Genomic DNA, 72089 nt, shown 5'->3' with positions numbered 1-72089 from the left:
TTTTATTCCCTTGCAACTTTGTTCCTCTGGTGGGATTAAGAAACATTTGATTTTGTAGATTACCTATATTTTTCTCATTGTTGTAGAAGCAATATTCTTTTTTTTTGCACTTGTCTATATCCTAAGCAGAAGGCAAAGTCTCAACAACCTTTTGAAGATGAGTTATGTTATTGAAAAAAAAAACCTAGAAATTATGAACTTAACTTTAAGTTTAAATTTTAAAATAAAAAAATAAGAGTGGGATAAAGTAAAATATGTGAAAAAGGGCAATTAAAAACTCATATTGATATCCCAATTATCTAGAAAGTGGCCATTAATGAAATAAATCAATAATAAGGTTAAGTGTAAAACATATAACCTACCAGTTTGCTTTCCTTGATAATGAACTGATCTTTAACTGATAAAAATTAATGACACAGATAAAGCACAATAATGTGTTTTCTCATAACATTTTGTGATGACATGTGTCAATGAAAATCAACATCCATTTCAATTAAGAAATATTTATCATAATGTTTACAATGTCCTAATGCTTCTGATTCAAATTTCTTCTTAAAACACCTAGAGAATAAGTGGGAAAAAGGAAAAGAAAACAATCTGAAAAATCTAAACCAAAATATCAAGACTTATTTCTGAGAATAGAAGAATTATTTCTTAACCACTTTTATTCATGATGCAAATAGCATTGTTGCACTATAAAAATTATATCCTTCTGCTGCATTGTAACAGGTAAAAACTAAGTCAAGGGAATTATTGAAAACTATATGGACTGCTCATTCTAAAAAAATTACAGCCTACCTGTATGTACGTGAAGAAGTGATTGTTTCTCATGAGTATTAAACATTTCATGCTGTTGCACAGTTTTTCCAAAAACCTTAAAATTTTAAATTAAGAAGGAGCAAGAAAACATAAAGAATTAACACACTCAGGAAAATAACATTGATTGTAAACCAACTTCGACTTTACAAATTTTGGAGGAAATTTTTTAGTAGTGTCTGAAGATTTTCTCTAACTTATCAGTTAATCAAAATGTGTGTATGTGTTCTTGAATTCAATTAATTTGTCTTGTTTCATATTTATTTTGTGGATTTGAAATGAAATTTTTAATCTAGCTTACTCACTTCAGCATCTACATTTTTTATCCTTTGGAGCCTTCAATAATTAATTATAGCATTTTTGAATACCATATTTTAAGTGTCCTTCACCACCTTGATGTTCCTCCTCCCCTCTTTACTGGTTTAAATCCCACAGCCCATTACACTTTTTACACATACATAATTCTTTGACCTTTTATTGTAGTGACCTCACAAAATTGGAATCCAACTAAACCAAATGTTACATCCTCCTCATCTCTGCCTAAGCAATTGCATATAACTATAGAAAATCACCGAACCCTGCTAGTTGGTCTCACTTTTAAATCTACAACCACAGATACTGAGTGGGCTCTTAGCATTGCCAGACTATGAAATCACCTTGTGTTAACTTCATATTTTATTCTCTACTTTCCAACATAATTTTTTAATGAGTGTTTTCTTTTCAACACTCTAATCCCTCTTTTCCACTCCTCATTTTAAGCTTCCCTGTCTTGGAGAAAAACAGAAGCAATTAGAAGAAAACTACTTAATTTAGCACCAGCAAATGAACCAAATAGCCTAGATCTATATCATTCTATTCTCCTTTTTCTTCTTCCACTCCTAGTCCAGCCCTTTTGTTTGCACAATGTATCCTTCCTACTTGCCTCCTAATCCTAAATGTATTCCTATTTTTTTGGACTATTTCCATCATCAGACAAACATACCACTATGTCTCTCAGGTTAAAAATATGCACATGATTAACTCCACTTTGCCCTTGTAATTACTGTCACATTTCTCTTGCTTGTTTTCATAGAAAAAGGACTCCCAAAATCCTGACTCCAATACCCAATTATCTATTTGACTTTTCCATTAAACATGCTGTAGGCATTCCAAACTCAGCTGGGCCACTGAACTTTTGTTTTTTCTGGTTTCACATTTCAGTAAATCCCATCATCACTTTCAAACTGCTTTGGCCAAATAATTAGAATTCATCCTTGATCCTCATCTTCCTTTCACAGCACAGGTCACATCTTCATATCTATAAGCAAATGTTCTTTTCTTTGGTCCCAAAATTTGTCTTAACTTTGGATTGTTTTCATGACTTCTACTACTTAAATTCTTGACCAAGCTGTCACGACATCCTGTGTAAATGAACGTGACAACTTTCTGTCTACTCTCCCTACTTCCACACTTGCCTGTTAATATTCACACCGAAGCCACAATGGTGTTCTTAAAATACAAATTAAATAATGTATAGTCTCCCTTAGGTATATAAACTACAATGGTTTCCAATTATACTTAGAATAAAACAAAAATTCCTTACTAAGTCTTAAGAGTGGCTCTGAGACATCACTCTACTTTGCCTAAATCATGTCATCTGCCTTGTTTATTATCCTGTTGACACACTAGTCTTCTTGTTTTCAAATATACCAAACTTCACATCTCAGAACTTCTGTATTTGTGTTTTCTTGGTCTGGAATACTTTTATTCCAGATCTCCTTATATTTGAATCCTTCATTTCAATTAAATCTCTCATCAAATATAACTACCTTAGAAAGGTCTGAAATTACTTTACATAAAAGAGCACCTTTCATTAATTCTCTGTATCATACCATGCTTTAACTCCTTTATAGTTACAATCACTCCCTGGAGAGGTATCCCCTGCTTATTTGTACCTTTGTTTACTGTTATTTGTTTACTGTCACTCCAATATGTGCTCCAGGAAGGCAGGTACTTTCTTTGTCTTGTACACCATTTTATCACACACCTAGTCTAGTGCCTGGCATATGTTCAGTGTTTATGAATATTTGCCGAATAAGTGAACTACTGTATTTGTTTCCTAGGACTAGCAAAATGTATTACAAACTGGGTAGCTTAAGTCAACAGAAATTTATTCCCTCATAGTTCAGAGATCAGAAAACTAAAATAATGGTGTGCAGGATGCATTACTCTTTGGGGATTTATTTATTTTTATTTATTCTTTTAATAAATTTATTTTTTATTGGTGTTCAATTTACCAACATACAGAATAACACCCAGTGCTCATCCCGTCAAGTGCCACCCCCAGTGCCCGTCACCCATTCACCCCCACCCCCCGCCCTCCTCCCCTTCCACCACCCCTAGTTCCTCTTTGGGGATTTAAAGGAAGAATCTGTCTTCTGTCCTGGCTTCTGTCTGATGGTTCCTCTTTGGGGATTTAAAGGAAGAATCTGTCTCATACCCTCCTCCTGGCTTCTGATGGTTCCCAGTAATCTCGGCATTTCTTATTGTGTAGACACATCTCTTCCATCTCTGCTTCCATCTTCACATGACGTACTCTCTGTTTTTTTCACATTGTCTTTCCCTTATGCATGCCTCTGTGCTCAAATTTACCTCTTTAAGTACACCAATTACTGAATTAAAGCCTACCCTAATCCTATATGACCTCAATTTAATTACATCTGCAAAAATTCTGTTTCCAAATAAGATCCAGATTCTGAGTTTTGGGTGGATTTAAATTAAGTGGAAGAGGTGGGACATGATTCAACCAAGTGCAACTTTATTTGTATCAAATCATAAAGATTAAAGTCTCTCAATTAATATCAGGGTATTTTCAGAATATAACTTGAATGCCATTTCTTATGGTTATTAAAAAATCCTGGCAAAAAAATTACAAGACTTGAATGATCTTCTTATGCGTCTTTTCAACCTACATTCTTTCATTTGAATAGTTGTCCTTTTATTTCAAAAACTATTTTTGTGTATTGCTCTATTACATCTATTTGTGCTAAGTCATAAGGACACATTAATTAACAAGACAAAAATAGTATCTCTCTCAGGAAGTCAACAATCTCTTGGATTGATAGTGTTATCTTTGAATCAACACTATTGATAGTGTTTCTTTCTTTCTATCACCTGAAATTTTTAGCTGGTATCACTCAAGTCTGCATTAGTAAATAGATGACACACTCCAATTGAATAATATGAGGAGAGTTTAATAAAAGAACAATTTAAAAAGTTTTAAGGCAGGTTTTAGGATAGCGATCAAGAAATAATACAGTACCATAGGGATAGTCATAACAGAGATCATTTACCAACCTCAAGCCTGAGGGACCAAGAGGGGAGAGAGGGTAAAAAGGAGAATTCTTTGATAGTGTGTCCACATCTAGAAAATAGTTTCAGATTGTAATCATAGTTCTGTATGTTCACTTTTTATAAAGTGCCTGAGTTTATTGTGAACAAGTTTCTACGTTTATTTTTCAGTACATAAACTTTTCAAATCTTTTGAGGTCACAGTGTATAATAAAAAAAGTAGAAATAATGAATAAAGCAACTTGTATCTTTTTGTTGTGTTAACAGGAAAGAACCACCTTGAAGACGGAACTGTTGTTTCTGAGCAATATACATCAAGACATTTTTTTATTGGAATGGCACAGAATGCAGAAAGAAGTGTAAGGGAAGGGATGTGTACAGTTGCGTTCATGTTTATGTTTTGATTATAACCACTGTGTATGTGTGAATTTCTTTTGACCATATCATATGAATAGATTTCAAAATAATTAAATGGTAATATATCTTTTGACGATATTTTAATAATATACATTTTAGAATCATCTGGAAGAACTATGCCCATTGTATTTTATTGTTCTGTGTCTTATTTTGAATTGAGCATTAAGAGGATATAGTATTTTAACTGTAACTCATCCAACATTCATCCAGAGGTCTCTTATTATTTTGTCTTTTGAGAAGGGTTTCCCCCACAAAAGGCTGGAATGCATTTCTTCCCTGGCTGTTACAGTGTAATGTATTCTTGGTAATCAAACTGCTTGTGGTTTTGAGACTTTGAACTGTAAATACTTGTGATATCAAAACAAAAAAAAAAGATACATACAGCACTTTCTCAAAAAAAGTATACTCCTTTAAACCAATGTGTGCACACAAAAATACTGCTTGCAAGTATGAATATACCAGCAAAAACTAGAAGGATACATAAAAATATAGACTGCTTATAATCATGGATGATTCTGTGTTGTTTCTTGTGCTTCTCAGTTTTCCATAATGTGCATATGCACTTTTAAAATTTGGTGAGGAAAGTATTATTAAAGAGATTGAAGGGGCAGCCTGGTGGCTCAGTGGTTTAGCACCGCCTTCAGCCTACAGTGTGATCTTGGGGTTACAGGATCGAGTCCCACGTCATAGAGCCTACTTCTCCCTCTGCCTGTGTCTCTGCCTCTCTCTTTGTGTCTCCCATGAATAAATAAATAAAATCTTTAAAAAAAAAAGAAATTCATGGCAAAGAGTGCTTAAAACAAATGAGCAGGCTCTTGTAGGAGAATAACAGTAGCAGGGGAAATTGAGATGAAGAAAATATTTTAGGTACAACATGGTAGCTAACTGTGAAATGGGAGTATCATAAATAGAAAAGAAGATACAAAATGTTTAAAACAGTAGTTATGATATTATTTCTTTCTAAAATATTTTCCACCTTCCCCTACAATCCTGCTTACTGTGAACCTTCCAAATTCCATCCCTTGTCACATCACACATTGTCAGGTGGAAAGTAGTTCATTAGGCTCATTGCCATCACTTCCAATTCATCATTTCAATGTAAGTAGAAACTTTTCATGGCAATGTGGGAGCAAGCTTCACTACCCTGACACCTAAAGCATCTTGGCTTGGATCTATCTCAAGTCCAGGGTTTGAAATTTCCATGCCTATTTCCTTTATACAGGTGTGTCTTATGAGAAAAAGGAAAATGGTATTTTTTGGCGATGGATACTTCTTAGATGCCCAAAGATGTACGGAAACTTTGTACAGTTTCTTGTTAGCATGCCCATTTTGTATATTAATGACAGCCTCCTGTTAGAGCCATTTGGACATTCTTTATCAGGAAAGCAACCATAAGATGCCCTAGATATGCTACCATTCTTCACGTTCTTCACAAGGTAGTATCATCCAGTGGAGAACTGAGGCTTCAGTGCCAGACCACTCAGGTTTCAATAGGCCAAATGAGAATAATAATAGCACATAGGTATAGACTAATAAGAAATTTGAATTTGCCAACATATGTGAAGTGTCCATGTTACCTTAGCTGAATTAAGTATTTGAGAAATGTTAGTTATCAACCCTTATACTCCTATATAAGGAAATACACTTAGAGAAAAAGAGAAATTTTATCCATTGTGACCATTTCTTTTTAGGGTCACTTTGACTGGTGTTATTCAATCATCATCATTAGTAATACAAATCTTCTATTATTCTTTTGTTTTTATTCAAGAAGCTCTAAAATATGTGTGGATGTATACATATCTTTATGCTAGAATCACACGCACGCACACACACATATATATATATTCTTTGTCCTAAAATTATGCTATGAAAAAAATAAAATTATGCTATGCATATACATGTTATACAGTATTATTCTAAATGTGTACATATACATATATATGTGTGTATATGGTATATTATTCTAGAATAAATATTATATATATGATATAATAGTTCTGGAACAAAGATTATATATCCTATAAGAAACATAGACTCAAAAGTTGTGTGCCGTGGAGATGTTATTTCTGAAGCTATTTCCAACAAAGCTTTATGATACGGTAATTACTGATATTTCTTTCTCTTAGTCCAATAATATAGAAAGCATCCCCACATTTTTGATGGTGGCAACCACTTCATGACATAATTATGCTAGGCATTGTTACATTTTTTTGTTTGTTTCAGAGGGGGAATATTGACCAATAAGTTATATGATTTACCCAAAGACACACAATTCGTAATAGGCAGAAACAAATTCTCCATTTCTTAGAATAGCATTCCTTTCACACAAATATTTTCCTGCTTTATTTTTTTAAACAATTTTATTTATTTATTCATGAAAGAGAGTGAGAGAGGGGGGGGGGAGAGAGAGAGGCAGAGACACAGGCAGAGGGAGAAACAGGCCCCATTCAGGGAGCCTAATGTGGGACTCGATCCCAGGTCTCCAGGATCAAGACCTGGGCTGAAGGCAAGCGCTAAACCACTGAGCCACCCAGGGATCCCCTCTGCTTTATTTTTATATTGAGAGTGATTACTAATACCAACATGTGTGCAAACACTGACCCCTCAGCCACTCATAACAGACCTCAGCAGTCCTTCATTGGGCTCCTCCCCTGTCCTCCAAATAGCCCTCTAGGAAACCACCATCAGTTTACCCAATATGTCAAGCATGAAGAAGTCTATTTGCCACCCATAGTCTAGATCAGGTATTGGCAAACATTTTCTGAAAAGAGTCAGGTAGTAAATACTTTTGTATTTGCAGGCCATATGTTCTCTGTGACAACTAGTCAACTCTGCCTTTGTAGTGTGAAAGCAGCCATAGGTGATAATGTAAATGAGTAGAAGAATTAGCAGGGCCAGACATAGCCGGCAAGGAGCTAGATATGGCTCCCCACCCTCAGGTGATTTCTGAGGAAACTATCCAAAACCAATATTCCATGATTATTCCTACCTGCTAAAAGACACAAAGCTTGCATAACAGGCATCTGTTTACATACCATTGCCAGAATGATAAGCATTATTCAAAGTACAGTTTCTCATTTTTGAGAATTTAAATAAAGTGAAATTTTACAAATCAGGTTTTGCAAGTAACAGAAACTTAAAATCAAACTGGCTGAAATAATAAAGAAAATTGGGGCAGCCCTGGTGGCTCAGGGGTTTAGTGCTGCCTTCAGCCCAGGGCGCGATCCGGAGACCGGGATCGAGTCCCACATCGGGCTCCCTGCATGGAGCCTGCTTCTCCCTCTGCCTGTGTCTCTGCCTCTCTGTGTGTGTCTTTCATGAATAAATAAAAAAAAATATTTTTTAAAGAAAGTTTTAAAAAATAATAATAAAGAAAATTGTCTGGCTTAGTAACTGAACAGACAAGAGGTATATCTGTCTAATTTCAGGCCTGGATTGATTCAAGAGTAAAAGAATTGTGACCAAATTAAAAATAAATAAATAAATAAATAAATAAATAAATAAATAAATAAATAAATAAAGCAAATGAAGAACTAAATTAGAGAAAAATGACATGAACTGCCTTTCTGGCACAAAAGAGAGATTTATACCCTAAAGAAATACTACAATGCAGGGAAAATTTAAGTGTTACATGGCTATAACACCTACTGTGGTCAAGTCTTTTTTTATTAAGCAACATGCCTACACATCACAACTATTTGGTTTTTCTGCTTGTCATTATGTCTTTTTCAAAACATTCTAGGCAGGGGATCCCTGGGTGGCGCAGCAGTTTAGCGCCTGCCTTTGGCCCAGGGCATGATCCTGGAGACCCGGGATCGAATCCCACGTCGGGCTCCCTGCCTGGAGCCTGCTTCTCCCTCTGCCTGTGTCTCTGCCTCTCTCTCTCTCTCTCTCTCTCTCTCTCTGTCTCTCTCTCTCTCTGTGACTATTATAAATAAATAAATTAAAATAAAATAAAATTATTAAAAAAACATTCTAGGCAAATAAGGTTAATATGTTCTAGATTATTTACCCATAAAATGGAAGAGTAGTCAATTTAGCAGTAACACCTAGTCTTCACTTCATATGAAAGTCTAACATTTTTGTCAACTTTTTATTGACATGGAAAAGCATTCACAATAAAATCCCAAACCTAAAGAACATAAAAGAATAATACAGAATTATCTCCATTTTGTGAGTGTATGTACATACCCACAGCTATACTGGGAGATAGATACAGATACACATTGGCTTTTTTCATATCCATTTTCCCTCTCCCTAGAAAGGTATCCTGATCTTCTGCTGGGGAATTCACACCCTCCCTATTGTCAACAAAGTAGTCTCCGAGGCATTATTTCCTAGAGCTAGCTGCAGATTGCCTCAGCATACCCCATTCCTCAGTTCAAAATATTTCTTTCATAAATGATCATTTAGATTATAATCAATAAAATGAGAGGAAATATTTCTAGAGACTTCTGGAGAGAAAGGAGCTTTCTTTGATGCTGTCTTGGTTTTTATTGTTTGTTTATTTGTTTGCTTTATGATGTTACTGTTAAGAAACTCTCCTGCACTTCACTTACAAAAGAAAGAATGAAGGCTGAGGAAATAATATCATCTATTCCCTAAATATAATCAGAGGGCTCTCCAGCAGGAACAGAGCTGAGAAGTGGAGATAGAAAAGCAGAGTGCTGGCCACCATTCTTTTATTCCTGAATCAATCGAAGGCTGCAATTCAGCAGATCTCTCTCCTATCTATTCAGTTAATAAGCGAGGCATTTTAAAAATGATTATTTAAGCACATTTGATTTTAGGTTTCTGTTACTTGCAAATTATGATTTGTAAAAATTCACTTAATTTAAATTCTCAAAATAATGAAAACATCATGTCAATTACCATACATTGATTTTTGGTGAATATTTGTTTTGTGAAATGTGTCTCTTACTCCATGTAGGAAATGCAATGTGAAAACATCTGTTTCCCTAGATTTCCTGAGCATATGTAGATTTCAGGCCAATTACTGCACTTGAATTACTTTACCATAGGCTGTGGTTGTGTTTGTCGAAAAGTATAAATATCAGGTAGTGCTATTCTAGTATTGATGCAGGTTATTTTATAAGGCTGTAAACCTCATCCTTCTTTGCCTAAATAATGGTGATGATAATAAAGAGTGTATGTCAGTCTCTGTGAAGCTTTCAGTAAAATCAGCGCCTTCAAATTATTTTGAAGTGCAGGAAACTTTGAATTTATGAAATATTTATGAGAAATCACATCATGTCTACAGCGGTTCTCAGCTGTGACTGATACAGCATATGGTTTATAAATTGAAACAGGTGTGGGAGAACAGGTGGTCACAGCCAAGCCAGGGAAGGATTAGAATTTACCGTGGGGAGGCAACATGATAAAATACCACACATTGAAGGCAATTTGCTGATGTGATGGCAGAGACCTAAAAGATGCTCACAGGGGCAAATGCATATGACAGCACTTGAGATGAAAGTGTTCACCTACTCGAATATCACATATGGAAATTGTAAAGCAGTTAGTGTCATTCCCATGGTGAGTGATTGCAAGTGAATCTTCATACTGGCTTTGGATAGTTTATGTTTTAATTGCATTAAAAGAAAGGGAAATAAACACTTTCTCCTACTTCCTTTAATACAAAACTAGTTCAAATAAGGTCTACAGCCACTTTCATTTATGGTATCTACGTTATTTCAAAGGTTAATGACATACATGCTGCCAGGGATCTGCAAACTCCAAGCACCAGGAAATCCTCCCCTCTTTTTGGAAGGGGTGGTATAATGCCCCCCATTGTTTTGCAAATACCTTGAAGAGAAGTCATCTGAAAATTCTGTAATGCTTGCAGAATAAAGGGAACAGAAGTTAAAATTTATAAGTGCTAGATCTTCCTCCCCATTGCCAGTACCTTACTCTACATTCTTCCAGAACTTCATAGTCCACTCCAATAGAAAGGAACTGAGATACAAGACATTAAACAAAAAAGTTTTTCTAGATGGATTTGGAAAGAAGACCTATACCTACCTTTACATAGGAGCTTTCAGCATTTTCTTTTTTTTAAGATTTCATTTGTTTATTCATGAGAGACACAGAGAGAGAGGCAGAGACATAGGCAGAGGGAGAACCAGGCTCCCTGTGGGGGGCCCTGATGTGGGACTTGATCCCAGGACCGGGACCAGGATCACAACCTGAGCCAAAGACAGTTGCTCAACCATTGAGCCGCCCAGGTGCCCCTATCATCTTCTTTTGAAACAAAGTTTCAAATCAAATATTTTATGGAATTTTGTTTAACAAGACATCCTATAAAATCTAGAGAGTAACTCATCTGCCCTATCCTTCTAATCTGTACTCTGGCACACCGTCAACTGAGAATGGACACCACAACCTCAAAAAGTCATGCAACATCTCAGGAAAATTGGACTACTTTTCCTGAATCTTTAGAATTCTTTCTATAGTTACCCAGTTTGTCTTATTGTAATTGGAAGGATGAATTTTGGGAACAAAAGGAAACAAGATAGAGAGGAAAGTAACAGCATTGTCATCACATACTCCACCTACCGAGTGAAAAGCAAAAGCAGATGTAGTGGACTCAAAACATGGTGCTTGCCCCCAAATACACATGAGGGCACATGCACACATCTGTGCATGCTTTGGAATTAAATATCCCTCCTCCTGGCTGCTGGGGATTCTGCCTCTGACAACCTTCTGATGACCCCTGTCTCCCAACAATTGCCCCAGGGTCAAGAGAGCCACCTTCCTAAAAGTAACACCCCCTTTTCAGATGCCTCCCATGTCCAATGAAGAGAAAGATCTGTAGGGTCCAGACAGCTCCAGAGCTGATCTTGGCTGTACTTCAACACAGCCTAAATTCTCCCTCTATCCATTCCCACACCCTTCATTTTGTTGTGGACATTGGTTTCAAGAGCGCTACCTGCTAAGCTTCCCAGACACAAATCCCTGTCTCAGAAGCTGAGAAACACAATCTGGAGAAGTTAACGCTAGAAGGTACGAGGGAGTAAACTGGATCATATACTGGCCTGCTGTCAACAAGAAGCCCTTCGCTGGCAGCAGGCAGAGGCCTGATACCTCTTGGCATGTGGTGACGGAGAAATTTGTTAAAACTTTTACTGCTGGGGACTGTGGAAGGGAATGCATGGGTGGAAGTAATCCACCAGGCCTTTAAGATATACATCAAAATAGTGTTTATAAAGGCAACAAAATTGGACTACTACTTTGAGGGAAATGGATAATTCAGACAAAAACAAACAAAAAACCATGAAAGACTAAGGGTGAGCGTTAAATCCTAAGAAAGCCTGTTTGGCAATATGCAAAGATAGTCCCATCTTATAAAAGGGGACAAAAAAATAAAATTTAAAAAAAAAGTAGCAGATACTCAGAGAAGGTTAAGAAGGTTGAATTTTAAAATTTTTATCTACTGTAAAAAAAAAAAAGAAGAAGGTTGAATCCTTTTTTCCCAACAGTTTTGCTCTACCAATACAGTTTCCATATAAACTATGGAGAGCTATGGAATTGGGTAAAACAACATGTCGTCCCTGTGAGCACTATAAAGATATAGGAGTACTTCTCAATGTATGAAAACAGAAGGAATTAAGCTAAGAGAAGCCACCCCAATACAAAGTTGCAGCACTTTGCCCAGTTTCTGAATTTTAGCCCATTTTCAGACCCAGATCCATCTACTGAAGCTGTCAGTTTCCAGAAGGAAGGACCTTACAACACTTTGACAAGATTATGTGGCTATTATTCCTCTCTTCCTTCTTCAAAGGCACAGACAGTCATTGAATTCAGAAATTATATAGTAGGAAGAGCAGAATAGCCAATGATCCTGAGGGCTGCCATATACAAAGTCCAAACTGGCACTAAGAACCAAGGATCCAAAGCATCATCAAGCCCTCCTGTTAGAGGAGAGCCCAGATAAATACATGGAATCTTGGCAAAGTGTGGTTCACAGTGGGTCCACTTCAATCATGAGCCCCCCTGGTAGTAATTTTCTACCCAAATACATTTCCAAGTGTACAATGCAATGGGTATACTTGGTGGTTGGCAGGTCCCACATTGACTCCTTGCCATGTGGAATTAGAACTATCATTGTGGGGAAGGTCAAGTGGTAGCCTCCAAAAGCTTTCTACTGACAGCCAAAATAGAAAAATTTAAAGCAATATCATATCTTGGAGGGAATGGGAGAAGTTAGTGCTATTCTTTGGATGGCGATGTCCATTATATTTCCATTCAATTCATGTCTCTAAAAATTCTAGATGGATAGCACTGACTACTGCCATCTCAACCATGTAGCAACCCCCGTTACAGTTGTGTGGTATGAGGAGTCTTTGCTAAATCATATTAACACAGCCTCAGGTATAGAGTATGAACCAGTGATCTTGCAAATATATTTTATTCCATCCCTATCAAGAATTAATATCAGAATATATCTAAGCATTCACTTAGAACAGATAATAGTATACAGGATTCCCCCACTTTTCAAAAGTTCACATTGCACCACTTTGCTTTTATGAAATACCTGCATTAGCACCTGTTTTCGCTAACTGAAAGAAGTTCAAAGAGGATACTTGTTTTATGTAAAAGGGTGAAAATCTAAAATAGCATTCTGTGTTTATTTTGCAGCTAGCCCTTAGAGAGGCAGCCTGCATCTGGAGCAGCAGGAGCGGCGCCACCAACCTCCCTCCCCAGGAACTACACGCAGCATCTCAATCAAGCTGCCATAGCTTTGAGATGTTGTCTGAGCATCTGAGCTTTAGCTGACTTCTTTTGTGAATCCCTTAACAAGATATGCTATAAGGTATCAGAAAAGCCTAAGAGAGATTATCCTCATAAGTTTTACATATACGTTAATGGCAATTGCTTTTTTCTTTATGTCATTTTGATTTACAAAGGTTTTCATAGGAACAGGTTACTTCCAGATAGCGGGGAAAACCTGTAGCTTTCTTGCCACAGGCCCGTGATGACACTATTGACCTATAACAAATCATTCAAAGGCAAGTGAACTGAGTGGAAATCCCACAGATGGAGGACTTCATTCTAAAGAGACTAGATGAACAAGAAGTGGCAAGAGGTTGGAATCCTTGGAAGACAAATATACTACAGATGATATGAGATAATCTCTACAAATATTAGCATGTTTACTATATTAAGGGGGGTGTTTAGAAAAGCTTTGGAGTTCGGGGGCATGCCAGGACATCCTCTGCAGTATATGGAGTACGTTTTTGCATTTGTACCTCTGGCCAATAAGAATTAAGTATAATATATGTCACACCTCTTAGGTTGTAGAAGTAGGATATTTCATTCTGGGAATACTCTTCCAATCATTATATCAGATGACAAAATATTCCCAACTTTGAGTAAAGCCTAGGAGGAGCATGCTCTCAAACTATGGTGCATAAAGTCCTGCTAATATGACCATGTGATCACATGATCCAGAAGAGTAATACTTGGAGATATCTGTGTTGAGGAAAAAAGATTGTGTGGCATTAGCGACAAACCCTAAAGAAAGAATCAGTGTAAACTATTAAAATTCTAGATAAAGGTTATGTCATCTGCAGAATTATATACTTTCGAGGGCACCTGGGTGGCTCAATGGTTGAGCATCTGCCTTAGGTTCAGGTCATGATCCCGGGGTCCTGGGATTGAGTCCTGTATCAGGCTTCCCGCAGGGCACCTGCTTCTCCCTCTCTGCTTGTCTCTTTGCCTCTCTCTCTCTCTCTCTGTGTGTGTCTCTCATGAAAAAAAAATAAGTTTAAAAAAAATTACATACTTTTTGGAAAATGAAATATACACATATTATATATATTTGTATATTATATATATATATATATATATATATATATATATATATATATATATATATATAAAGAGAGAGAAAAAATCTATTATAAGAAACTAAAGAAACTAGCTTATATGATTTTCTGGGCTAGCTAAGCAAGTCAGAAATCATAGCCAGACCATCAGAAAGATAACACAGAACTTTCAGGAAGTTCTGAAACTAAGGCTTCAGTCCATAGGGGGCATTTCTTCTTCCTCAGGGAAATCTCAATACTGCTCTTAAAGCCTATAAATTAATTAGATCTAGCTCACCCAGATTATCTAGGATACTCTTTTTTACTTAAAGTCAACTGATCATAGATGTTAATTACATCTTCAAAATACTCCTAGAGCAATATCTAAATTAGCATTGATCGAATAAAGCTGTGGTCTAGCCAAGTTGACACATAAAGTCTGACCACCACACTTGGCTTTTGCCAGGCCCACAGCTTCATAAGGTCAAGTCTGTAATCCATTACACAGTAATCCATTACAGTATAGAAATACTTCATTTAAGATTAAACATGAACAGCATAGGAGGGCATGAGCAGGTGGCCAGGACCTCCATGTCATTCACCACTATTTTATCAGCAACTCACATTTGAATGGTCTTCACTGCCTCTAATCCCACTGACAGGTGGCCCTGAAAAACAACAGTGAAGGGAAATTCCCTCGTTGGATGGTATTTGGTTAGTTGACCTGGCTATTCACTTTATATAGAAAAAGAGGGGTCCACTTTTTAGAATGTATATAGACTTATGGACATTGGTGAGTAGCTTAGCTAAGGGATAAAGGACTTGAAAGGATTCAGATGGGAGCATAATGAAGTCTGTAGAATAGACATATTAAAAATAGGCGTAAACTGTGACCATCTTTATATCACATGTCAATGCATATCAGAAAATTTCTACCCTAGAAAAGCACTAAATAGCTAAATAGATTGAGTAGGTCAGTTGGCATCATCCAGATGATGTCCATCAGCCACTTTGGTGTTGGTCAATGGGCCCATGAACTGGAGAGCCATGGCTCCCAAAGATGTTTGGGTTCAAGAACGTGGATCCTCTCTCATCACTGCTGCTGCTACAAGTCCAACTGCCAGCAAACAAGACTGATGCTAATTCCCCATAAGGCACCATTCCTCCAGGAGCCCAGATGCCACTTGGTGGAAGGCTGGCTCCATTAGACATATTCTACTCTGAAAGGAGCAGTAGTTCTTTTTGATTGACAGTAATACATATGCTGATTATGATTTTGTCTTTCCTTCCAGAAGGGCCTAATCTAGCCTACTATTCGGAGACTAATGGACACTAATCAAAAACTAATGGACCACTATTCAAAGACTAATGGCCTACTGACACAGAATGCTAAATAACTTTGCATTAAAACTACTGTAGAGCAAAAAAAGTGCAGACATTGGCACATCAACATGGAATCCAGTTGCTTTACCACCTTGAAGCTGCCAAATTCCCAGTGATTTTCCTCATCTAAAGAGAGTTGCCTCCTCCAAGGTCCTACTCCTGTCTTGGGGCAGCCTCCTGTTAGTGCAAAAATACAAAGACTCATGGACTGACTAAAACCTTCATTATTACTCATCACAGCCCAACTCCCCACTCTTGCTCTATTGACTCCTTCCACATCATTGTTGGTCCTAAGAGTGACACTGACTAACATTGCTGCATGTAAATTTCTGTCTCAAAGTCTGTCTCTTCAAAAACTCAATCCACTGCAGTAGATTTATACAAAACCACATAACTCATTTTCAGATGAAAGAAAAAAGTATTTGGCCTCAAAAAGATATCTTACATTAAGTGTCCTTAACACAAAAAGGTACTATAAGAATAATAAAGAGGGAGGAGGAAACTTTTGGAAATGATGGATTTGTTTATGGTAGATTGTGATAATGTTTTCCAGAAAGAGTCTGAAAATTAATTAACTAATTAATTTATTTATTTACTTATTTTAAATATTTTATTTATTTGATGCAGAAAGGGAGAGCACAAGCAGAGAGAGTGGAAGAGGGAGAAGAAGGCTCTGATCTGAACAGGAAGCCCAATGTGGATCAGTCCCAGGACCCTGGGATCATGACCTGAGCTAAAGGCAGATACTTAACCAACTGAGCCACCCAAGTGCCCCAAATTTATGAAAACTTAAAATAAAGTAGTAATTCATTTATTTAAAAAACCTACCAAATATCTTTGTTGTGCTGTTTACTTACAGGTACAGATAAGCTATTCTCTTAGTAGCCATAAAAATACCATGCAATCTTCTACAAATAGAATAATTTGGAAAGTATTACCTAAAATGTTAGTTTCATGAGGATTAAATTATCAAAGTCTTAAATTTAAAACAAATTAGACATTGGTCAGCATCTACTAGTGCTAGAACTGGGGTTACCCAAATGTCTAGACTAAGCCTGTAAGTAGCTCACACATACACACACACACACACACACACACACACATACAAATTAACCCCCCCCCCAGAAGTAAAAAATAGCTACAATGTACTGAGTGCATAATATGTGCAGGGCTATATCAATGTTACATATGTTATATTATTTATTCTTCAGTGTAACTGAATTATATGCACTATTATAATATATAACAATAAGAAAATTGCAGCTTAGAAAGCTCATACAATTAGCAAGTGGCGGGATTGAATTTACAACTGCAGCTGGCCAAAATTTTAAACCATGCTTTGAACTGTTACACAGAAAATGTAGTGAGAAAAAGCAATTCAATAAAAATAATTAAAATAGAAAACCACAAAAACCATGATTAGGTTATTGAATGAAATATCATATTTCAAAAAAATTGAAATATATATGCTAAATACGTAATGCAACAGAACACAATGTACACTGGTAAATACAATTCAGTTAATGGAGTCCATGAATTAGTTTTCAAAATTTGTCACCAGAAGTCTTTTGTCTTACAAAGACAACAGCAGAAGTTCATAATTGCTTTTACCAGTAATTTATGTACTTGGAGGGTTTTAAATTCAGCTTCTCAAAAATAGTCACATTTTGATATATTGAATGCTTGCAGAAACATTAATTCTTTGAACACTCACTCTAAATTTTAACCAGCCAATTAACAACATCATGCTATTTACTTGCATTTATCTTTACAGCTGAAAAATAAACAAAATTTATCACTCATTTACTTCCCATTTCAAATAAACTAAAATACACTTCTTGAGACATGTTTGTTGGGTCTAAGGGTCACTTAAAGCTTAAGTTAAACAATGTCTCTAGAGACTGCACAAAAATGTTTACCAAAACTCAGACATCTTTATAAAATCCCTAAAGTGCTTTTTGATTTTCAGGCAATGGCCTTGAATTTCACACTTCAAAAATGTGTAGTAAACACACCGCATTTTAAAAGAATATCAAAACATATTTCAACCATTGTTAACCCTTCAAAATCTTTCCTTATTTGTGTAAGGCAGATTATTATAGTTGACTACCCACCATCATAATTAATCGAGAGCTGCTGGTGGTTGTATCTTGATTGTTTTAATGCTTAGCTCTTTCACGATGAAGAAGCAAATCATGTCATTCCTACTAATCTATGATGATAAATTACTCAAAGCTCTGCAATTTAACCTAATGATAACTTGACAATTTTTAAAACATGTTATTTGTTTTTTGAAGGGGGCGGGGAATGAGTGGGAGGAGGTACAGAGAAAGAGGAAGAAGCAGACTCTCTGCTGAACAGGGAGCCCAATGTGGGGATTGATCCCAAGACCCTGGGATCATGACCTGAGGTGAAGGCAGATGCCTAACCAACTGAGGCAACCCTCCACAATTTGTATTGAATTCTTATTTTACTCCAGGTGCTCTCCTGACAGTTAGTGATGAAATATTGAACACCCTGGGCACTCCCTGCTTTCATTAAGGTTATATCCTACTTTGATGGAGCTGTAGAAAGTAAATGAAGAAACAAATTTCAGATTGTGGTGAAGAATTACAATGAAAATAAACAGTGATGTGGAGAACACAACACATTAAGACACTTCAATCTTAATCCGTTCGGAATTTTAAGTTCTAATTTTACATGTAAGAACCCACACCATAAATTGTCCCCTTCAAGGTGTTATTCTGGTTACCCTCAAGTAGTAGTGTTTAAAAGTAGCACATGAGGGATGCTTGGGTGGCTCAACAGTTGAGCATCTACTTTCCACTCAGGGTGTGATCCCAGGGTCCTGGGATCGAGTCCCACATCGGGCTCCCTGCATGGAGCCCTCTGCCTGTGTCTCTGCCTCTCTCTGTGTGTCTCTGTGTGTCTCTCATGAATAAATAAATAAAATCTTTAAAAAAATTTAAAAAATAAAATGGCACAAGAAACATGATTACTTTACTAGTGATGTCATAAACTACCATGGACTGGGTGGCTTAAATGATGGAAATGTATTTTCTCACAGTTCTGGATGTTGGAAGTCCAAAATCAAGGTGTTGGCAGGGTTTGTTTCTTCTAGGCCCTTCTCTTGACCTTCAGATAACCACTCTCTTGGGTCCTCCTATAGTTCTTTCTCTGAACACACACATCCTTGGCATCATTTCTTGTGTGGCAAAATTTTCTCTTCTTTTAAGGATATCAATCTGATTAGATTAGGGTCCACCCTACTGGTCTCACTTTAACTTACTGACCTTTTTGGAGGCCCTATCCCTAAAATGTTGAGGCACCAGGTATTAGGGCTTGAACATGTACATTTGGGTGGGCAGGTACATAATTCATCCCATAGCAAAACCCAATGTGGTTTTTGTTGTTATTTTTGTTTTGTTGTTGCAGTCAAGCAGAAGTATTTTTTTTAAGGGGAGGGGAATAATATGGGGTTAGAGAAATAACAAGAACAAATGCATAAGCAGAGAGAATTAGACTTCTCAAAGGAATTCTATGTGTATGATCTTGTACGTTTTTTTAGAGCTAGCAGTTAGCTTGAATTATGCCAGAAACATAGTCCCTGAACTTCTACAGTTGAGGTCATACCCAATACTTATGCATTTCAGCTGCTGAAGCAGCATATATCATATACAACTTCAACTGGTCAAGTTAGAAGGATAATATTAATCAATCCTTATCTATAAATAGGATCGTGTCCGAGCTAAGACTTGTTACTTAGAGTATTTTAGAACTGCAAGACCCTTGAGGGTCATAAAACTTAATGATTTCCAAATTGTACTCTGCAGAGCCCACAGAGGAGCCTTTCTCAACCCCTTTTGAATTAGAGAATTCCACAAATTATCTCTTTTACATATTGGGTTACTAAGTGAACTTCAAGTTGGAGCCACAGCTCCACGGTTACTTGTCAAACAGCACACAACGGTCTGACCATATAATGTCCCAGTAGCCTTATTTTACTACTCAGGAAATTGTGTCACAGAGAAGTTTGCTAACTATCTAAGTTCACACAGCTAAGAAGGAAACAAATCAAGGCACAGATTGGGGTTTCTTTTAAGTCTGAATTCTAATCCAGTATTTGTTTCATTCTACAGTTTCTGTACCTTGCTCTGTTACAGAAGTGAAAATGAACTAGTGTGCTTTGGAGGCACCTGTACTATACTAGGAGATGTGTGTATATGTGTGCCTGTATGTGTACACATGTGTGCATGTGTGTGCCTAGAAAGGTATATAAGTATTGCATACACAGATATATACAGAGGCACAGATTTAGATATATATGTACATATATGTGTAAAAAAATGTTATGCACACACACTGTAGTCCTTGTCACACTATAATCCTTGCAACACTATGAGTTTGGAGTTAGCCTCTCTGTTTTATGGATGCAGAACCTGAAGCTCAGAAAGGTTAACTAGCCTTCCCTGGGTTATAGAAGCAGAGGTCGCGGCAGAAGAATGATTTGAAGTCAGTATTGTCTGACTTCAAAGCCCACATCTTGTGTCTCTTTCAATATATTACTGCCTCAAATGATAAAACTCCAGTTCTTGGGTCCAGGTTACTTTTTTGATGTGACTTTCTAGATGATATAAGCATGAGCTGTGTTTATGTAATGATTTGAATGCAAATAGAATTAAACAAGTTTTCCTCAACTTTGAAACTATTTTCCAGAATGTTTCATCAGTGCTGACCTCAACTAGTTGAAGCAACTAGTTGAAATATATATAATTAAAAAAGAAATACATATCATTTTACAATATGTTAAGACAGAGAAGATAGTGACTGAACCAATACTTTCCAGGTTCTCAGTTACACAAAGTCAAGACTCTTTTTGAGTAGGATGGTTCCAATTTGTGTTTGGCCAGACTTCAGCTTGATAATCTGCCCAATTTACAAGGCAGTATTGTTCACAGGAAACATTAATACTGAATAGCGAGCTCATCATTCATAGATGAACTGAGGCATTACATGCCAGCTAAATCAGAACCCCTGGTGAGACTTTCAAGCCAAGTGATGAAGCGATAGGAAGCAGAGAAGGAAGCAACAACTGAAACTGGAGAAGAAGCCATTTGCCATCTGGCCTGTCTGATGGCTCCTCCATCCTTCCATGACAGTGGCTGCCTTATGAAGTGAAATAACCTGGAAGAAGTTTGGGAAGGGACCATAGAGAAACGGAAGTTCACATTTCTCACATAGGCCTTCACTCCACTGGTTTGTATCTGACTTTGAAATGATGATCCAGCGAGTAATACATAGGCCCAGCACACTTGTGAGAAGAATTGGTACCAGGAGGGTCAAGCATAGAAAGTATGTAGAAAATGATGGTCCAACATAAACAGAGGAAAATAAAAGAGAATTAAGTGATACGTAATTTGTTCCCAATGGTAGGGATTAGAGCATGGGAGAAACGAACTCCAATTCCAATGAATAATCAGTTATCGACTACTTTATGACGGAAGTAGGACCTAATAAATTGATATTTGACTCTGATTTTTAAGCTTTCTGTGAAGTAGGGACTCTTTTCACATATTATTGATTAGGAAAGAAGAGAGTTATGTCAGCATTTCTCAACCTCTGTATTATATATATTTGGGGCCAGATAATTCTTTGTTAAGAGGAACAGTCCTATGTATTGTAGGATGATTAGCCTCAATCCACTAGATTCCAGAAGCAACCCCCTTATAGTCTTAGCAACCAAATATGTCTCCAGAAATTTTCCCTGGGGGAAAAAATCATCCCTGATTAAGGGTCACTATCTAGGTCATCCAAGTAAATGAACATAGTGTTCTAACCACAATCAAATTGCCCAACTATATCAAACCAGGGTGTAATAATACTATTTACCCTTCTAGGTATTCAGATATTGGCCTGATGGCTTATTTGACCAGAAAAATGTTGAGTTAGATTGTAGCAATGGCATCCATACTCATTTCCAGAGCTAGACCTTCATCGGTAAGGAGTAAAGTAGATTTTCTGCCAAGAGAGAATGACAGTATAGTCACTCTGTTTGGCCTCTTCTTTCATAAGACAGGAAAAAGACAATTCAGTGAGATATGATATAGGCCCAAATTTCAATATTTCTATCCTCTACCTTTTCTGGATCTCTCTCTCTCTCGGAGAAAGGAAGAAGAAGAAGAAAGAAGAAGAAGAAGAAGAAGAAGAAGAAGAAGAAGAAGAAGAAGAAGAAGAAGAAGAAGAAGAAGAAGGAAGAAGAAGAAGAAGAAAGAAGAAGAAGAAGAAAGAAGAAGAAGAAGAAGAAGAAAGAAAAAGAAAGAAAGAAAGAAAGAAAGAAAAAGAAAGAAAGAAAAAGAAAGAAAGAAAGAGAAAGAAAGAAAGAAGGAAAGAAGGAAGAAAGAAAGGAAGAAGAAGGAATGGAGGAGGAGGAGGAGGAGGAGAGGAAGAATTAATTATAAATAATATTTCTATTTGTGCAAACTGCCTGTCTTATAGCCAAATCAGGAAGTTAATATTACGTGATTTTTCTAAACCTTACATAATCCTACCTTCTTATTCTTTTAAATTAACTTTACAATTATAATATTTCAACAGTCTGTTATGGTTTGTACATTTTTAATTATATCTCTAACTTACTAAAAAAATATTCCAGGTCAATACTTTAGTTCATTGAAATTTAAATAGTTTTATATTCAAACACATGAGACTTTCAGCACAACAACAATGGCAAATAAAATTTTGTTGACATGGAAAATAAATCCCTTTATAAAATACTGTAGCTGGGCAGCCCCGGTGGTGCAGCGGTTTAGCACCGCCTGCAGCCTAGGGCGTGATCCTGGAGACCCAGGATCGAGTCCCACGTCAGGCTCTCCGCATGGAGCTTGCTTTTCCCTCTGCCTGTGTCTCTGCCACCCCCGCCCGTCTGTGTGTGTGTGTGTGTGTGTGTGTGTCTCTATGAATAAATCAGTAAATAATCTTTAAAAAAATACTGTAGCTTAATTCGCTGAATGAATTAAGGTAAATGAAGCTGATGACTTACCTTACCCTAAGGTAAATGCAATACAGTAAAATTAAAATAAAATGTGTTTACTTCTAATATGAATTTTTTTAATGATGAGTCTATGTGTAAAAATGGTTTCTATGAGGGCAAAATTCTACTGAATAGCTTGCAGTTGCCAGGTAGAGCAATAGACATATGTATATGTATGTGTGTATATATATATGCACATATATGTTTATTAAGCATATCAAGGTGAGCTTATGTGGGTAATATGGTGTAATAATTATTTGATGACTGACATTGATTCTCATCAAAAGTCAGTTTCTGTTTCTTCCAGGGAAAACATTTAGACTATATTTCTAATGCTTCCTGACAATAAGATTCAATCTTGTGATTGAGTTTTGGCCAAAGTTATATTAGGCAGAAGCATTGAGGTGCTTAGAGAACTTGCCCAAAAAACTTCCAAATTCTTTCACCTATTCTTGGTTCACGGGCTGGCTAGATGCACTGAGTCCAGAAGTCTAGAACCAAGACTGCAGGACACCTCAGTGGAAAAAAGCCAGGCTACGAATGAGTGTGACTTAGAAGCCACATGCAGCCCCCTCCTTCCTGCTGTGTTAAATTATGATGGGAACAAGAAACACACTTTTATTTTGTTAATCAACTTAGATTTGGGGTAATATGTTAGGAGCCTCCAAAAATGCTATTAGCTCCTTGCCCATTTCCCCAAGGCCTTATCATGTAAGAGTTATGCAGTCTGACTTCCAACTGCCCAAACCCCTGCCTTTCTTTTTCTTTTTTTTCTTTTTCTTCCTTCCTTCCTTCCTTCCTTCCTTCCTTCCTTCCTTCCTTCCTTTCTCTTTCTTTCTTTCCTTCCTTTCTCTTTCTTTCTTTCTCTTTCTTTCTTTCTTTCTTTCTTTCTTTCTTCTTTCTTTATTCTTCTTCTTCTTCTTCTTCTTCTTCTTCTTCTTCTTCTTCTTCTTCTCCTTCCTTCCTTCCTTCCTTCCTTCCTTCCTTCCTTCCTATAGGCTGTTTGGCCACCAAAACCTTCCTGTTCAGAAATTCCAGGGAATTAATGAACCCCTCTCCTAGAAGCTCTCAACAAATGACAGCTTGATTTATAAAAAATTCCCATTCCCCCTGGATCCTCCTACAGGATACCTCTGAAGTAAGTCTTATCCTCTGGATCCCAGAATTTCCCCTGTGGGATTAAGCTTTAGTGACCCACTATAGCAACTGGCTAAGGGTTGTTCACAGTGCTCAGTCAGACATCTTTTTTTTTTTTTTACCTTTATTCTGTAGATTCCTTTTACTTGCTTTTTCTGTATTAAAAGATCAATTTCCTGTGGGGCTTAGGTGGCTCAGACAGTTAAGTGTCTGACTCTTGATTTTGGCTCAGGTCATGATCTCCGGGTTGTGAGATCAAGCCCAGTGTTGGGTTTCATGCTGGGCATGGAACCTGCTTAAGATTCTCTGCCTCTCTCTTTGCCCCCTCCAGTTTCTGAAAAGAGAAATTAAAAAATAAAAGACCAATTTCCTGTATTCTATCCCTTTTTCTTTATTGTTTTACTTCTTTGTTTTGATTTGATACATCTAGAATAGTTTCCCAATGAAGGATAACTGGAAGATAGATAAGTATACCTACAGGTACAGATAAAAATATAGGTATCTTTTAGATATAGATTTGGATTTAGATTTTAAATGTATATGACTGGAAGTAATCATTCTGCCCTCATGCTGGATTGATAATTTTGCTGGGAATAGAATTCTAGAATGAGTATCTTTTTCCTTCTAATTTTGAAGTGTACATCATCTCCAAGCTTTTAACTGGACATCCTTTTTATTCCTAACCATTTTTGTGTGAATTATTTTGTTGTTATGATTATAGTTGCTTTATAGCCTTCTTTCCATTTTCAACTGATAAGATCTTCTCTTGGCCTCAAAGTTTTGAAATTTTATCACAATATACTTGTGTAGCTCTAATTTCTAATTTCGTTTTAAACACTTGATCTCTTTCAATATTAAATAATCAAATATTTCAGTCTGGAAATATATGGCTTCCTTTTTACCTTGACATTTTCCTCTCTTGTTTTGTTGACTATTCTTTCTTCCTTTCTCCTTTATTTGTCTGTTTGCTTGCTTTTAAATGTGTTTGTTCATATTGAACTTCTTGGACTGGTTCTATAATTGCCATTTTTAAAATTTTATTTCTTATTTTCTACCATCTGTCTATCTATTAAGTAGCTCTACTTTTTGGTATATCCTACAGCTTTACAGTCTTGCCTTTGCACTAAGCTTCTCATCGTTTACACTTTTTTTTCAAAGATCTTCTCATTTTCTGTTTTGTTTTCTTATATGTTTATAAGATCTTATGTTCTTGAAGGTATTATTTTGTAAGTTTTATCTTCATAAATAGGTTTTTTCCTCTAAATAGATCTTTTTTCCCCCGTGTGTGGATTTTATCTTTCATAGAGAGGCTTTCCTCACCTGTGTGGTAATCTCAGGTTGCATTTTCAGACTTAGAGTTGGGAGATTACAAAGAGGGTTGAGAGTAAACAATACATCAGTGGGATCATTCATCTTATGAAGAATTTAGAGTTCTGGTTTCTTCTTCTTCTTTTTCTTTTCTTTTCTTTTATTTTTTTTCTTTTTCTTTTCTTTCTTTCTTTCTTTCTTTCTTTCTTTCTTTCTTTTCTTTCTTTTGTGTGTGTGTGTGTGTGTGTGTGTGTTTTGTTCTAGTATCCATCAGCTTATTGGAAAATTAACTGCCCAAGGAGAACTAACTGGAATTTGTGTTATTAGCACCCAGCAACCTATTCATAGCTGGTCTACCATCCACTCCAGAAATGTTCTATTTTACTTTCTCTAGAGACTATACATTTAGTCCTTTGAAAGTAATGGAGAGTGTAGGCATTGAGCTACACAGAATGGTGGCTAGGATATGGGAATCCAACTTCTTTACAATTTTGCCTAATCCTACTATGTTCAGCTTTTCACCCCACTTGTGAAAGCTATCTGGCTGTGACTCCTTGAGTCTTCTGGTAATTTAACAGTGTAAGTTGGTTCTCAAGTATCCCCATTGCTGATTTAGAGTTCAGTGTTTTAGGTCTGCCATGTTATTTTGTACTCTTCTATGCATTTTCCAACTTCCACAATCCTTTTGAATTGTCTTCCTATTCTTTCATATTTGTAGGTATATTTTTACATAATGTCTTTAGAATTTCACATGTTTCAGGAAGAGAGAAAAAGATTCATTAAAAAAATGCCGTCTTTAGAGGGAAGATCTGCTTGAAAATTTAGATGAAATGTTTTACAAGAAGAGAAGTTGGTATAAAAATGGTCTATTTCTTAACCTAGCCAATAATTATTATTGGAAGGTTAGAGATCACAGTAGTCTGTATGGTGTTTATACCATGTTAATCCTAAAACTATTTTAATATGTGACTTGAAGAATGTGATGTGAGGGGTGCTTGGGTGGCTCAGTCAGTTAAGCATCTACTCATGGTTTCAGCTCAGGTTATGATCTAATGGGTCATGACGTCAAGCCCCATGTTGGGTTCCATGGTCATCAGGGAATCTGCTTGAAGATTCTCTCTCAGCGCCTCCCCCAACGTGTGTGTGTGTGCACATGCGCACGCATGCGTGCATTCTCTGTATCAAATAAGTAAATCCTAAAAAAAGAATACGATGTGACACAAAATAATAGTGAATTCAACATGCACACATGAACATACATACACAATTTAAGCACCATGGCTCAGAAATATTTATAGGTTCTCCTTTTTTTAAAAAAAAAATTATCTTAGTGTCTACCTATTTATTTTTTTTTTTGATTTTTAAATTTTTATTTATTTATGATAGTCACACAGAGAGAGAGAGGCAGAGACACAGGCAGAGGGAGAAGAAGGCTCCATGCACCGGGAGCCCGATGTGGGACTCGATCCCGGGTCTCCAGGATCTCGCCCTGGGCCAAAGGCAGGCGCCAAACCGCTGCGCCACCCAGGGATCCCAGGTTCTCCTTCTTTAATGAGTAAAGGCCCAAATTTGAACAGTTAAGGTCTACTACATTCACACTTCTCTAGGAAAACTGAACTACTTTTTTTTTCATAGCTACCTAAAATATTCCAGCTTTATGAATGCATCTATGAGTTTCATCTACCTTAAAATATCTTTCTTAGTGAAGTTATTCAAAACTTTTCTGGAGCAGTCGTTTCCAAGTGTGAACTCAAATATCAATATATTTTATTTTTTTTAAAAATGTTAAGATTATTTATGCATTTCTCCTTCCCTTACTAGACTAGCAACTCCTTGAGAACAGAGGCAAAGATTCATTTAGCACGTCTAAAAAAGATTTTATTTATTAATGTGTGAGAGAGAGTATGAGCAGAGGAGGGGAGGAGCAGAAAAGACTCCTCACTGAACAGGGAGCCCAGGCAATATGAGGCTCAATCCCAGGATCTCAAGATCATGAACTGAATGCAGATGCTTAACCTACTGAGCCACCCAAGTGCTTCTGTTTTATTTAGCTTTTAATTTCTAAGTCTCTCCCATATCCAGAAATTGGGGGGGGGGGGCATAGCAAAAAAAATTATCTTCAGTAAAGTAATTGAATAACATAATAGTCACACTGTGTACATCAAAATCCTTGTATTTCAAGGATTGTTACCTGCCTAATTCTGTACACATTCCCTGAACTTTTCAGTAAGAACATCTTGAATTTTATCTGGATACATGACCAAAATAAAATTAAAATGCATCTTTCTTGCATGCATTTGTAACTGTGTGTGATCTTCCAGCTAAATTCTAGCAAATAAGATAGAAAATACACAGTATATCAGGAGGTAACAAAGATGAATGCCTCATGCTAAAGAAGTCCCTAGAAAAATAACAGTTTTATTTTTTAAAGCTGTTTTTGGAGAGTTTTCCATATTCTTTATTAGATGTATATGCTGAGAATTTTTTTTTCCTAGTGTAAAGCTTACAATTTCACTTGATTGATGTTTTTTTTTGGTGAACAGATGCTCTTCTTTTAATTAAGTCCAATGTATTAAATTTGGCTTTTACACTTGGTGCATTTTGTGTTCTGTTTAAGAAATTTTCCAAAGATGTAAAGATATTCTCCTATATTTTCTTCTAGAAGTTTTTTAACATCCATATTTAGGTATACACTTTCTTGATTAATAATTATTATTTATATGGTAACTTGATCCTCTAGCACTATTTATTAAACATTTAAAATCTTGCTTTCATGATCAGTCCTATCAATTTTTCCAACTTTGTTAGGAAGTAATACTTCCTAACAAATCACTTTCAAATGAATCCTTATTCCAGTGTTTCCTTTTCTAATAATAAATATTTTTAAATAAATAATAATTTTTAAGATAATACTTGTTCCTAAACAACAGTTCTGCTGGGTGTTGTAGAAGATTTATTTTGTTTGTTTTATTTATTTTGTTTTTCCTTTTGAGGAGAGTATAACCTTGCCTTTGTCTTAAATTGATGGTCTTAATATGCCTGTTGTCCGTCTAATAATTGTTTTTTTTTAAGGATAAACTGTCATTCCATTCTGCTCACTTTTAAACCATTTTCTTTGACTCTGGGGTTTGCGAGATCACAATGTTGTGTCTAGCATACATGCCTATCTCCAGATGCATTTGTGATTGAGCTCAAGTTCTAATTGTTCTGTTTTTCATTTCTCTCTTGGCTTTTAGCACTTGAAGAATTGCATTTTCTTCTTTTTCTTTCTTTCTTTTTTTTCTTTCTTTCCTTCTTTCTTCTTTCTCACTCTCTCTTTCTCTCCTCCTTTCTCTCTCTCTCCCTCCCTCTTTTTTCCTTTCTGTCTCTCTTCTTTCTTTCTGTTCCTTCCTCCTTATCCTTCCTCCCTTCTCCCTTCCTCCCTTTCCTTCCTTCCTACCTAACTCAAGTAAAATTTAGTTGATTTGCTAAGCTTCTTAAACTTGAGCATCTTGTAACATTTGGAATGAAATCTACCAACTCTTTTATAAGAATATTTTTCACAGATATCTTTAGGTCTTCATTGTAAAACTATTTCCCCTCATTGGTACTTTTGGTTACAGATGTTGGCAGTTTGTTTCAGATTATGAAAGCTTAGAGGAATGGATTTTCTTAAGTCATTTGCTCAATCTTTTTCTCAAATTATATTTAATTGTAACAGTTAAACACATAGTTTTAAATGTATGTATTGTAAATATCTGTAGCGAAATCACTTGAAGTCTTGATAACTCTTAACAAAATTTGTACACTTTTTATGAATTTTACTAGTAATGCTTTAGCAGGTAGTGCAATGAATTTCATTTTTACTACGTATGCCAAATTTTGGAATTGAGAGGGCTATTGGTATTGAATGTGTAATATATGTTTTAAAAAATGTTATTTATGGAGTATTTCTTAGTACTACAGGATTTAATTCTGGAGAGTTTCCATTTTTATTTGCCATAAACCTGGAACCGGAAGTTCTGAGTTACCTTAACTTTAAGGCTTGAGAATCAGGTCAGAGTTTCATCACTAAAGCCTGTTTTAGAAATAGGAATTTTTTCATGCGACGATTTATATAGGCTTCTCCAGAACTATACACTTGCACTGCTCAGGGGCAGACGGCATCATGTTTAGTTGTCATTCTTGCAGACAAATTACCAAGCTTCCCAAATTAAACATCAGGCAAAGCTAGCATTCAGGGTTCTGTCTCTCAACCCTGGGCTTTCTCCATAGTCTGCCTGGTTGCTTCTTTGTTTATGAGATCATGAGTTTCTGTTTTTGAAAAGAGTTCATATAGAAGAAGGAGGAGGACCACTAGGGGGAGAGGAAGAAAAAAAACTTTAGACATAAAGAGAAGAAGTGTTGATTACTTACTTGGACATTTACAGAGTCCAGCTGTGTAAGCAAGCACATTCCTCCTGGATCCAGCCTTAGGTTTCTCGTTTGTAAAATGATTGTAGTGACTCTCCATGTTGTTTTGATAAATAGAACTAGAATATGTAAAGTACTTCTGCAAATTTTAGACACAGAAGATGGTCGATAAATGAGGTATTTGTGATAATTGTAAAATTATCTATATTAGTGATTAAAATAGTTTACAGTAGTTCTTCAAATTAGTTTCTCAAAAAATATGCCTTTTTGAACTTTTATTCTAGTCCAATACAATGGCTATTATAAAATGGCCATATCATTTCAGTAACTCGGTAACATTTCAGTAACTCAGTTAGCTGAGGTTTGATTCATCAGGGGATACTTTTTTTTTAACCATGAAAATAATAAACTTATTTCTGCCTATTTAAAAACCCTGAATTTTAATCTCCAAAGCACTTTGAATCAAAACTTCTTAAGTACTTCATGGCTTTCTGCATTCTGAATCTTCCTTTCAAAATTACTGAATGTGGTCTAATTTAGCTGTGGCTACTTGATTTCCAAAATTCAGTCTACTCAGGACAATGTTCACTTTGAATGGATAAAAAATTGAAACTTGCTCAACTTTTCATCCACACCAGTACTTGAAGCCTGATCTTTTTATAACCCTGGGTAGAGTTTATACATATGACTAGTACTTCACACAGAATTCAAAGGAGGGAGAACCTGCCCTTGATAAAGAAAACATTGATTTTCTTTTCTAAACCTCTTACAATAAAACTCACTGACTTGTTTCACTCTTGTCCTACAACAACACTGTTGGCTTAGAGGCCTTTATAGATTTTTTTATATATATAACAACCACATCTTTCATGCTCCAAATGCCATCACACCTCATCTTTGAGAATAAACAGTTCCTGCTTTGATTCTGCGATCTTTTATCTTGCTTGCCTTTTATCAAACTGCCTCTGCCATCAGCCATCTGAGTCATCTGATCTCAATCTTTCCAGTTCAGGTTGTACATTTTCTCATTGTGTTTGCACTTTTAATCTTGGATCACATCCTATTAGGCAACCCTTCTCAGACAATCACGTGTTTCTTACTTGGATGCCCGTAATGCAGCTATTGTTTGATTTTAACAATTAACCTTTCTTCGATTATTTCTTTACGTGGATGCAAAACTTGGAATCAAAAAAAAAAAGTGTAACAGGTTTACACGGTATCATTTTATGAAGTCCCTCTCCTGCTCAGGCAATGGGTAAATCCCAGAATAAATTAAATAAATTAGTTATTTGTTTGCTGCTTTATACTTTACAAAATGTTTTCAAGTAGATTAATTTGTTTCATCCTAGTTAAAATCCTAAGGCACATAGAACAGGTTATTACAAGTGTTTTTAATGTCCTTTAAAGATAAAGCAACTGCAATTTTGGGGTTTATGCAGCTCACCAGAGCTCTCCTTGCAAAGACGCAACTGATGTTAAGTCCACATTTTCTGACTCCTTAACCTCTATGCTTTATGTTACACTAGTCACTGCATATCTCCGTTATAAAATACATGTTTTAAAATTTTGAATATTGGGATTATCAATACAGATTCCCTCTTTCTTTTCTGGTCCCTGATCTCGTTTCACTTTCAACTATAATTATACATAGCAATAGTCTCCAGTTCTGCTCTCTTGGATTAAGATTGCCTTTATCCATGGAACCCATTAGTCCAAGTCATTAGCTTTCAAATATATTTAACTATGAACTACAGGATGAAACAAAATTTACATCAAGGAGCACAAATACACACACACAATTAATTTTCATTAATACGCTTACATATGTTATGTGCAATAACTTTTCTGTTCTATTCCATTGTTTTAATGCTGGTGGCCCATTAACTTAATTTAGTATTATTCTAAATAAGTTCAAAACCCCAGTTAAAAACAATAATCTAAATTAAAATAGATAAGAAAGATATTCACTTTAAGGTAAAGTATGTTTAATTCTGTATAGCATGTTATTGAATGATTGACACTTGGTTTTTTTGTACATTTCCATGTTGCCAGAATTTTAAAATCAGTCATTATTTGGAAATAATAAAGTTTCAGGACACTTGGGTGGCTCAGTGGTTGAACATCTGCCTTTGTCTCAGGTTGTGATCCTGGGATCCTGGGATCGAGTCCCACATTGGACTCCCTGCAGGGAGCCTGCTTCTCCCTCTGCTTATATCTCTCCCTCTCTCTGTGTCTTTCAAGAATAAATAAATAAAATATTTAAAAAAAAGAAAATGATAAAGTTTAAATCAAAAGATTAAAATAAATTATTGGGATTTACACATCAGAATAAGACTGTTTATTATAGGATATGTAGTTGTTACTATTAACCCTACCAGGGATCAAATAGAAGACTACTGAAGAAAACATTAACCTACTAGAGGCAAAGAAACTTGTTAGGAATAAAAGACACTTGCTAATCACTAGGTTTCCTTTCTTTACTATTCATGCCTCTCATCTCAGAGCCATGATTCTGGGATACGCTAGGAGTCCCAACACATTTAATACTAATTACTAAGATGCAAAGGGGATTTTTTTTTAAGATTTAATTATTTGTTTTAGAGAAAGAGCATGAGCAGGATGGGCAGAGGGAAAGGGAGAGAGAATCTTAGGTAGACTCCGGGCTGAGAGCAGAGCCCAATGTGGGGCCTGATCGCAGGACCCCAAGATCATGACCTGAACCCAAACCAAGAGTCTGATGCTTAACCGACTGCACCACCAAGGTGCCCCTTCAAAGGGAATTTAAATGAATATGCCATCCAATATTCCAATGACAAAAACAAGGCAAAGGGAAAAAAATCAAAATCTAAGGTAAATCCTAGTGTAATAAATTCCCATGTCATCTCACATAACAAGTTACTTTTCTGGTGAACGTCACAGCCAAAGTTATAATTTTAGGGATTTCCTTTTAAGTGCATACACATGTGCTGTATTTCTCTAACAATTCATTAAGCCCATGTAAAAGCAGATTCTATTTTCCGTTGTGTTTAACCAACCTTAAACACACTCCATCAATGTGTCTTTTGCTAACTGCTTCTTTATCCCTAAATCCATAGAGTACATGTGCATGGTGCTTGCCTACCCTCTTTCCCTCTTCAATAAAAATCAGTAAAACAGTCTGAATTATCCAGCTGTTTATAATCCAATGGGGTTTGGGGATAGTTTGCTCCAAGCATCTAATACAAAGCTATAGGAAGACAACCTTTTTTTTTTTAAAACTATGGATGCTATATGAACTGGTGGACAAAAGTCTCATAAACATTTAGTTTTATTGACACTGCACACTAGAAGGAGTCCAGAGATATTTTTCCCACTGAATCCTTGACATTTCCCACTCAAATGCAAAAGGGTTAAAAAGCCATTTGGTAAATGGTTCACTTTTTCCATTTCTATCTTTAACAATTTGCAGCCATTTTATGTGCAAAATTACCGATCCATAGCTATATTATAGTTTACCAAATTTGGTCTCTTCAGAAAAAGTTTTCATGTCAAATCATTTATAAGATTTGATGAGGGATCCCTGGGTAGCACAGCGGTTTAGCGCCTGCCTTTGGCCCAGGGTGTGATCCTGGACACCCGGGATCGAGTCCCACATTGGGCTCCCTGCATGGAGCCTCATTCTCCCTCTGCCTGTGTCTCTGCCTCTCTCTACATATATATATCTATCATGAATAAATAAATAAAATCTTTTTAAAAAAGATTTGATGAGAAAATATATTCCAGGACACCTGGGTGGCTCAGCGGTTGAGCATCTGCCTTCAGCCCGGGGTGTGATCCTGGAGTCCCACATCAGGCTCCCTGCATGGAGGCTGCTTCTCCCTCTGCCTATGTCTCTGCCTCTCTCTCCGTGTGTGTCTTTCATGAATAAATAAAATCTTTAAAAAAAAGAAAATATATTCCATATACCTGTAAAAGCTGACTCCTGTTACTTTCAGATAGTATTTGAGAGTCTGTGAAAAGAGAACACATATTTTAAATACCCAGAAGCAGAATATTCTGTTGAGTGGGAATATTTTCTGCCTTGTGTCTTTTTAAGCCACAGTGTCAGAAGCGCAAGAAAGGTGAAAGTGAGAGAAGCAGAGGCCCGAACAATCTATTTTCCTAAGTAGGATATTGCAGTTCACTATACAAAAAATGTCCATTGCATTGGAAGTCACTTTTTTTTACCAAATTCTGCCTTTGAGAAACATCCTTGCAATTCAGCTTCCAAATACTAGTATTATTTCATGGTGGGAACCTTTCATTAAAAAAAAAAAAAACTGAACATAAATTGGTTTAAAGCTATCTACTTCCAGTTCTTCTCTTCAGTCAAACTCTTCTGACAGCAACTCAAGTTATTTAAAGAGAAACTCATGTAACTCTGGGTTTTGCCTGAACTGTCTCTAGAACATGTATCACCTCTGGGTTATACACTTCTCAGCTCCCTGAAAATTGCTACCATTTCTTGACCAATGTGAGATGCTGTCAGGAAATGTGTTAATAGAGTGAGAATTACTTCACACCTACTCTCCATATGTCTACAAGAAATATTTTTAATTCTGCTCACCCCAAACAGAACAAATGTTGGAGTGAAAAGTGGTAAGCTACCTGCAGAACTGTCTGCTGAGGAACATAAAAATCAATATATTTCCCTTCAGATCCCGTCTCCAAAATAAAAAGAAAATCAAATCCAGCATTATGCTATCAAGTCACAAGAAAAATAATTAAAACCTGAATGTAAGTTGATTTGATTTTTTGTCCTATTTTCTTGCTCAGAAATCCTATGACCCTGACTGTGATTATGTCTGGGTCTCTTAAATGATGATTAATAGTTGACTTAAATCTTTATTGATGATTTTTTGTTCATTTTTTAAAAGCCTTCTTTTAAGCTTATTCTCTTCTCATGGCCAAGCAGGATCCTATCCCTTTCTTTTCACAGAGAGGTAGTAAAATAATTATTTCAATATCACTACATCTTAGTCCTGGGGCAAAGAAATACATGTACAACCTGCCTCTTACAAAAATCTATCCAATTCACAGAGTTGATCCTGCCTTTAAAGCAACTACATAATGTACCCAACTGATTTACTCTATCTAAATGATGCCCAGTATTATTCTATCCACATTCTAGTTTACTAGACCCTAACAAGTTGCCAGATATCTGTAAGTTCAGAGTAGTGAAGAAAGCTAAGAATGAGCTAGAACACTCCATATTTAGAGATTCAGAAGGTGCTTCAGGAGTTTTATTTTAGACTCAGGCTGTATTTGCTTAAAATAGCAAGTCTTGAGAGAAAGCATGTCCTCCTCTTTATAATCCAGATATGAGCATATTATAGGACTTAAAATTGTTGGTGTAAAAATGAAATGTTATTATAAAAATTAAAATTCAGATTGATCATAAATTTCATGATTTCTTAAAAAGTCATGTCTTCACTTATGATGCCCTATTAAATTTTTTATTAGATTGTTACAATGTGAGACATAAGCACATCACAAATACCAGCTCAAATTCTATATACAAGTTACTAAACCAACCTCATTTCTCAAGCTGAAAATGTTTTACCTTGAATATCTATAAACTGTTAGCTTTTCTAGACAAAAGCCTCCAATTCATATTCAGGAAAGAAGAAAAGTTTCATGCTTTTAAAAGGTTTAATCTAAAAAAAATAAATGGGAAAATCAACCAACTAGTATATTCAATATGAAAAAGCATCAAAGTAAATCAAATAATATATCTCTATGCTGTGTGCGTGTATGCATGTATGAAGATCACTCAACAAACATGTGGAATTGGTTTTATTTTAAGATAGAAAGTGATATAATTACTGTCCTACAGACAGCATATCTATATATTATCCTTGCCAAGGAAATTTTGGCTTTTATATTCATTATCTCTCACTTTAAGGGTTTATTCTATCCCTACTTTACAGATGAACAAAAAGAACCCCAGAAAGATGAAAGAACTTCCTCTAAAATAAAGATAATTAATTATGAAGGATAGACTAAAATCTTGCTTCTGTTTCATCTCCCTATGGTCCAAAAGATTTGTGGAAATTAATCCAAATGTTAGAGCAGCAATAGTAAGATGCATAACACATTTACTTACCATCAAAGAAGAAAACTCAGAGCAGGAGTCTCTGATGATTTAGAAAGCATGTGTTTGGTAATCACTAGGATAAAGCCCACTCATAACCCAGGGTTTCTCTTACTTTCAATTATTTAATAGAATATCAGAATCCTCCTTTAACCTTCAAAACTTTAGAAATAATTAAGAAAATTAGGAGCTGTAGTTAATTTAAGTGTAAGAGGAATATTTTCAGTGAAAACACAGTATTGTATGAGATTGGCATTTCTGAATTAAAAAAAAAAAACAAAGAAAATGATCCTCACTATCATTTTTTGTATATCCATACTTGAGAAGCTATAGAATTAGTCAAGTTGAAGTCTAGAAATTATTGGGGGGGGCATTTTTATTGACCCACGATATCGGAGATAACCAGGACGAAATTCTCAGTGGCCTCAGAACAGATACCAAAATCTTCCCAGGAAGAGTCTTCCCATTTGACCACGCCTGATTTTCCCATATCATTCATGAAAATCACCCTATCTTTTCATGCCTCTGTCTCTTTTACATGTGGGGCCCTCTTTTCTATTCTTCCACCACATCCCATCCTCCATCCCACTCCTTCAGCCCTTTCTCCTTCATCGCCTGGCATCGTCTCCCTGGGAGAGCTGTAACACAATTTCATGACCATTCTGCTCCAGCCAAACTGCTTCTCCAACAGGCCATGCATCTCTGCTTTCACTATCTTCCAGTATAAAATTCCTGCTACTGCACCTACATGAACTGCTTCCAACTGCTTCCCAAAATCTCCAAATCTGTACCTATCGTAAAACCTCACCCATACACCACCACCAGGCTCACACTAGTGATAGCACTCATGAAACACAGAGATGTTAATTAGCTTTGTAGAAGAATACAGGACAAGCAATTTAGCATTTGCTGTTTCATTCGGAAGTTAAACAGCTGCTTATACACAACTTCTCACACTATCCCAACCTGCCCAACACACCCACAGAGAAGTATATGCTTGTCAGAGATGAAATTTGAGTGTGTGTGGTTCTCCCTGACATACAGAAGCCACTGCCTTGGTTTCCTACTTGTCATTTATCTTATTCTAGTTACATAGAATCAAAGTCTATAAACTAACTCGAATCTACCCCAGGGCCAAGTACAGTGTCATAGATCAGGTGTTGTGCAGTACACAAAAAATGTCAATTAGCTTCCAGAATGCATCATTCCTCATTCATCTTAACTCTATCATGTCCATGGAAATAGTGCTGTGACAGGTGACTCTGAAATAGTTTTCTTAAAGAAGTCAAAGATTATGCAAGGTCAAGGCCTTGTGATAACCATTTACTCACACAAGAGGAAAGCAATTTCTTTTTTCTCTTCTTAACTTTTCCATGCTGTTCATTTTATAGTGAGTCATATACTGATTTCTATTATTATTATTATTATTATTATTATTATTTTCCATACTATCTGTATTTTGGTTTTGTTGTGACTATACAAAGTTAATATTTGAAATTGTTTTAACTGTTTTCCTGAGTTTAGAAAGTCTGTCCTATTTTTCTCTGCATCCTCTAGTTGCTATGTAATTCTAACATTGAGGCCCCTATGAGTGCCTGTCAATTTTTTTTCATATAGTCTTGCATTCTTTTAGTTATTTTTTGAGGTTTTTATTTCCTATAACTTTGCTGTAATAGTGGAAAAGGTGTTTTAGGATTGTCCAATCTCAGTTTTGGTTCCTCATTCAGCTAGTCACCTGCTGCTTGATTATCACAATAAAAGTGTGTTTTTGTCTGGGCCATCATGGCTTTGAGATATTAGAGAATGAGTTTGTATGTTTTTATGTGACCACATATTATGTGAATATCTTCTTGTAACATCACACAGACAATGACAAACCAAAGGACTAGAGTGTGTGAAAACTACAAGAAACAATCTTTTCTCAAGAAACAAGCATAAAAATGTGCTCTCAAATTCATATTTTCCCTTCAAAAGGATTTGTGTAAAACTGATTAAAAAAAATATCTCCTTAGCAATAACCTATGTGGATATAATCCTGGAAATGGAGAAAGTGCATATTCTGTTTTATGTATTATGATTTCATTCCTTTAACAGAAGGCTGAGGGGGGAATTCTTCTTTCTATTATACAGGAGGAAATGATAAGAGAGGAACTCAGCATTTTCCTGATCAAACAGCTCCATGGTCAAGGCACAATGCCACCACAGGTCCCTGTATCTGAGCATAGTGTCTTCTTTATTTAGGTCAATAAGAAGCTATCCTGTTTAAAAGAGGGATATGAAGGAAGTATAACTTAAATTTAAGTGAGAGGAAGGCAGAGAAGTCTCACCCGGTTGTTAGTCAATGTCCCATCTCCGAGTCGCTGACTTAGAAGGGGACAGTTCTGTCAATTAGGCAGTGAGAGCTCCTGCATGGAACTCTGAATCATACAATGACAATGGTCGACATCCAATTGAAAGGACCGGCATAATCGATACACTCCTAGTGTATTGCCAGCAAACAAGCTTCAACTCTGTAGTCAATAAACTCTAGTGCACAACCTTGCTATTGCACTCTAGAAAGCCGTATCTATAGTGTGACAATTCATTCTGCACAATCTGGGAGAAATATAGTTCCTTTGAAATAGAATCTAAGATACACTATGGCTACTGACTTCAGGTTCAAAGACATTTATTCAAACCCATTTTTAATAATAAATTTATTTTTATTGGTGTTCAATTTACCAACATACAGAATAACACCCAGTGCTCATCCCGTCAAGTGCCCCCCTCAGTGCCCGTCACTCATTCACCCCCACCCCCGCCCTCCTCCCCTTCCATCACCCCTAGTTCGTTTCCCAGAGTTAGGAGTCTTTATGTTCTGTCTCCCTTTCTGATATTTCCTACCCATTTCTTCTCCCTTCCCTTCTATTCCCTTTCACTATTATTTATTCAAACCCATTTTTATATCTATTATATACCCGACACTGCCGAAAGAAATAAGGGTCCCAGTTTCTTTCATGAATTAACTTTTACTCTAAAAGGAAAACTGACAATTACAAGAGAGATAGAAGGAATAACAGAATTTTGCATGAGGTACTATGAAATATACAAAAGATATGCTTAATTGGGCTGAAAGATGTAGGGTAGATCACAAAAGTCTAAATAGAGATGGTAATACTGAAACTGAGTTTTGAAGAATGACTGAGATTTAATGAGGTGGAAAAGCAATGGAAGCTGGCAGGGTGGAAATGGAGAAAGCAAGATGTTTCACATGGAGGAGTCATCAACTCAGGGGGCATTGTGCTATGGATGGCATGGCATGGAATCTCTGAGGAATGTCTCCAATAGTAAAGAATATGGTCTCTTTCTTGTAGCCAATGGGTAAGCCTTGAAGTGGAAAGTCAGAGTGAATTGATGCACATCTTGCTTAAAAAGAAGCAAGTTTGGATAGAAGAGAGCTATTTAATTCTAAATTATTATCTCAAGCAATCAAAAAGAAGATCTGAATTCCTCACTTCCTAGGTGAGCCTCTCTAACATCATTATTCCCTCTGCTCTGCAACAGATAGTGCCAAAAATGTGGTGAGTCTCTATCATGTGTCTGTCACTATCTAAAGCATCCAACATATAGAGTTGTTGGTAACTCTTCTCAAGAAGCTTGAGTACTTTTGAAGTAGCAGAAATAGAAATAAACCAGTGTAATTTAAAGAAATAAAGAAGTCAGTATAGTAAAGTTCTGGAACCGCCATGCTAGTTCATGGACAAAGGAGGGAGGAAAAGAAGAGGTGACAAATTTACCAGGGTTTAGGGAGAGCCACAAAGACTAAGGTAGTACCTGGGTGGAGTCCCATGCTAATATTTAACATTTGTTGAATATATATTTTAGTCTTAGGTATAGATGCTCTAGGATATGATACGCCATTTAAACCTCGTAATAAACCTGTAAGTATTGTAAGCTCCTCCTCCCACCTTTAATCATTTCAGAAAGAAAAGCAGAATTGTTGTGAAGGTCACACAGATGTAAGAGACAGAACAGACATTTAAATTGATCACATCCTCATGAAAGTAGAGTTGATGCCACTTAAAAAACACTAGAGGAGGGCACTAAGGATAGATATGCTAGATATGCTCTAAATCTACACTATCACAGAATCCTCAGAACCATCCAGTATTTTTTGCCTTTTTGTCTGGAACATAGTTTCATTCTACTTCCCACACAAGGCCCGATGACTCAAGGACCTACCAACATTGACAAATTTGCTACTGTTTTCAAGGAAAGGTATAAGACCACAGCACTCATTTCACCAAGTAAATTTCATCTAAATATCTCTTATCCTTATTTTTTTCATGTACATTTTAAGAACATTGTATTTGATTACCTTTTAAATACTACTTGCTTAGTGGGAAAAGGATGAAAAAAAAAAGAAAGATAAAAGGAATTTTTTTAAAAACCCAAATGAATCTTTATAATGAAGTAAAAGTTTGTTGGACATAGGATGATCACCTTGACTGGGACCAGGGGTCCCCCCCGGGGTACAGGGATTCAGTGATAAAACTGGAATAGTCCTGAGTGAACAAGGATGATTTGGTCACTTTGGTACTCATTCTTGCCTTTCTTGTGTTTAGTGCATTGTAGAAACTCAATGAATTTTGGATGAGTTCATCTTCATCTTTATTTAAGTCATCACTAAGAACCCACTGTATTTTTTCATTAAGTACAGGTCTGTGGTTATAAACAGAATTATTAAATACTGGGATACACAGACTGCAAAGCATGCAAAGCCTATGTGATTCACAGGCAAAATCACTGTCAGTGGCATTATCTGCTGCCAAAGAGACACCCTATCTACATCAACATACCCAAGAGAGCAAAATAGTAACCACAAGGGACTTAAAACACAGTCCCATCCTTTCTTTTTAGTGCATGCACCGTGCTACTTACAGATTTCATGGATTTACAATCACTGACTGCAAATTCAACATACCCTATAAACAGGAGGTCTAAAAAAGTTATAAATGAATAATTCAGTAATGAATACCATCTCTCCTCTCCTTTGGGAGATGAAGAGAAGGACATTCAGTAGTAAAAGTCATTCAAAGGGATATGAATCAGGCCCCCACTACAGAAAAATCGAAGGTTCTGGTGGGTACTAATGACAAGCCCAGATTCAAAAAAAAAGGCAAGTCACTTTTGGAATATGAAGAAACATCTACAAAAGTCTAAAGTAAGTATGATAAAATCACCACAAGTCTGTTATTTATTTATTTATTTATTTATTTATTTATTTATTTATTTGTTTATTTATTTAAGAAAACACAAGCAAGTTGGGGGAACAAACATAGAGGGAAAGAATCTTAAGAAGGCTCTAAGCCCAGCATGGAGCTGACATGGTACACAGTCTCACGATCCTGAGATCATATCCTGAGCAGAAGTCAAAAGTCAGTTTCTTAACCAACGGAGGCACCCAAGCTGTTTAATAACCCCAAAGGCTGTTATTAAAATCTCATTGTTTTGTTTTGTTTTTTTTAAAGATTTTATTAATTTATTCATGAGAGACACAAAGAGAGAGAGGCAGAGACACAGGCAGAGGGAGAAGCAGGCTCCATGCAGGGAGCCTGATGTGGGACTCGATCCTGGGACTCCAGGACCACACCCTGGGCTGAAGGCGGGCACTAAACCACTGAGCCATCCAGGGATCCCCAATATCATTGTTTTCAAGTAACTTTAACTTCTCTGGTTGGTGAGAAATAAAGTTCTTTTAGAGACCAGTTCTTAGGAATGTATCACAATCATCAAAATACATTTAGCTTCTTACTATTTTCTGGGATTATGCCACACATTGGCCTAAAAGAAATGAAAAATAAATAAAATCAAAGTTCTTGAATGAAAGTAGCTCACAGACTATCTGGGGCATCAGATAACAAATAGGTACAACAAAATATGAAGAGTTAAAATTCAAGTTTGAATTATAAAGGAAGCAACAGCTGCTATGGAAACATTGAGGGAAGCCTCAAAGCCATGAGGTTTAGCCTGGCCCAAGGATGAGCTTTCTCTTATATGAAAAAAAAATCTGTGAGGACTTAAATCTCTAAACTTTTTGAATGTATATGAAATCAAATGGGGGCACTGGATGGCTCAGTGGGTTAAGTGTCTGCCTGGGCTCAGGGTCTGGGTTCGAGCCCTGCATTGGGCTCCCTGCTCAGCGGGGAGCCTGCATCTCCCTCTCCCAATCCCCTTGCTTGTGCTCCCTCTGTGTGTGTGTGTGTGTGAGTGTGTGTGTGTCAAATAAATAAAATCTTTAAAAATAGAATAAAATAAAATAAAATGATATCAAGCATAATGACCAATTAACATGCTCTTTGAAAGAAGGATCTTTTACAAAGATGACAGTTGAGTCTTCTGGATGGATAAAGGCAGCCCCTAACAGTGTGTGATTCCTGTACTTCAGCTCACATCGTCCGTAGAGTGAGAATGACAATAAATGATCCTGGTGGTAAGAAAAAAGAAAGATCATCACAAAGAGTTGAAGGGATTAGCTGGCCTTCACAGAGAGAAAAGAGAAACATCAGCTAGAGTGACCATTGAAATTACATATCAGAGAATATCACGCCCTCTTTAAAACCTCTGGTTCCTGATCTGTGAAGTTAGGATAACTCCAAACTCTTTCTCATGACCTCCAAAGAGCACTACAATCTGGCCCTGTGAATGTCTTTGGGCTTCTTATACTGCTGTCCTTAGCCCCAGATACTCCAGACCTAGCAACCCGTCTATTCTTCAGACTACAAAGCTGTTCCAGCCCAGGGCCTTCACACTTGAGATTCACTCTTCAAGGAAACCTCTGACTCCTTAACTCCTCCTTAACTCCAGCTCTTGTCATTCTCTAGGACATGGCCGATGCCACCTTAGCCAAACTCCCTCTAACATCCTCTACCAGGCAGTCTCTAACCAATGACTGTGATATGTTAAATTGTGGCCCTCAGAAAAGATATTACTGGGGATAGGATATTCAAGTTAATATGTAATTAAGAGAGGTAATCAAGTTAAAATGTGGTAATTTTGGTGGGCTCTTACCCTATATGAATGGTGTACAAAATGGGGAAATTTGGACACAGAGACACACACTCATGAGAGAGCAACATGTGAAGATGAAAATAGTAATTAAGGTGATGCTTGTATGAGTCAAGGAAGAGCGAAGACTGCCAACAAGCCACCAGAAGCTAGCTAGGGAAGAGTCAAGGAGCAGATTCCCCTCACGGCCCTCAGAAGGAACCAGACGTGCCAACACCTTGATCTGAGATTTTTAGGCTCTGTGAGACAATACATTTCTGTTATTTTTAAGCAACTCAGTGTGTAGCGCTTTGTTACAGTAGCCCCAGCTAACTAACATAGAGGTCCAATTATTTTTTTATAACATTCGCCAATAATTGAAACTAAGATATTCACTCATCCTTCTGCTGAAAGACAAGCCCCAAGAAAACATTAACCTCTTTTCTCTTGTTTCTGGCTCTTCCTTAGAAGCCACAGCAGTGACTAGCATGTAGTAGCCAATCTGTAAATATTAGGGGACGATTGAGAGAAATAGAGAAGGAATCAATGACTGCAAAGTAGGGTTGAATTTACATGGACTCACAGGCTGGAGCGATAATCTAGGAAAGTTTTCTGAGGGTATATATATATATATATATATATATATATATATATAAGCAAGATCACTATTCTTAATTAAGTTTTCAAATTATTGAGAGATTTAGCAGTGATAATATTGAACTGGAATACAATTTTTGCTATATTTATATTTCACAAATATTTTAGAATAATTTACATTCTCAGAATTAGAAAGTGTCGACCAAGAAAAGAGGCAGAGCTGAGATAAAATGAAAGTGCTTATCTGGGGTCTCAGAACTGCAATTCAGGGAGCACAAATTTGGGCAGCAAAAACCAAAGCCTTTGCGTTTAGGAACAAGAGTCAGGGTTTTTTAAAGGCAAAAGGGAATGCACATATATATTATTTATATAGAATTTTGATTGGTGTTGATGGTAGAAAACTAATCTTGACCACACATACGTGGGCATGCTGACGTAGTGGTTGCCTAGGCTGCCACTAAGCAAAAGTCCAATTCTGTAGAAAGTCGTAGATATCCTTGCAGTCCTTGAATTGTCATTGGCCAAGATCAAAAGTTCATTGTTCCACCCGGTGAGGACATGCATAAGGCCCATCTCCTTCAAAGCCCTTAACATAAGTGACTCCCTTTTACTTCACCTTCCACAAAAGTTTATTAATCATTATATTTATTTGGATCCCTGAGGCATGGTTGTTCATAAATGTGAATCTCTAGAAGGTGCTCCTTTGTCGTCTTCTAATTCTAGTCCCCAGGTGTTTTACTTCCATTTTTGTAAGTGTTCTTCATTGCTCTCCATTAAAACCTTTTAGAAATGTGACGTTCTCTGGAAGCTTTCATTGATTCCCATGCATTACGCTCCACATGGCATATTTTTAAATTTGATTAAAGTTAGGATATAGAGAGAAAATCATCTCTATCAATGAAAAGAAAGTGTATTTTGTTGCTGCTTATGTTGTATAAAAGCAATACAGGCATCTGATGTCCTTGTCATACTTTTTCTCGCTTGCCACACATATCCAGAATTAGGCAAAATGATCACCATCTCTTACTATTAGGGATAAAGGGTCTTCACTAGTTGAGAGAGTGACAATAACATTTCTAAAGGGGCACAAAAACTTCACCTTGGGGGACTACATGAAAGTGCTCACTCCAGATGCCTTGCATTGCTAGCTCCAGAAAGTAATATTTTGTACTTGAAAACCTGGCAAAATTCAAAATGTTTCCATCTTTACTGTACATAATCACAGAATAGCCTAAAAGACAAGATATCTTTAATTAATATCTACTACATGAAGAGGATTTTAACTCATTGAATTAGTTGCAATTCACTATATTTAATGAAAGGATTTGAGCACAAGAATAGATTGGAAAGACACATTGAGATCTATGCTCTGCGATAGTGATGATGTTGGACACAATCACATCACACGGTTGTTTTCGGATGGTTATTTATAGTATCCCCATGTTGAGACCAGTAAGAAGTTGTTTTTCCATTAGTGAAAGATTGACACAATTTAAAAATGCAACTGTATTTATCTGCCTGATTTTAATTATGATGATAAGAGTTCCCCTAAGCTGGATTGAAAAACCTTTATTAAGGTAAAAACAGGTCCTTTCCCTTATCTTTGTCGTATTTTAAATGCCTATCTTCTCTCTAACATGGTTGTTAAAATACCCACGTTTCCCTCCAATGAGACAAATCCATAAATCCAAACTAGAGCAGAAATTTGTTTTTACGATATGCCCCAGCCTCATGGACCCTGATAAGCCTTGCTTTTCTCTGAGTTACCTGTTGTAAAAAGATGCCTTAGAGACAGAAGCATTTAACAGAGAAAATGGGTTTACAAAGTTTGTGCTATAAAATCCAACATTAATACTGCAAAATCGGGAATAATGTTTTTGTTAGGGGGTAAGCCAATTACAGGAGATGTTCCCTGGTTCATTTACTTTAGTGAGAAGGAGGCTCGGTGACCCTATTATTGTTAGCGGATTTCAGCGTAGAAGATGTTGTTTCTCCCCACTTAGCTATAATTGAGACTTGTGTTCAAGTGTCTTCCCCTAATGCACACGGAAGTCTGTTAATTGATTTTTCCAAATCAATATCATTAATTTGATGTTTTGTTCTATCTGACCATATGGGAGGAATAGTATCTGCTTAGGAAAGGACTTGTCGTACTTAAGTAAATAAAATTTGTGGCTTTATCTAGTTTGCAAGTATGTACTGGTGAGAAAGAGGATAGCCTCTTTTGGAATCTACAAAAAATAACATACAGCCATGAAAAATAAAGGTGCCTAATAGGCGCGATTTCTGTAGTAATTAACTCTTGCTTTAAAGATTTGTTAGACTATTGAATATGTAACATTATTTTCTTCTCCAGAAAATTATTTTATGTCTCCCTGATGATTTATTAGCACTTGGTTTATATTAAGACCTTTCTTAAAATGTTTCCCATAAATTTAAAGGGATTTAATTTCATTTAATACAAGCACAGGTTTTAAAGCTGAGGATCAGGGAATCTGAGTGGCTCAGTCCGTGAAGCATCCAACTTTGGCTCAGGTCATGATCTGGGGGCCCTAGGATCAAGCCTCCCTGTGTCCAGCTCTGTGCTCAGTGGGGAATCTGCTTGAAGGTTCTCTTTCTCCCTCTGCCCCTCCCTCTGCCCATGCAGTCTCTCAAATAAGAAACAAAACAAAACCTGAAGATCAGAGATTAGAAATTTTATATTAGAATTTTTTTCAGATGAACACTAAAAAAATTAAGTAAAACATACTAATGAAATGACTCATTTATGTTTTTGCTTATTTATTAAGGACATCTTTATCTTATGACTGGAAGTTTATATCTTTTGACCACCTTCATCTATCACTTATTTTAGTCTCAAGTAATTACATTTTGTTTTGCTGATCTGAATTTAAGAAGTCCACTTTTGTGAGGACATCTTCTGTGTCTGTGTAAAAATGTTCTGAAAATCTTGACTTAGCTTTTCCTAGTGACATGTCAGATTATACTGGGAAAACTGCTTCCATTAATTTATCTCTTGTAGTATCCAAACCTAATAGTACCTGGTATTGTCCTTAATACAGCTTGTAGCAGGGGTCTTTAAGCAAGAGAAAGAAAGCTGAGAAGACTGAATGAATCTGGTTAACAGGTTATAACAACCAACAATCCCAGAATAGGGGAAGGTGAATTCCTTTCCTGGGGTAAAAGACAAAGTCATGTTATATGTTGCACGAGTATCCTGGATCAGAGCTCTAAGTAGAGTATTATTTTCTGAAAACAGTCTTCTTCAACTTCAAAGGAACTCATCCTTAGTAGAAGAGAGATTTAAAGTTTGAAATGAAAAATATGTTACATCCTTGTTCTGTTCATCATTTTTTACATATATTAAAAAGTTGAATAATCACTGGAAGCCTTTTCTCTTGTGTAAGATAGGAGAAGGACTACTTACCCCACAGAATTATTTTGATAATTAAGTGAACTCTTCCATAAATTAATGGGCTTTCTGTACAGAATCAAAAAAATGGCTAATACACCATAATAAAACGGGTTGCAATACAACCATAGAAAAGAGCAAAACCTCATTCATCTGGCCATTTTAAGATCCCTTAGTTTTGTATAGGATACTCTTTTGTATAGAAATATTCAAAAATTCTTTATTTACTTTTAATTCTGGATGGATTTTGTTAGCCATTTATTTTTGGTGTAATTTTCATTGTTAAGTTAGTGATAAAAAGCAGTCTACTTTATCTAAAGTTCATGATAAATCATGGACTAAAGTTTTATGATGCTGAGGACCACATCTATCCTATTAACCACAGAAGCTCTAAAATAGCACCATACAATAAAAATATAGTGAGTCATAGACATTTAATTTTCTACACAGAACAATCCAAAAAGAATCCAATGAAATGTATTTTAGTAATATATCTTAAACTAATACATCTAAAAAAATAAACTAATACATCTAAAACTCTATCATTTTAATATATAATTAATTTAAAAATTTTAAACTACATTAAGTATTTTTGAAAATTAATTAAAATTAAATAAAACTTAAAAATCATTTTCTTTGTCACACGGTCACATTTCAGGTCATCGGGTTGGTCATCGCACATAGCTAGTAACTCATTGGGTGGTGGTAGCATAGTACCTGGTACAGACGAGGCACTCAATATACACTGAATAAATGAACAAATAAATAAATGAAAAGAATTTCTTTATTTTTCTCTGTATGATGTCTATGGTCAATTGTCTTCCATGAAAAACATCATTCCCATTGCTCTTCAAATGACTATTAGAATCTTCCTGAAGATAATGACTAACCAAAAGGTCAAAGGAAGTTATCTCACATTTTAGATGAAAGCATTTTATTTAAATTATCTCCCAGCCTCACACATGGTGTCAGAATAACATTCAGTATACAAGGAATATTTATAAAAATATGTATTTTATACAATAAGATAATAATAAAAATTACTTGCATAATAATGAAATCATGTATAATTTTTAAAAGGAGAAACAATTTGACAAATTAACTTAATGAGAAGTTAGAAAGATATTTAGTTAGAATTTTTTTTAATTAAAGTATAATCAGAGAATACCTTTACAATGGCCTTGGAAATTCTAAGGTGTTTACATTAGCAGATCTTTCTGATATTTTATGTATTTTTTTAAAACTCTTTAAGTCCACGCAAGTTTCCAAGACTCAAGTAATCAACAAAAAAATAAAAACTTCAAGACACTCACCTAAGTGTTAATTACCAACAGAGGAATAAAACATAGAAAGAATGAATGTGATAACCAAATTCACGAATGAAGGAAAGCATAAGTCCTAAAAGCTTCCTATGTCTACCACAGATCCCTATAATTCAAACTGAAAAGGTATGTAAGATACCAAGTGTACTTTGAGGGAAGTTACCTCCCAAGTTTGCAGAAAGAGTTGTCTTTTTTGTTGCAAATTTTTTGTTGTAAAATTAAAAATCCATACACAAATGGAGCAAGACAAAGAGGCAAAATTACCTTCGAAAGATAGTATGGTCCCTAAGTCAGCCAAACTATTATAATCTCACTAAACACACAGACTGTTAAAGGCAGTTGTCAGTGAGGATGGCTAATGACCATGGTTGATCCCCAGAAAAAGCGATGTCATAGATGCAGATTTGGCAGGGTCCATCTGAGTCCACAAGGTGAGATCTCTGCTAAAAACTGTTTCTTTTTCTGGGCTACATAATTCCCCACGTGATCATGGATGTAAGCAGTTGTGGTCAATTGACTCTAAGTGTTCTAGTAAATTTTGTTTGAGACAGAAACTTCAATCATACTATATGTCTAATCTTGAGTCCATATACAGCAGCAAACTTCTCTTTATAACCTGGCTTCCCTTGCAGACATAGGCAGGAAGAAAATAGGTCCCATGGAGTTTCACAGAATTCTAGCTCACAGGATCTCCTGACATCGTGTATCAATGTTTGGACATGGTTAGTGTGAACCTTTATCTATGAGTTAAACCCACTATTGAAGAACTGACAAATCATATTTTCATGACCTCAGGGTGGGATGACCAGACACTGGACCATAGAAAATGTATAATTACAATGGAATATTACTCAGCCATCAGAAAGGATGGATACCTACTATTTGCTTTGATGTGGATGGAACTGGAGGGTATTAGGCTGAGTGAAATAAGTGAATCGGAGAAGGACAATCATCATCTGATTTCGCTCATATGTGAAATATAAGAAATAGTGAAAGGGAGTATGAGGGAAAGGAGGGAAACTGAGTGGGGAAAATTAGAAAAGAAGACAAACCATGAGAAACTCCTGACTCTGGGAAACAAAAGGTTGTGGAAGGGGAGGAGATTGGAGGGATTAGGTTCACTGAATGATGAGCACTAAGGAGGGCACTTGAAGGGATGAGCACCGGGTGTTATACTATATATTGGCAATTGAATTCAAATTTTAAAAATAGAAAATGTGCAGGGTAATACCTGCCACCCCACAAAAACACTTGAGTAAACATCTGGACTTTTCCTTGGCAAACTGGGATTTTGCTCAAATGACTTACTGTAGCTGTTTACATTCTCAGGGACTTTTCAAAGGAACAAAAATGAAACCCAGTAAAATGGATATTGTTAAATTATTAGTACAATGCTGGGTTTTTGTTTGTTTGTTTTTTTAATAAATTAATTTTTTATTGGTGTTCAATTTACCAACATATAGAATAACACCCAGTGCTCATCCCGTCAAGTGCCCCCCTCAGTGCCCATCACCCATTCACCCCCACCCCCTGCCCTCCTCCCCTTCCACCACCCCTAGTTCGTTTCCCAGAGTTAGGAGTCTGTATGTTCTGTCTCCCTTTCTGATATTTCCCACACATTTCTTCTCCCTTCCCTTATATTCCCTTTCACTATTATTTATATTACCCAAATGAATGAGACCATATAATGTTTGTCCTTCTCCGATTGACTTACTTCACTCAGCATAATACCCTCCAGGTCCATCCACGTTGAAGCAAATGGTCGTTATTTGTCGTTTCTAATGGCTGAGGAATATTCCATTGTATACATAAACCACATCTTCTTTATCCATTCATCTTTCGATGGACACCGAGGCTCCTTCCACAGTTTGGCTATTGTGGACATGGCTGCTAGAAACATTGGGGTGCAGGTGTCCCGGCGTTTCATTGCATCTGTATCTTTGGGGTAAATCCCCAACAGTGCAATTGCTGGGTCGTAGGGCAGGTCTATTTTTAACTCTTTGAGGAGCCTCCACACAGTTTTCCAGAGTGACTGCACCAGTTCACATTCCCACCAACAGTGTAAGAGGGTTCCCTTTTCTCTGCATCCTCTCCAACATTTGTTGTTTCCTGCCTTGTTAATTTTCCCCATTCTCACTGGTGTGAGGTGGTATCTCATTGTGGTTTTGATTTGTATTTCCCTGATGGCAAGTGATGCAGAGCATTTTCTCATGTGCATGTTGGCCATGTCTATGTCTTCCTCTGTGAGATTTCTCTTCATGTCTTTTGCCCATTTCATGATTGGATTGTTTGTTCCTTTGGTGTTGAGTTTAATAAGTTCTTTATAGATCTTGAAAACTAGCCCTTTATCTGATATGTTATTTGCAAATATCTTCTCCCATTCTGTAGGTTGTCTTTGAGTTTTGTTGACTGTATCCTTTGCTGTGCAAAAGCTTCTTATCTTGATGAAGTCCCAATAGTTCATTTTTGCTTTTGTTTCTTTTGCTTTCGTGGATGTATGTTGCAAGAAGTTACTGTGGCCAAGTTCAAAAAGGGTGTTGCCTGTGTTCTCCTCTAGGATTTTGATGGAATCTTGTCTCACATTTAGATCTTTCATCCATTTTGAGTTTATCTTTGTGTATGGTGCAAGAGAGTGGTCTAGTTTCATTCTTCTGCATGTGGATGTCCAATTTTCCCAGCACCATTTACTGTCTTTCTTCCAGTGGATCGTCTTTCCTCCTTTATCGAATATTAGTTGACCATAAAGTTCAGGGTACACTTCTGGGTTCTCTATTCTGTTCCATTGATCTATGTGTCTGTTTTTGTGCCAGTACCACACTGTCTTGATGACCACAGCTTTGTAGTACAACCTGAAATCTGGCATTGTGATGCCCCCAGATATGGTTTTCTTTTTTAAAATTCCCCTGGCTATTCGGGGTCTTTTCTGATTCCACACAAATCTTAAAATAATTTGTTCTAACTCTCTGAAGAAAGTCCATGGTATTTTGATAGGGATTGCATTAAACGTGTAAATTGCCCTGGGTAACATTGACATTTTTACAATATTAATTCTGCCAATCCATGAGCATGGAATATTTTTCCATCTCTTTGTGTCTTCCTCAATTTCTTTCAGAAGTCTTCTGTAGTTTTTAGGGTATAGATCCTTTACCTCTTTGGTTAGGTTTATTTAGGTATCTTATGCTTTTGGGTACAATTGTAAATGGGATTAACTCCTTAATTTCTCTTTCTTCAGTCTCATTGTTAGTGTATAGAAATGCCATTGATTTCTGGGCATTGATTTTGTATCCTGCCACGCTACCAAATTGCTGTATGAGTTCTAGCAATCTTGGGGTGGAGGCTTTTGGGTTTTCTATGTAGAGTATCATGTCATCGGCGAAGAGGGAGAGTTTGACTTCTTCTTTGCCAATTTGAATGTCTTTACTGAACAGCTGTACGCCAAATACAAACGATTTTAAAAACATATTATGAACAGCTCTACGCCAATAAATTAGGCAATCTAGAAGAAATGGACACATTCTTGGAAAGCCACAAACTACCAAAACTGGAACAGGAAGAAATAGACAACCTGAACAGGCCAATAACCAGGGAGGAAATTGAAGCAGTCATCAAAAACCTCCCAAGACACAAGAGTCCAGGGCCAGATGGCTTCCCAGGGGAATTCTATCAAACGTTTAAAGAAGAAATCATACCTATTCTACTAAAGCTGTTTGGAAAGATAGAAAGAGATGGAGTACTTCCAAATTCATTCTATGAGGCCAGCATCACCTTAATTCCAAAACCAGACAAAGACCCCACCAAAAAGGAGAATTACAGACCAATATCCCTGATGAACATGGATGTAAAAACTCTCAACAAGATACTAGCCAATAGGATCCAACAACACATTAAGAAAATTATTCACCATGACCAAGTAGGATTTATCCCCGGGACACAAGGCTGGTTCAACACTCGTAAAACAATCAATGTGATTCATCATATCAGCAAGAGAAAAACCAAGAACCATATGATCCTCTCATTAGATGCAGAGAAAGCATTTGACAAAATACAGCATCCATTCCTGATCAAAACTCTTCAGAGTGTAGGGATAGAGGGAACTTTCCTCGACATCTTAAAAGCCATCCTCAAAAAGCCCACAGCAAATATCATTCTCAATGGGGAAGCACTGGGGGCCTTTCCCCTAAGATCAGGAACAAGACAGGGATATCCACTCTCACTACTGCTATTCAACATAGTATTGGAAGTCCTAGCCTCAGCAATCAGACAACAAAAAGACATTAAAGGCATTCAAATTGTTTGTTTGTTTTAGTGACACAATGCTCTAAATTTGTAAGCAAAATAAGGAAGAAGAAAAGAAGAGAAGAAGAAAGAAGAAGAAGAAGAAGAAGAAGAAGAAGAAGAAGAAGAAGAAGAAGAAGGAGGAGGAGGAGGAGGAGGAGGAGGAGGAGGAGGAGGAGAAGGAGATTTTAAAAGGCAATTGGAGACCTCTATGAAGTACAGAACTATAATCTATACTTGAACTACCTTAATGGAACAATGTATAAACTGACAGGGAAGAAAATGATTGGTCCAGAAGATAATTGAGAGTCTACTTCATTATTATCAATCATTGATGGTATGAGAGATTTCCTAGATTCTGCAGGCCTACTTTGCCAGGGAAAGAAAGAGGAAAGAGAAAGAAAGAAAAAAAAAGAAGAAAGAAAGAAAGAAAGAAAGAAAGAAAGAAAGAAAGAAAGAAAGAAAAGAAGAAGAAGAAGAAGAAGAAGAAGAAGAAGAAGAAAGAAGAAGAAGAAGAAGAAGAAGAAGAAGAAGAAGAAGAAGAAGAAGAAGAAGAAGAAGAAAGAAGAAGAAGAAGAAGAAGAAAAGGAAGGAAGGAAGGAAGGAAGGAAGGAAGGAAGGAAGGAAGGAAGGAAGGAAGGAAGGAAGGAAAAAGATATTCATGGAAGATATGTGAGAATAATTCAGTTATTAGGCAGCTATTATAAAAATACTGCTATTTTCTGCATCTTTCTCAAGGAAAATCATAATGCTGTTTCAATTAAAAAGAAGCCAAAACCTAAGTGATAATCACCATTTTCAAGATGATCTTTCATTTTTAGAAGCATAGATTTAAGATGTAAAACGCCTGCTGATGGGAAAAGCCAGTGTGTCACAAGTCAGAGTAATTTCAGTTATTTTCAGTATTTTCAACATCAGAGTATTGATTTCTTTTCCTACTTTAGTGTCTACACAAGTGCTGAGTTTATATTCATATAATACTGCTATTTCTCAAGCAAATAGGACTTTTTAAGAAGTGGATATTTAGGTAACACCAATAGATATTTAATGTAATTTTCCATACAAAGTTATAAAGTCACTTAAAATGAAACCAATATTAAGAAGAAAAGAATGTGTCTTCTTTTGATCTCACATTATTTAAATTTTAGTATCAATCATTTCTAATACTCTCAGCATGTTTTACTTTATTCTCAATCAAAAATAAAAAATAAAAACTACCAGCTTAGTTTTACATTCTGCACTGTGAGCCTGGAAGCCTAGCTTATATTTCCCAAGTAGTATAAAAAAAAAAAAAAAAAAAAAAAAAAAGCTTTCCTTAAAAAAAAAAAAAATTCTTGAAAGCTTGTAATCCAATTGACTCTAAAACATTCTAAGTGCCTTCCAGGCATGGATCCCTGGCTATGTAATAGATGCACAGCACCCTCAAGATCACTGCTGATAAAGGATAAGCATGTGATATTCTGTTCTCCTTTGAAAATAATGATATTTCCAGCTAAAGGCTGGGTGAATAGGAGTTTGCTAATGTAAGAATTCCTCTGAAAGTCAGATTCTGAGTAACTACACTTTAGAGTCTTACTTGGTTCTTTTTACCCTGTAGAGGAGCCACAAAATACAACTAGTTTTACACAGACTTGCTGATTTTCAGCTTTTCTCTCACTTGGGTAATTCTTATGACCAAATTGCTCCAGGATTTGTGTCACTGAGGAAAGAGAATGCTCTAAGTAACTGAGCAAGGAAGGTAATTTCATTCTGTTCAAACTTCCTTAAGCTATCAGGTTTTAAGTGAAGCAACCATTACATGCAATCATTGGGTTTCTCTTTAATTGGTCAACTGCCTGCAAGTTGTCTTGCCTGGTCCAGCAATGCTTAGCTTTCAGAAAAGCGGTGCAAGTATAGCGCATAATTCAGCAACCGAGACATTAATGGTAATTTAATATTAAAAGTATGCCCTTGATGCTTCAACGCCCTGTCAGATTTCAACTGACATTAGTTGTCACTGTGATGGCAACAGCAGAGAAAAGAACAAGAATAAAGTGTGCATGAGATGTGGCTTAAACTCTATTTCTAAAATAAACGGGCTCTACCAATGCTCTAGGTTCAAGGTATTTTGTCACCAAACTGTGAGAAATCTTGATGTTGTGAAAGATATTTCAGTGATTGGGTTAGTAGCAAAAGTATGGATCTCATTTAGAATGGCCAGTGGCGTCTTTGACCCCTATTGTCTTGGTACCTTATGATGTACCTTGGGACCTAAAAATTGGCTCTTCATTAGCTTCGCCTGTGTCATGAGTAGACAAGGTAACCAGGCCTCTTGGCAATCGCTTGACGGGAGCTCAGGCTGGGAGACACTTCCGTGCCCTGGGCTAAGTGCATCAGGGTGGACTCAAAACTCTCATAAACCAGCAGAGTCTCAATGAGACAGTATGCTATTGACACCAAACAGTGATTACTAATGTTTTCATTTATAAGAACTCTCTGACTCCATGACGGTCTGTGATGCAACCACTTGGCGAAGCTGGCTGAACTACAAGGATGGAGGCAAGGGGCCAGCAGGCATTCTGCAGCATGTGGGCACCCTCTGCCAGTTTGTCAATCAAACACTGACCGAGTTCCTGCCATAGGATCCTGCCCCTGTAGCTTAAGACACTGATCAGTTGAGTTTAAGCTAAAATTATTGTGTTTCGTGGGCCTGACCTAATCAGGTAAGCCCTTAAAAGGGACTGGGCTTTTGCTGGCAAATGAGACTTCAAATAATAACCGAGTCTACAATTGTTCTCTCTGCACCTCTGCAGCCTGACTTCCCAAGAACATGTACCAGCTTCAGCTCATGCCCGTGGGTTCTACAGGGGCCTGATCTTCCCTTCCACTTACTCTACAGATTTGGGATTAGCTTAGCTATCCCTCACTATTATATATGCCAATTCCTTATTATCTATCTATCATCTATCTATCTATCATCTATTATCTTCCTACCTCTCTATCTAATCTCTTGAATCTACATTTTTTTTGGTTGAACCCTAGTACATACCTCCACACACTGGTTGCTATACTTTTGGCAGATGCTAACTGAAGACTGCACGATTAAATAAAAGCTACAGTGATGCGTCCGTATTATTTTAATTCCCAACAGAATAGCATACATTTGAAATGCAACATATACCTATTGATTTATTCCACAAAACAAATATCGAGTGGCTGCCTAATTCCATTCTCTATATTGGGAACATAGCAATGACAAAACAGTAAAGGTGTTGCCCTACTGGAGCTCATAGTGAGGTTTGAAGAAAGTGACTGCCGGGAAACTAAGAAAATATAGAAGTCAGATAGTAATAAGGGTTAAATGAAAATAAACTTCCTGGGAGGTGATTCAATATGCTATATTTCATAATTATTTATTATAGCATATATTATATCTTATCCGTGATTCACTGTGTGTTATATTTCATATTTAAAAAAGGATAAAGGGCAGCCCCAGTGGCCCCGTGGTTGAGCACCGCCTTCGGCCCAGGTCGTGATCCTGGAGACCCGGGATCCAGTCCCACATCAGGCTCCCTGCACGGAGCCTGCTTCTCCCTCTGCCTGTCTCTGTCTCTCTGTCATGAATAAATAAATAAAATATTTTAAAAATTAATTAATTAATTAATTAATTAAAAATAAAAAAGGATAAAAAGTACAAAAGGAGGCTTAGGGGCCTCAGTTGTTGGAGCTTCTGACTCTAGGCTGCAGCTCAGGTTATGATCTCGGGGTGGTGAGTTCACCCCCATGTCAGGCTCTAGGTTCAGCTTGGAGTCTGCTTGAAGATTCTCTCCCTCTGTTTCTCCCTCTGTCCCTCCCAACTTGTGCTCACTGTCTCCGTCTCTCTCAAATAAATAAACAAATCTTTTAAAAAAAAATACTAAAAGAGGTTTAGTGGAATAATAAGGAATGTCAGAGGGCCAGATTGGAGAGGATGTCGTCTTATGTTGGCCAGTCAGGAAAATGAGTTTTGAGCAGGGTCATAGATACAATGTTTTGCAGGTCAGGGTCCTAGGTTTCTACAGAAGATATGAGCACTCTGGGCCCAGTGACAGAACTAAGGCAAGAAGAAGGAGATCTGCAGGATTCATGGGTTGGGCAGGGCTTAGTGGAACTTCATCGTCATGATTGTTACGCGTATTTAGTGCAAGGACCTGTGATAGTTTAAGCATAAAATCCACATTGCAATCACAACCTAACACAAACATAATTTTCTTAGTAATGATTTTTCATTATCTTCTATGATGTACCAGGATCCTTTCTTCTTCTCATTTTAATAATTCATTTGGGTAGGTGTTCATTTACATTTTGCTTCCTTTCTATTTCATTTTGGAGGACGCTTGTTTCAAAACTAGATTGGCTTCCAAACCTATTAATGAAGTATAGCCTTAGCCAAAAGTAAACACTGTTTAAAATTACTTCTGAAAAAGAAATAATAAAACAAAATTACTTCTGACTTTTATTACAGAAAAACTGAACAAAGATTAATTCAAATGGCATGGCATTGAAAGAATTTTGCTAAGCTAAATGTCCATAATTTGAATGACTCTTTTTCCTTTTGCCATTGACTAGACTTAGTAGCAAAATGACATTCTGTTATTTTCTTTTTAAACTTGTTATTTTGAAAATTTCCAAACCTGTACAAAGTAGAGAGTATAAAGCAAACTTATATGAACCTGTCACTTAGCATCACAACCATATTTTGTCATAGGTTTTGTTCACTACCCGCCCCCCCTGGTCAAATTTCTTTTAGGGTTGTTTTTGTTCTTTTGTGTTTGTTTGTCTGCTTGTTTTGCTGGTATATCTTAAAGCACTTTTCAGACACTAACTGAACTCACACAAATATTTCATTATGTGCCTCAAAACAAAAGGAATTTTTTTCATAACTTCAAAGCCCTTATTAATACATGAAATAATTCAAATGATTTCCTAATATGCAGTGCACAGTTTATATTCCAATTTCCCCAACTGTCTAAATATCATTGCTCCAGGTTTTTTTTTGTTTGTTTGTTTAGTAAAGATCTAAACAAGGATCAGTCTTTTTAAGTTTTGGGTTTTTTTTAATATCTTTTAAATTTACTTAGTCTAGGACAGCCCTTCCTTTTCAATGCAACTGGCCTAGTCAAGAAACTAAACCAGCGTTCTGTAAACCAGGTCCTATTCTGGGTTTGACCAATTACATTCTCATGGCGGTATTGAGCTTGTTCTTCTAGCCCATTTCCTATAGACTGAGAGAGAAATCTAAAGGTTTGATTAATTAAGATTCCAATTTATTTATGAAACAACAATGCATGAGTGCTTCTATATACAGAATATTTCACTACACTATTTCATCTGTTCAGCTTATAATAATTCAAAAACTAGGCATCAAATTTCAAGTGGCGACAGCCTGATCCCTTTATTGTAACATTCCCCTTGAAATTTTTACCTAATTCTCTTTACCATCTGCTAATAACCATTTCTCAAATCAGATATTTCATCTGCAGTTACAAAACTGTGGTTTTGCTAATTGTCTCATTCCTTCTACATCCCTTAGCTGAAATTTCTTCTGTATCAAAGAATGGAAAGAATGGTATCTCTCCCTCTTCCCTGGTTCCATTACTCCTACTGTGAGTATGTGAATAACCCTAAAAAACAGAATAGATGCTTCATTTTTTCTCATTAATTGTCAAATTTCAGCTTAATGAGTTGGTGTCTTATCAACACCCAATACTTGTTTTCTCCCTTCTTTTTAAAAATTTCATAATGAAAAAAAATTTCATAATGAGCTCATGAGTGTTATATATTTAATAACCTGTTTTAATCAATTACAATCATAATTTTATGTTGATGACTTTCCTTTTTTGGCCATTTTTGTCCAGCTGGAAGGCGTCTGAAGCTAGCCTCTATGTCTTTTAGACATGATGCCATTTGTCTTTTGAAAAATAGAATTTAGTCTTATCCCTACCATTCTCTTTCCTAGTCTGTAATGAGTCATTTTCTAAAGACCTATGGCTTATTTTATTGGGGAATTATTTTTAGATACCAACATATGGGCACTGAGGGTGGCCATTGCCTCTGGGTTGTCATTGCATCTAGGAGTTTTAAGTGGACAAATTAAGAAATATTTTTCAAAGGAAACAATTACAATTTAACACTAATATTTACTTTTTATATTTTCCATTGCAAGTTTTTTTAATTTTTATTTTATTCTCTTATGATGAATTCTTGATTCCTAACAACATTACTGTAATTATCTGCTTTGCCTTATAATATTATATAGTCAGTTCTGTTGTAATGCTTATTTTGAAAATGCCTATTTGTTCCAATATGATTTATATATGAAGGTACAAATTTGAGTTTGAATATGAATTTCCCATCTGCTTATTCATGATTGTATTTGCAAGAAACACTAGGTAAGTGCACACAACTGCCCCTGGCTGAATTGAGCCACACAGAAATACAACAGATGAACAAAAACAAAAAAACAAAAGCCCACACGCTTCAAATATTTACCAGATACTTCAGGTCAATGCCTATGTTTTGAGCCCCATTCAACTAGTGCAATAATGTTTCTTCCAATTTCAGATAACCATCCATCCACTACCTCTCAAATAACTCCCAACCTGCAAACTTTGCAATGTCCACTTCCATAAATGCTAGGTCTTATTTAAAGTAAAACCCCGTATGTACTATAGTGTTAGTTTCCTAACCATTTAACATGTGTAAAACAGCGCTACTCTTTTTAGTAGTTTACTGTCTTTTTTTTTAATGCATCATATGCAGAGTTTTAGTATTATGTTCTTAACCCTATTTTTCTATTAAGTTTAGTGGTTTTATTTTGCATAGCATGGTGATTTTGATATATATCATATTATAACACAACTGACTATGTCATGGTTTCAACATAGCAAACAAAAATTATTACTGATATTAAGACTGATAAATGAAGTTTAAGATTTCTTCACAAGTTTGTAAAAATAATATATAGAATTCACGCTTTCAACTTTCCTCTATGAGATACCACCTCACACCAGTCACAATGGCTAAAATTAACAAGACAGGAAACAACAAACATTGATGAGGATGTGGAGGAAGAGGAGCCCTCTTACAATGTTGGTGAGAATGCAAGCTGGTGTGACCACTCTAGAAAATGGTATGGAGATTCCTCAAGAGGTTAAAATTAGGGCTACCCTTCAACCCAGTAATTGCACTACTAGGCATTTATCCTGAGGATACAAATGTAGTGATCCGAAGGGGCTCCTGCACCCTAACGTTCATAGCAGCAATGTTCACAATAGCCAAACTGTGGAAGGAGCCAAGATGTCCTTGGAGAGTTGCATGGATAAAGAAGATGTGGTGTACATATACCATGGAATATTACTCAGCCATCAGAAAGGATGAGTACTTACCATTTACATTGACATGGGTGGAACTGGAGGATATTATGCTGAGTGAAATAAGTCCATCAGAGAAAGATAATTATATGGTTTCACTCACATGTGAAATATAAAAAAAATCACAAGAAGATCATAGCATAAGGGAGGGAAAACTGAATGAGAAGTCATCAGAGAAGAAGAAAAACCAGAGAGGCTATTAACTGTAGGAAACAAACTGAGGGTTGCTGGAGGGGTAACTGGGTGATGGACATTAAGGAAGCCATGTGATGTGATGAGCACTGGGTGTTATAAGCAACTGATAAATTATTGAACATTACATTTGAAACTAAGTATGTACTATATGCTGGCTAACTGAATTTGAACAAATAATATATATATATAATTATATATATTATATTATATAGAGAGTAAGACTGAATGTTTCTGGCAAAGGAAGCTAACTCAAATGTAACTTCCATTTATTTTAAGTGTAAATGAAAATATGCATTCTATAATGAACTGAGGCCCATAGGATTGTTTAAATGTTCACTTTTGAGCATATAGAGTGAAAGCTTGTTAGGAATGTGTGGAAAGAGAGATTGGAAATGATTTTTACTCTTCTGAAATTAACCAAAATCCTCCAAATATGCCCTAGTCAACTATTTCAAAGTACCGTTTTTACTTGGTTAACAATGTATGTTTTGATAACCTGTCAGGAATGAATAAAGTATTTTTATTTAAAGGTTAAAAAAATTATATATATATATAATAATATATATAATATTATAATATTATATATATATAAATTTTATATATATATAAAATTTACTTCTATCCCAATCTTCCTCCACATTACTTTAAAACCTGGATAAAAAATAAAATAAAATAAAATAAAATAAAATAAAATAAAATAATAAAATAAAAATAAAACCTGGATAATCAGGACCCCTACCCTGGATCCCACACCTCAGGAGGACCTACAATTGTCTAGAATTGTCTTCCCTAGACATTGTCTAACATCCTCTAGTGGACAGGATTGGCATCTCCTGGCCCCCATTACTCCCTTTCAGGGACTTTGTGACCTTCTACATTTTTGTGGGGTTGTCCATATACCTCAAAGAACTCCTGGACTCACGTTTATGAAATTGGCCTGGGATACCATAATTGGGTCCAGATTCCAAGAAGACACCCTGATGAGGAGATTAATCCCTCTGAAGTATTTTCTTTTTGGGGTGGAGGGTGTTGCATGATATCGGTCTTCCAGAATGGCACTGACAGCTATAATTGGGTAACTCAAATTGTCTTGCTCTGCAAGTATAAGTATATGCTCATTTGCATTCACAAAAGGATGCACACTATTTATGCTTTGTGTAGTTTCCTGTTTTCACTTAATGCTGGAGATTGTGACCTATGAAAGTGTAAAAATCTAACTCAACTCACATGAATAAACAGAATGCTAATTCATTTCTTCTGAAACTGCATGACACTCCATTGGAGGATGAAAAAAACATTTCTCTTTTAATTTGTATCTGGATTGTTTCTAGTCTTTTTGCTGTTAAAGCGCTATAATGTATAGTTTTGGATAAATCATTTATTATTTTTTCAAGTGTGTCTTTGAGATAGTTTTCTTGAAGTAGGATTCCTGAGCCAAATGAGATACAATATAACCAGATATTGCCCAATTCTTCTCCATAGGAGTTGGATAATTTTTCCATTCCCATATGGAACATGTGACTTCTTGTTTCCCCACAGACTTGATAACAAAGAATTTTGTCAATTTCTGGATTTTTGACGATAGAATAATTGAGAAATATGCTCAATGGAGATTATTTTGCGTCTTTCTTTTCAAGCATCAGAATGAGTACTTTATGTACAGTTAGGAGTCATTTGTATTGCTTTTATTTGTTAAATCTTTGATCGCTTTTACCGACTCGTTCCATTCACTTTGTTGGAATTTTTCTTTTCCACATTTAGGATTGTTTTATGTATTTGGAATATTATCCCTTTGCTTGTTATAAAAGTTACAAATATTATTGTTCCCTTTTGTGTTAAGTTTCTCGACTTTGCTCCTGTTCTTTTCTTCAATACATGGAAACATGTTTGTTTTTTGTTTTAATAAATTCATCATTATTTTTATTGTTTCAAAATTTGGAAAATAGGAAGATTTTTTCCAATTCCAAGTTATAATATAATTTACCATTAATATTTTCTTAAAAATAAATAGTTTCATGTTTTTTCGCATTTAAATACTTGATCCATGGGCAGCCCCAGTGGCCCAGTGGTTCAGCGCTGCCTTCAGCCTGGAGTGTGATCCTGTAGACCCAGGATCGAGTCCCACGTTGGGCTCCCTGCATGGAGCCTGCTTCTCCCTCTGCCTGTGTCTCTGCCTCTCTCCCTCTCTCTCCCTCTCTCTCTCTCTCTCTCTCTCTCATGAATAAATAAATACAATCTTTTAAAAAAACTGTCTAGATACTTGATCCATTTGGTATTTGTTCTGGTACGCATCAGGTGAGATATAAATCTAGTTCTAATTTTCTAAATGTTGATCCAACTGCCTCAATACAATTTATTCATTTTTTAAAAATTTCTCTGCATCAAGTATTGGTTTCTGAACATAGCGGATTTCTTTCTAAATATTTCAATTAATTCCATTAGTCTTTCTGTCTATTCATATCCAAATACTTCATGCTTCTAATTATGTAGACTTTATTATATATTTTAATATTTGGTAGGGCAATTACTCCACCTTATTGCCATTCTATTTTAGAAACCCTCTTACAATCACTTCCTTGCATATATTTTTTATTCCTTTCATATGTTTATATAGACTTCGTAATCAACTTCCATATATCCAGGAATAAAACATCTTATTAGTATATCTATTAAAATCATATTAAATTTCCAAAACAAATTGTAGGATAACTGACCTCTTCACAATGCCACCTACCTTTCCAAAACAAGTCATCTTTCTATTCAGAGAAAAAATAAAACTACTGATCTTAAGAAGACTACCTAGGGACTGGTTACCAAGTAGGTAATTTACTCAAGTACCTAGAAACAGAAGTTCAGGTCAGAATAAAATCTTATAGTACAATTTATGCATGTATTATCAATGACTCTACTCCAGATACCAACAATATGACAACATATACCAGTTTCAATGAGTGCTGTAATGCCAAAACAGAAAGTCTGGAAGAAAGCTGGTTTTAGAAGACTTCCATCCTGAGAAATTTGAATTCAGAGAAAACAAGGATTCTTTTGTCAGGATATACTGAGAAAAGATGAAATTATTCCTTTGAGTTCTATTAGTGAAAACTATTTTCTGGAAAAAATGAATTTTAAGATGGCTACTAATTGCAGCTTAGTAGATCTCATGGCTTCTGAAAAACATCTGGTAGCAGGTATGCTAGGAAAAATGTGAAATAAAAATTTTGGAGAAATGACAATAAGTCATTAATTTCATATACTCCAAAGTCCTGCTAGTAACAAAGCAGAGCAAGCAGCTGAAAAGTAAAATATAAAATCAATTAACATCTTTTTTCACCTCAGGGCTCAAGAGGGGGTCTTTAAAATTTAAAATTTCTTCCAACTTTCCAATTTCTTCCAAATTTTCATGCATGGGAAATTCACCAGTACCTTTGCAAGTCAGCTTCTTTTTCTATTATTCAACAGTTGCCCTCTCTCTTATTTATTTATTTATTTATTTATTTATTTATTTATTGGCCACTACAATATTCAGCCAAGGCTTTGTTAAACTCTCTTAGGAAGACTGAAGTACAAACATACATTGCAGGAACAACTGCCTCACTGATGAGTAGAAGCAACAAAGTACAGTAAAAATAAAACTAAGCTAAACTAAAATCAGAAATTGCAACACACATGTTCTACTCTCTTCCTTGCCCTTTATTACATGATTTGAATTTGGTTTATTCTCTTCACATTTTTTAGCTGCATTTACAAATCTTCTCATTTGTAAAATGGCAATAACTGCACTTACCTATTTACAACAAACAGTTGTGAAAATTAGATAAGTTCATCCATATAAAAAACTTTGAAATTGGCCAATGCTATAAAATTTGAAAAATATTTCAATATTGTATATTTATCTCATAATAAAAATAGTTTATTCCTCTTACAATATATTATGAAAATTGTACAAAGTATGGAAAAGAAAATAACTTCATCTATAATATCACCAACCAGAGATAATGATATAATAATTTCTCCACTCACCAACTATACTTAAACTTACACACACACACACTGATATATATGCATATACAGTCAAGTATTCATATTGCTATCATCCTATATATTCCAAATTCCCTATTTTTTAGGCTTTCACTCAAGTTTGCATTACAACTTGGCAAAATTATCTATGTTTACAATGCCATAATTTACCCAGATATATTTCTCATGTTGGCTACCTAGGATGTATCTCACTGATTGTTATTTTTTAAATGTCACACTAACCAAAAAATATATTATTATTAAATTAATTTGACCACATTAGAAGAATTCCATTTGTCATGTGATGTTAATGATAGATATAGAGCTACTCTTCCATTTTCTATGTTACAATTGGTTATAAGGTAAATAGCTTTTGAATTAAAACAAAATTTTAAAAAATTCATGTTTCCTTAATCCCATCACCCTTAAATTTTGTATGGGACATATTTTTTTGAGGTAGAACTAACATGGAATTAAATGCACAGATCATACGTGTACAATTGGATGAGTTCTGACATAAATGTAGGTATATTCACTCCATCCTAGAAAATCCCATTGTGTTTTGTTACAATTATTCCACCCTCATAGGTAACTGATTTTTACAACATAGATTTGTCTATTCTTGAATAAAATTCATGAAAATGGAATCATTCAACAGTTGCTTTTTGTAACTGGCTTATAGCACTCAACATAATGTTTTTGAGATTTATCCATGTTCTGAAGAAAATCAGTAATTAAATTATTTTTATTATTATGAAAAATTCTGCTATATGAATATAAAAGAATTTGTTTTCAGTTTGGGCCTATTACAAACAAAACTACTAGACACATTTCTGCATAAGTCTTTCTGTGGATATATTTTGAGTGCACACTTAGGAGTAGGTGTAGTTGGATAAGAAACTGCCAAACTGTTTTCCAAAGTTGTACAATTTTACACACTCACCAGCAATTTATAAGCAACTCAGTTTCTGCATAACTTCATTAATATTTGGTTCTGTGAATACTTTTTAAAGATATTTATTTATTTATTTGAGAGAGAGAGAGAGAGAGAGAGAGAGCACCTGAGAACAGGAGAAAGGGCAGAGGGACAGGGAGAGAGAGGCAGGGAAGCAGACTCCCTGCTGAGTGTGGAGCCCGATGGAAGGCTTGATCCTAAGGACCCTGAGACCATGACCTGAGCAGAAACCAAGAGTTTGAGGCTTAACCAAGTGAGCCACCCAAGCTCTGTGAATACTTTTAATTGTTGATATTCCAGTGCCTTTGATTTGGTATTTCATTGTGCTTTTAATTTGTCTTTCCCCAAGGACTGTGATGATATTGAGCACATTTTCGTGTGCTTATTGGCCATTTGCATATTCTTGTGTAGTGTCTCTCAAGTCTTTTGCCCCCTTTTATAGGATTGTCTTTTTATTACTGTTTTATGGAGTTCTCTATGTATTTGGGATATAAGCCCATTATTTCTTCAGGCATTTTTGGGGTCATGCTCTCTCCCTCCTTTTTTGTGGGACGCTAATGTGAATATACATATAATATATATGTAAAATCGTGTGATATTGCTTCACAAAACACTGATGCTCAGCATATTTTTTCAATATTTCAACCATTTTCTTCAATTCAATAATTTCTATTAATCTGACCTCAAGTTCAACAACTCTGTCTTTCACATAATCAAATCTGCTGTAAGGTCCATTCACTTTTTTTTTATTTCTCTTATTATCCTTGAAATATCTGCTTAGTTACTTTTTTCAAAATTCAAAATTTCTATGTTTCCATTAAGATACACAAACACACACACACTTTTATTTCCATACATTTTTTTTTCAATTTCATCTGTTTGATTACCATATAGTAAAATAATTTTGTGGGGATACAGTCTCACACATTTTAACATACATTAAGATCCACATATCCACCAAAACAATCAGACTACATAACAATTTCATCACCCCCAAAACTCACTCTTGCTATCGCTCTGTATCCACACCCTTCCTCACCCAAACCTGGTGGCCATAGTTTTCTCTTATTGTCATATAACTGGAACCATATAGTATGTGTCTATTTGAGATTAGTTCCTTTCACTTAGCATTGTTTTCAAGATCCTGATATGTAACAATAGTTTTTTTCATCTTTGCGGCTGAGCAGTATTCCACTGGATGAATGTACCATAGTTTGTCTAGCCATTCAACCTCTGAAGAACATTTGAGTTGTTTTCAGGTTTGGACAGTTATGAACACCACTGCTATGAACATTTTGTGCTGATTTTGTCCTTAGTCCACACAGAGCCTTTACTCCAAGGTGTCATCCTTATTTCTAAGATGTGGGCATTTGGAATCTCAATAAATGCTTAGACTCTTCCATGATTTCTTATACTTTTGTTGGTCTAGAACTCCATCATCTCCAAGCATTCATGAATTCCGGCATTTCTGTTCAGCTCTCTGTCTTGAAGGAAAATCCCCCCACTGGGCCTCATAAAGCCTTGATTTATACATATGTGGTCCAAATACCAGCCAAAGGCCATGTGAAGAATCCCCACTGAGACTTCTCTGGTCCTTGTCTTTGCTGCTCTCTCCTCTCCAGGACCATACCCTGAGCATCCCATCTACTGAAGCGGCCCCAGACTCAGAACTCTGCATTCTCAACTCAACCAGACTATTGTCTTTTACTTGAGCTTCACTGCACAGTGCTAACATTCAAAAGTGCACCCAGAAAGAACATGGGGTGGAATTCATGTGTTTTCCCTGTCTCAGTATTGTGGTCCCTTTTGTTCAATACATGCAAACAATTTTTTGCTCAGCTTTATATTTGTTTACAATAGGAATACAAGTGTGATACCAGTCATTCCATCATGATTGGAAGCCATAAGATGAAGAATGCATTTTTATACTTTTTTACAATTGCAATACCTTTGAGAGGTTACATGAGTAAGTAGTAGAGTTAGGATTTTAACAATGATGTACGGACTTCACAACTATTTTTTTCCCCATTATATTACAGACTCTCCTAGTTGTTCCTATTTCTGCCACTTCCTAGAGCCTAGCACTCATTCAATTTATGTAAAGCTATTTAGTTATTTTTTAATATCCCTAATTCCATTTCTTCCTTAATGTGTGGTAATTACAATACTCTATAGTAGAATTATTATTACTGAAAAATATAGCATCATCACCATTATTGTCAGGAAATTACTTCCTACTTTTTTATCTTATTTTTAAAATTCTCATTTTGTACCATGCCCTTATCTTTAATCCATGCAGTGCTTCTTATTAGAAGGGCCTAGAAAGCTCATAAAATTCCCAGAAAGCCCAGGGTAACCATCACACAAAGCTTATTTTAAAACAAACAACCAAAAATTAGACTCCCAAAGCATTAAAGCACATTCACTTTTTCAGACATAAATTACATTCTATTAAGTAGTAGAGAGAAAAAAATCTTTTATCTATTAACAATCACATGGGTCTATCTGCATATTTTGACCATGTTAACACTTAATTTGCTTCCTCTCCCCCAGCTATTTTAAATTGTCAGATTTAGTATGTTTAAATTCCATATTAATATTATTTTGCAAATCCTATAAGCCTGTACACATTACTATTTTTTGAATTACTGTGATTCCTTGGCTTTTCAGGGCAGTGAGTTTCTGCTTGCTTAAGCCCTTCTCAGTGGGTTACCTGCTCTCTGGATGCAGCATTGTAAGCTCGCAACCCTCTGGTTTTCCCAGTTATACCTCAGCCTGCTCACCATTGGTTCCTACCCTGAGTGAGTAAATCAAATGCAATTTTTTTTTCTAATGGAGAAGAGGAGAGATAAAGGGACAATTAATATCCATTGATTCCAACTCTGTGCCAGGTTTCTAAGATGAATTTGCCTCTGTAAGTCTTCTCAGGAACACAATAAAGAAAGTTCATTCCTATGAGACTCAAATTCATGCAGCTGATAAGTGTTAAAGCTGATTTTAAACCTATGGCTGACTCTAAACCCAAAACGCTTTTCAATAGTGCTTGAGACCCCACTCCACATTAAGTTGAAAAAACACAAAAAAACAACACTTCTTCCATGGAAGTATGTAATTACACCACTTAGCAGAATAATTACAAATTATTTCACAGAAAGAACAATCAGAAGTTCCTTTGTGCCTTCATTCTGGAACCATTACATGTACCTTCAAGCTTTAAAATATGTTCAGTTTGTGGAAAACAAGATAGTTTCTTGGTTGCTTTTTACTTTACAGAAGTTACCTTCGTTATTCAATTCATTTTTGTATTCTCAGTGTTGTTTTCACTTATTAACCTCCATTGTGTTATATGCAGCCTGCTTTTCTAAAAGTTTCAAAATTATGTTTCAACACCATCCCAGTGTTCAATTTGTGGTACTCCTAAAAGTAAGAGTCCAGCATCTTGTTAATCAATGAACATTTTACATATAAAGGAATCCTAGCAGTGAGATGTCTCAGCTTTCTTCCAAAAGATTATAATACTAGAAGGGCATTTTCACCCCTAACAAAATCCCATAGGGTGGTCCTAAATATCACAACCACATTTCACTTGAAGGCTGGGCCCAGAGACCTAGTTTGCCTAGAGAACAACAAGAAAACAACAACAACAACAAATCCACATTGCTCGTGCAATAAGTACTAGAAAGCAAGACAAGGATTTTAACTCTGATTTCAGCTTCTATTATAAGACTGGGGATTTAAATAAAGTAAATGTACATCCACAGCATAAATAGATGATGGGCCACCATTTTACTCAAGAAATAAATAACTTCTGATTGAAAATTTAAATCTCTGAACACCAACCTCTTAAAATCATATGTCATTAATATTTACCAAACAGGGGCACCTTGGTGGCTCAATCTGTTAGGTATCTATCTTCAGCTCAGGTCATGTTCCCAGGGCCCGAGGACCGGAGCCTTACTTTGGGTTCTCTGCTTAGTGAGGAGTCTGCTTTTGCCTCTGCCCTTCCCCTCTGCTAGTACTAAAATAAATAAATAAAAAATAAATAAATAATTAAATAAATAAATAAATAAATAAATAAATAAATAAATACTTTTTTAAAAAAATTAGCAAGTGAAAAAGCACAAAAACAAGTGGATAGCACAATAAGCTATCAATTAGCAAAACTGAATCTGATTTTAAATGAATTTGGGGGAGTAAGTAGATGATAAACTACTTTATTCATGTGTTTTCTTTTGCCATGCAGTAGCTCAGGCCTGCTGAGTTTGCTGTATATAAGGTTTACTTTTGATTTAAACAGTTAACATTTCTCCGTTTAAACCAATAATGCTGTGTGTAGCAAAACACTATAAAGTAAGATATGAAAACATCTTTCCCTTTATAAGATATTGATTTTTAAATAACTAATCAAGGTTTCAGGTTATCCCATGGGAGGATACAAGACGAAAGTGAAACTAGGATTAATAAAGCTCTACACACAATTTCACTACTTTGAATTTGAGTTTTAAAGCAATTAATGAAATGACTCAGGAACAATGTTAGAAATCTAAGAGATAGCATGATAACAAATGAAGATTTATAGGGTTTTTTTTTTCAATTTTTTCACAAAGGATTTTCAATTTAGAAGTAAAATAATTGTGTACTTGTGTTTAGGAATAATCCTATCAAATCTAGGTTTAGAGACACTAAAATTTTCTTCATGATATTTTAAGATTACTTTGAGGCATAGGAAGCTCAGATACAGCAAAATAAAGTTCATCTAGACCTAGTGACCCTGACAATGGCCAATTTAAAGGCTCTGGGAGCAAGTGAACCCCTGAATGAAGTTATACTTTATGTTTTGGTACTTCGTTTAAACTGTGGCTTGAGTAGGAACTGGCATGAAATATATGATTCCTCAAGAAGTCTTGAGGGCAAGCTGAATGGAGCCTTAGAGGCACAGCTACCTGCAAACCTAAGGATAATGGAGAAGAAGAAATTAAAGTAGAGTTATATTATACACAGAACTGTGTGGCAATCAACCCAGAATGTCATTCCTTCAGTATCAAAGCATTTAGCCTCTAAGGAAAAAAAAAAGGCACTACAGTATTTGGAGCATACAAAACAGTGTAGTAAACAGTCTGATCTCTAGATTCATTGAAGGACTGCATTTATGGGTGCCTTATGCATGTTGTTACCCAGGCTCTCTCTGATATCCCATGCTGTTTTTACAAAATAGGCTACAGGAAGAAGGTCTTTGGATAGTCACTCAGACAGTCAGAAAAAATGGCAAAGCTGTGTAATTCCTCAGAGTTACAGTATTTGTGACTTAGTATCGCAGGCTTGCCTCTTTACAAGTATACAGTTCCGATGGTAAGATATCTGTAAACACAGAAAACTAAATGAAGTTATCATAAGGCTTGTTCTTTTGCAAAATACAATTTATATTATTGCAATAGGTCAATATTTTTTTCTAAGCATCTACTACTTTGTTTTAGCAGGAAAAAATAGTCGTTGAAATAGCCTTTTTCCAAAATCTACTGTGTGCCAAAGGTTTTACATATATTTTTCGAGGATTCACTGATTCACCAATTGTTTTTCAAATAGCTAACTAGGTTACCATCCTTACAACAAAACTTCAAGGTACATATAACTAGCATCATCTTTGAAATGTGGAAATTGAGTCTGCAAGAAGTCAAGTAATTTGCCCAAATCAACAGAGATAAAATCGTCAGTTTTTAAATCAAGGATATTTGGTCCTGCCTTTTTAAGCAACGTAAACTTAAGGATTCCCTGATGCTTATGAGTGTGGCCTATTTGGAATATCACCTTTGGAAGAACTTTTCTATCCTCCCACGTAGACTCAGTCTGTGATGTTATTTTACACCAACACGGGGAAGACTGTAAGAATGAAATAGATTTTAAAACAAATTTGTAATTTTTGTGACATTTAACACAACGTGTCAGCTAGAATGGGCCATTCCTTATAGTTTGTGGAATAATGCAAAGAAAGACTGCAAGAGAGAAAAAAATCTATAGAAACTTCGTATACTTCCGATTAATCATCGATGAGAACTCTGTAAGATCGTTTCCATTTCTGTCTTGATGACCAGTAAGTTCAGAGCTAAATTTAATCAAGTAAAGTATATATTTCATCCCTGACTTCAATTATAATGACATCTGCCTTATCTAAATGGTCTAGAAGCTATTTTCATCTTCATTCTAACTTTGCCCATTTTTTGAAAGCCATCATAAAATCTTTGACTATTTGTAAAGGTTAAGTTGGTCCTCTGTTCTACCCATGGTAGAAAGAAGGAAAGTAGGAAGTCATGATGTTAACAAAGCAATACACAGAAAATTATCAGCTATTGGCTTGAGATAATCTCCACTTATATTTGAATGTATAAACTATACCAGTGTGTGCCCTCTCTTAATCCATTATAGCAACTATTTTTTACACCCCAAATTTGTTTTTTTTTTTTTAATTTTTATTTATTTATGATAGTCACACACACACAGAGAGAGAGAGAGAGAGAGGCAGAGACACAGGCAGAGGGAGAAGCAGGCTCCATGCACCGGGAGCCCGACGTGGGATTCGATCCGGGGTCTCCAGGATCACGCCCTGGGCCAAAGGCAGGCGCCAAACCGCTGCGCCACCCAGGGATCCCCCCAAATTTGTTTTTAAGATTAATGTTAACATTTGATTACAGTAGTGTGCTAAGCCCTCTGTTTCACTAACCAATAGTATGACAACCCTAAATTGTTATAGATTACCTTTCATCTTAGTATGCTGATAACAAATTTGAACTTCTGTTCTCTAATTAAACCTTAAAATTCTGGAAACTGTGATTGTTGAGTTATTTTTTCCAAGTTAACATGCCACTCGCAGTCATTGCACAGCTGTTGCGAACAAAGCTAAATGGCATTCCCTATCCAATTGTCGCTGCCTCTCACTTCCCCTTTACAGAGTTCACTTGTAAGCCCCCTCTGCTAATATGATTTCCACACAATGTAGTTTTAGACATAACAAATTATTTAAAAATTTGAAGAATTTCCAGATTTCTACAAAAAAAAAAAAAAACCTGATTTATGTGACGCCTCGGTGGCTCAAGAGTTGAACCTTTGCCTTTGGCTCAGGTTGTGATCCAGGAGTCACAGGATTGCGTCCTCATCAGGCTCTCTGCATGGAGCC

This window comes from Nyctereutes procyonoides, unplaced genomic scaffold (assembly GCF_905146905.1).
Source record: "Nyctereutes procyonoides isolate TBG_1078 unplaced genomic scaffold, NYPRO_anot_genome, whole genome shotgun sequence".
Lineage (NCBI taxonomy): Eukaryota > Metazoa > Chordata > Mammalia > Carnivora > Canidae > Nyctereutes > Nyctereutes procyonoides.
The sequence above is the reverse complement of the archived record's forward strand: the minus strand, read 5'-3'. Positions refer to the sequence as shown.